This window comes from Cucumis sativus, chromosome 1 (genome assembly GCF_000004075.3).
Source record: "Cucumis sativus cultivar 9930 chromosome 1, Cucumber_9930_V3, whole genome shotgun sequence".
Classification (NCBI taxonomy): domain Eukaryota; kingdom Viridiplantae; phylum Streptophyta; class Magnoliopsida; order Cucurbitales; family Cucurbitaceae; genus Cucumis; species Cucumis sativus.
In genome coordinates this window covers 18,116,431-18,177,378 of record NC_026655.2, presented here as the reverse complement: position 1 = coordinate 18,177,378, position 60,948 = coordinate 18,116,431, and the positions used below count along the sequence as shown (strand labels likewise).

The window sequence follows — 60,948 nt, the reverse complement described above, 5'->3', positions numbered from 1 at the left end:
TTTGTGGGATACCTATTTTCCAAAAGGGGTTGGAGTTTATTTGATCTTGAGAAAAATGAGTTTTTTTTGTGTCGTGAGATGTCAAGTTCTATCAAAATGTCTTTCCTTTTTTTATTGTTGAAGGGAAAATTTCATGTTATGGATAAAAATTCTTCTCAAATATCACATGATGCTATGGGAAATGGTGAAATATTGAGTGGGGAAAGTTTCCTAGCACTTAAACCATAGAAAAAATCCCTTCTAATAAGAGAACTTTTGAAAGTAAATGGGTATAAAAGATTAAATACAACTTTGATGGAAGTCTAGAGAGATTCAAGGCTAAATTAGTTACCTTTGGAAATCATCAAATGTTTCTGGCTATAGCAACATCAAAGAATTGAGAGTTGCATCAAATGCTTCCATATGAAGCATCTTGTAGTGTGCTCAAATATTTTCTTGATATTAAAGTTGTTAGAAGCACTCCAAGTCTGTTTTTATGCTAGAGAAAATATGCTATTTATATCATATTAGAAGCTGGTTTAGAGCCTAAGCTAGATTTTTGAGCTCTAAACTGGTTTCTTTTCCCAACAAGTAGAATCATTCGTTGGCGGGTGTCAAGGGATTTTGTCTCTTGGATTCTGAGCTCTATCGTTGATTGGTTGACCATTAAATTTATTTAGCAGTTACGTGTTCTAACTTAGGTTACTCGGTTCATGTTTTATCTTAATTTATGCAAAAACCAAGGCAAAATCATTGGGATGATGCATTATAAGTCATTCATTATTTGAAGAAATCTCCAGGTCAAGCAAATACATTTTGACGATGAGTTGACTCTGACTAGTTGGTGTAATTCAAAAGTGGGCAGCATGTTCTCATACCAGACTATCCTTCGCTGATTGGTTTGTGTTTCTCGAAAATTCACCAATTTCATGAAAGACTAAGAAACAACATACAATAGCTCGTTCTTATGCTGATGCCAAATATTGCTTTATGGCTTCTATTACATGTGAATTAAAAAGGTTAAGAGGTCTTCTTCTGAGTTTGGACGTTTCTGATTCACAATTGATTACCCTTTTCTTATTCTAAATTAATTCGTATCTGATTCACAAATAAGTCTGCATCACATATGGCACACAATCCAATGTTTCATGAATGCACAAAACACGTTGAAGTTAATTGTTATTTGGCTCGAGATGTGATTTAGAATGATCTTATTTCACCATCTTATGTACCAACACCAACTCAATTGGCAGTTATTTTAACCAAGACCCTAACTAAAAATCAATTTGAGCTTTTACTATACAAGTCGGACATTTTCAATTTGCATGGTCCAAGAGAGGATGATATGAAATATGTCTACATATACTCTTCAATTATAGAAATATCCAAATATTATGTGCGGAAAAGGGAACCCTCTAGGATTCCTTAATTCAACTTTTTACAACACTATCTCATATAACTATAATATTGTCCCCAATTTATTCTTTCAAGTTCCATCTCAAATCAACAATCAATTTTAAAATAAAAAGTACTAGAGGAATGAACAAGGCGTATCACATGACCTTGGTGTAAACCCCATGTCGTTTAGTTGTGCGTTGGCCATGCCCCGTGCAAGCCAAAAGCCTTGGAAAACCTCTTACCTTCTAAATGTGTGCACACCCTAAGCTTTGCATCCTAATGCCTCAGTCGCCTTCAACCTTTTCCCCGTAACCTGAAAAATATTTCTAGAAAACTTTTTTCAACTTCCAAAGTTTATAACTTTTAATGTAGCCATAAAGTTGGAAAAGTTCATTCTTTAAACTTGCTTAGAATTTTCTTAACTAGTTTACCTCCAATGTTCAGCTTCAAATTTGAAGTGATACATTCCGTAGCCTTCCAAAAATCCAAACTGCTCAAAAATCCTTTAAAAGTGACCTTTCTCTCTTCCTTCAACTTGATAAAGAATCTTCCCCAAGTCATCTATATCCAGCAGCCTCATCTCACCATCTACACTCTTTTATTGAACTTTTGAGACAAGAATAAAAAAGATCATATGAGGGAATCGAGAGCAACTTTCGTTTGAAAATTTATTTATAGAGCATACTACATAGCCAACCTTTCCACCTTCTTATTGCCTAAATTTGAAATTTTCCATGTTGTGGACATTTTTTCTCTACTCAACCATCCACCCTTGAACACCTAGGGGTAAACCAAAATGCTCAGCACCTCACCTCACTTCACAAAGCCTTGACACCTAACTAACCTCACAATGCTTGGCCACAAAGCTCAACACACCTAGTTTTTTCCTTGGTTGTCATCGTTCAATCTTTGACACAAATAGGTTCTCAATGCTTAGCCACAATGGCGCCTAGGACATGCCTCTAAAGGTTCTTAACTAGTGTGGCTCTTCAATTCTTTACAAACTGCTTAACCTTGCTTGACTTGCTTCAGAGGTTCACATGACTCCCTAAGATATGTCCATAGAGGCTCATATGACTCCCTTAGCATCTAGCAATGCTCAAAACGACCAACTTGCCACACTAAGCCAAAAATCTCTTTTAAATTCTTTTCCTTCTTGTTTGGATTCTAATCTCTTAAAGCCTTCAAGACTTGAACTCTTTTCTTCAACTCTTTTTTTCCTTTAGAAGCAACCTATAAACACAACATAGCAACAACTTCACTTCAACTTTCACCAAACTTAGTTTTCTTCCTAAACTTAGAAATTCTTAAGTAAGGTACAAGTTTGCATTTAAATTTATATCCAACTCTAGCGCACTCACATTGACATACAAATGCACTATATATGGGAGCGGCATTACGATTGAAAATATAGTGTTCATTACATGTTCGTAAGCAATAGGGAATGACATAAACATTACTGATCTTGATGGTTTTCATATTATGGTATCTATATATTATCTTTGACTAGCTTGAACTCATATCTACACCAAGTGGATGACTCCATAATTTTGATAAGTCGTTCAAACACAATTTCACTGATCACACTTATGCTAAAACTTCCACATGGAAATTAGTTATAATCAACTCCATCAATACAAGCATACATATGATCATTTGTAAACAACGTAAATGCCACAACTTCGTCTACTGTTTTCTATATATATAAAAATAAGACTGGCAATATGCATTATTTGTTATTTATCTAGTATTAAAAAATCATAAAACATCAATTATCACTGTTGAATCTAATATTACAAAAAAAAAAACAGTAAAATAAAATTTGTATTTACGTAAAAAAGAAAGCTAATCTTTTTAATTTAAAAAACTAATACCTATAAACAATAAAATAATTTTTCTTTACATTAAAATAAAAAGAAGCTAATCTTTATTAGGAAAAGATTTATTAAAAGCAGAATACATGCAAACGATGGTTGGTTATCTACCTCATAAATATTTTTAATCCCATTTTAATTTTTCTTCTTTTAGTTACACGTTGGTTTTATATATATATATATTAAGACTTCAAGTGTATTCTGAATTTAATATATACAATAATACTGATTTTTGTAATAATGAAATATTACTATGAATCTATTTTTACTAATGACGTTTTTCTTTTTTGATTTAATCTGGTGTAATAAAGCATAAAATATTTACACTTTATAGAACGATTTCGAAAGCAGAAAAAGTCAAGAAATCCACGATAAAAAATATCAAAAATGTCATGTGATTAATTGACATCCAATGCACTTAATATATTTGGAAAACGATCAAATTAGATTTGGCTATTCTTTCCTATATTTAATTTGACTACCCAAATGTAAGCGATTTTTTTAAAGATTATTTGGTACACGATCGTTTAGATTTTGCTATTTTTTTATACGACATTTTTATTCAAGATCCTTTGTATTTGGTAGACAATCTTGAACAACCAACCATTTGAAGAAAAAAAATCTTTTATATTTGATACAAGATCTGGAATCAAATAAAGTTTGAAAAAAATGACAGAAAAAGAAATATAAATGGCAGAAAAAAGAAGAAAGACGATGGAGAGAAAAAAAATTGCATGAGAGAAAGAGAAGAAAAACGATAAAAAGGAATGACAAATCTTGAATATTTTAAAAGAATTGACAGCTTAATGGACTTTTTCATTTTATTATAAGAACGATAAATATTGTTACTATTTATTAGATTTATCACAACTATAAAAAAAACACTACTGCAAGTTTGGTTTTTCTTGACGCACACAAATTTTGATTTTCTTATGATCATGGCAGAAGACCATCAAGAAAAATATTTTTCTTGATATAGTGTTTATCTTGACGCTCATGTATATCAAGAAAAGTCCTCTTATTGTCTTGAAGAAATACAAAAAACGTGAAAGAAAATGTAGATTTTTTATTTCTTTGATAGGCAAAGTTTCCTTAATTTTGTTGATGGTCCATAAACGTCAATAAAACTATTTTTCGATGGACAATAAACATGAAAGATATATATTAGTTAACTGCACATCAAGTTAGATAGATTTCTTGATGGACGAGGCCCATTTTTCTTCTTTTTCTCCAAACACCAACAAAATCTGGTAACATTGTAGTATGAGAATATAGTCAAAATTTATAATTAATTTAGAAAATATGAATTTAACAAAGAAAGGCAAACTTCATACCACAAATTGTAAACAAATTGAAAGACTTGTTGGAAGAAGAAGAATGAAAGTCGATTATTTTGAAAGGAGTAGGGATTTAGAAGAGTAAGTGAGGGCGGTGAGTAGAGAGAAGTTTAGGCAATAGTAAGTAGTTAGTGAAGATGGCGAGAGAGGAGAGATTTGAAAGATGGAAGAGTATTTTTTTAACCGAATTATGTGAGGAAAAAGTCTAGTGGTGGTGGTTTAATTAAAAGAAATTAATTTCAAAACTAACATACTTTGATTACAATCCTAGTATATAGTTCCTATTGAATTTTGCTTTATTAAAATAGACTAATTAGCAAGTAGTAGTGACATCACAAGAATAAAAATGCATGAGTGAGATGAAGGATAAAGTTTCATTTGATAGGGAATTATTGGTAACGATAAGACGGACAATGGCTGTTTTCCCTTTCTTTTTTGCTTTTTAGCACATCACTATTTGCTCATCACTCATTCACTCACTCACTCACTCACTCACTTCTCTTCCAACTTTCAAAAACTTTCACTCCTTTTTGTTTCTTCTAATCTTTTCACTGACATTCCATTTGCAATGGGGTCATCTCTTTTTTTCTTTCTTTTCAATTTTTCTTATTTCTTTTCTTTTTATATAATAATTTTATTTAGGTACACCCTCTTGTGACACTATTGCCATATTTATCTACTCTAACAGACCTTCAAATCTCTTAAACCATATCAAAAATCTTACCTTATTCATTTAAATGTTAATAGTTAGGATGTAAGTCCAATTCGAATAATTTGATAACTCGGACCACCCAATTCATAATATATGGATTGGATTGGGTTGGTTTAAAATGTGGAGTGAGTTTTAGATTGAAAATTTTGGTTTTTTCTTGGTTGGGTTGGGTTTTGAGTTTGTGGTTGAAAAATTCGGTTTAACCCAACTCAACCCGAATTAATAATATATATTATTTATTTAATAAAAGTAAAGTTATGAGTATTTTGTTAAATGATCGTGTAGAAAATTAAACGATTCTATGGAAAGTTAGCTGATCGTGTAAGAAGTAAACGATTGTTTGAAGGTAGAAAACTAAATGATCACGTGAGAAGGTAAACGATCATTTAGAAGGCTAAACGATTGTTGGGTTGGAAATGAAAGGAAAAAAAAACCAATACAACCCGACAATCCAACCAACCTAAACATATGGATTGGGTTGAAAATGTCTCTTAACCCAATCCATTTACACTCCTAGTTAATATAATCGTTTAACTTGACATTAGACACACCCTACTCGACACCTAAATCTCTCCTCGAGAATAGTTTAAACTTTCCAAAAATAATAAAAAGAGGTAATTGGTATGTATTAATTAAATAGCTCAATTTTGTTTATACAAGTTTGAGAGTTAAGTGGTGAAAATAAATAAATAACTTGAACAAGAAATGTGAAAATTTAAAAGTAAAAAAGAAAAAATAGGAAACAAAAAAATGGCTTACAAACCCACTCATAAGATTCCTCTAAGATTGAAATGATTGATTGATACTTTGATGGGATCCAATTTCTCCAATTTGACTAGTTGTTTGGATGTTTGTGCCTTTCAGTTTTTATTCCCAGGGTACCTTTCTTTATAATACTTGTTGGCAATTGTAATTTTTTTAAATGTGATCTAAAACATTGAAAATTTTGTTTGGTAAATAACTATATTGATTTAATCTAAGTTATTTAATATGAATTTAAGAAAAAAATCATTGTTATATTATGAATGGAATAAATATCACGGTAAGAAATACTGCTTTTAGTGGCACAAAAAAAGTGTTGCTAAGAGTCGAACACTGAAAATATTAGCGACGACTAGATATATATGCATTGTTGTATCCAATGTAGTAGTTGCGAAGTTGATACTTTTACTAACATAATAATCTTCATGCACCCATTACAACATCACTTTTATTTATGCATATGCATATTACTAAAACCACACTTTACTCGTGCATGCACGTTACTAAAACCTCACCTTTAACAACATTCTATATGTTACCGATAGTGATATATAATAGCATTGTAGTAGTTTCTAAGAGTTAAATTTTAGCAATATGTAACAAAATGAACAAGTGTTAGGATGTATAAATGTTAAAAGGATATATTGATAATGGAATGATAAATCTTAGATTTGTAAAGGAAATGCAATGGAAAGCATAACATGCGCGCCCGAAAACAAAAACAAATTTACTCTAAATGCAACTAAACATTTTAGATGTTAACATTTTATAACTATCTTAATTAAAAGAAAATTAGGGTTAAAGGAAAATTTATATTTGAAGATTTCTCGATCCTCGTTATCTCCTCACTAACTCGAATTGGAGACCACCACAAGAGTTGACTCCTATTTTTTGGATGTATAATTGGGTTGTGGGACCCGTAAAGTGGAGGAAATTGAGAGAGATGGAATTTGGAGGTGAAAATTTAGGGTTGAAATTAGGGAGAGAAAATATGTAATTCCAAATTTCAGAATTTGCAAAAGTTTTTAACAATTTGAATAAAGAATCAATTTATAAGCAAATTACATGAAAAATGCATGTAATTTATTCATAAAATCTCAACACCTACCATTCCACTAACCATTGGTAAAATTTAGTGAGCTAAGTGTCACGTCCCGCGAAACGACCCCACTTTTTGCACCAAAAACTGCTATAAGACTCCCAAAAGAATGCCAAAGGGAAGCCAAGCACGCTCGAACAACAACCAAATCCGGCCATGTGACGGCCCACATGTGCCCACAGAAGGCAGCCCACGAGCCCCGCATGCATGTCACGACACGTGCCCACGACAACCCCATGTGCGTGTACGGACGCACACCTCATGGGCACGGACACCAGACAAGGCGTCAAGCACCAATGCCACCCAGACGACCCATGTGCACCGACAGCTGCACATGTTACGGCGGCCAACCCATCAGGCGCGCCCACACCCATCAGACGGCCGCCCATGCCAGACACGGCATGGCATGCGCGGCCCCATGCGCGCGCCCCAGCATGCGCGCGCGTCCCTGCATCCGCACGCCCCACACTCCGAAGTGCCGAGAAGCTTCCAGAAGAATCGGGAAGGCGCGCGCCCCAACGCGCGCGCGCGCAGAAGGCTCTGGAAGGCCCGCGCGCACTAGACACCCCGAGATGCTTCCAGAAGGCCCCAGACACGCCCCTGTGCGTGCTGCTCCGCCCATGCTCGGTCTAGACAGCCCCAGAAGCTTCTAGAACACCCGAGACAGTGCCAGAATGCACCAGAATGGTCTGGACACACCCGAGAAGGCCCTGGAACATGCTGGAACGTGCTGGACAAAGCTAGAACGTGCTAGAAGGCTACAATGACGGTCTGGAAGTGTCATGAAAGGTCTAGTCCTCTCTAGAATATTCTAGATGATACAAGAGGGTTTAGTTCTAGGCTTCCTTGTAATGTACTAAACCCTCTTGCATCATCTAGAATATTCCTTGGCCGACCTTATGAGGCCCTAGGTCGGTTTGGCAAGGTTATAAATACTTGTAAGGGCTCTCATTTGTAAACCAAGAAGAAGAAGGAAACCAATAAGAGAAAGTGTTCTCTTAAGCTCTCTCAACTTCTCACTCACTCTCTTGCCAACCCATTGTGATTTCTAAGTGCCTTAGGTGCACTAATCATCTTCCGCTGCATATTATTGAGGTTATTCATAGTGCTTGGTGCACTAACCTCTTGTTAAGGCTTACTTGGCTAACGGGGACGACATAGTCAAGCCAAGTGCCGCACGGTTGGTTAGCTTCAGATTCTAACCACGTGACATAAGTGTTTACATCTCATGTAGTCCTCTATCCCACTAAGTGTTAATGTAATTTTTCCGCTAACTTAGTTCAAGGGCAATATGGTCCTTTTTCATCTTTTAAATCAAAGTAAACTTTGTCTTTTTTAAGTTAAAAGTCAACATTTTGACTTTTTACCATTTTGTCTGTCTTGACTAATTTCAACCTCCCGAGCATGAATCACATTCATTTTTCCAAAGTTCAAATCACATTTGAATATAAAATCCGTCAAAGTTTGATTTTTTAATGTCAAAAATCAACATTTTGACCTTTTACAATTTTAACAATTTTCATCAATTCTGAGCTTTTGAATATGAATCTGTATTCAATTTTTTTATATTTAATTTACATTTAAACATAAAGCTTTCAAACTCATAACTCTCGGTTATATCAAATATATTTGCGAGTTTCACCCTCTTTACCTAATTCAAACAATTCGAATTATTTCAACATATTGTTCTAAGTTAATTTATTATGAGCTAACAAGGGGACCTAATGAACCTATAGATCATGGGCTTCAATGATCCAAGATTAACTGGTTAAACCCTTTTAGATCAAACTAATCAACATTCGTTAACTAACAAGTCATTCCACTAAAACCCCATAGTTGCACTCCCCTCATTATAGATATATTTGTTTCTATCTAATATAACCATGATCAGTAAGTTAATCCTTCACAGGTTGTTCGTAACCTCAGCTAGGTCAAAAAACCATTTTACCCCCAAGACTACATTTTGTTCCTTAAGTTTCACTGATCCACTATTGAACAATTGGTTTAAGGTCCAAAACCTATAAACTGAATCTCTCTCAATCAATGAAGGGGTGGGACCCGTTGTTCAAGACTTGGATTCAGTCCTTAAGAGAATAACCTATCTACTAACCTTAAAGTGGGTAGAAGTGAATTATGTCTTGCACCCTATGTTCTTAGCAATCCACCCTATCTTACCCCTGAAATAGAAGGCTTATTGGGCTAACGGCATTGAGCTGCCCCCACCTATGCAAATCTAAGGATAATTTCATGTGAACAAAAGTTGGATTAATATTAAGTTACCTAGGTCATCAATAATCAAAATAGTCAGTTTTATACAGTCCACTGTGTTATAATTTAAAAGTGACTATTTCATAGTTTCAGTTTTATGTAAACTTTTTACATATAGGATGGTTCCACTTCCATGTCTCTACATGAACGATTCATGGTCACATCGTTTGTACTAACTACTCAAAGTGGGTCGCATCTGTAGTGTCTCCAAAATAAGGCATCCAACTTTATTCATACACTATAGGACCTCCTCAAACTTGATCCACATTTATCTCTCTACATGCATAAAGTTCAATTTTACACTAGATAGCCTTCGAAACTTTAGTTTATTGTAATTTAAGATTATAGTATTCTATTTTCACTAATAAGTCCTCAATAACCACTTTATTGAATATATTATAATTTGAAACTACAAACTACGAGTTTTAGGACGTAAATTCCAACCAAATTATAATATAATATAATCACGCAAATACGTATAATTCAAAAGAATATGTAATTGATTCATATACTGCATCTCATTCTTTTAACAATGGTTCTACCAATTTATATGTTTCCACAAATAATTGAAATTCAATTTCTTGATCTTTATCTTCAATTTTTGGAAACTTAGAAAGTTAGAAACTTAGAAAGTTTTTCTGTTAAGCCATGACCAATGAACCTACAAAACCCTTCAAATTGTATCTGATTAAACGCAAAAATGGTAGACATTCTCTCATTTCCATCCCAAGCATTTTATTTATTTTCCATTTATAAAAAAAAAATCTCATTATTTACTTATTCATTATAAAATGGATCGATCTAGCAATGATGAAATTTATATTATGTTTACTGAATCACATTAAATTTTACCTAATTTTATAGGTGTAATAAGAATAATGCATAAAATATATATGAACGTAGGAATAAAGAGACTTTGATACTCAAATGAAATATATTGAAATTGAAGTAATCAATTTAAAAATAGAAAAATTATTGTAAATAGTAAAACTGTTGAAAAGATAAACACCTATAGACTTGAAAGTTTATTATCGATAAAATTTAAAATTTTACAATATTTTATAATAGTTAGGTTCATTAGGCTAAATTAAAAAAATGTTGCTTAGAAATATCAATTTTCAATTCAATTGAAATTTGAATATTTTTAAGTCTAAAAAGTATACTTAAACTAAAATAAACATATTTGAAAATGGGAGTGAAATAGAAAATTTATACTCACAATTAAAAATATATATATTTTAAAATTTAGTAAAAAAATCTAAAATTATTTAGAAAATATTGCAAAATCTATACAACCAAGAAAATTGATCCATAAATATTAAGATAAAAATAAGATAAAAGTGAATTATACACAACCAAGTCCAAATCCAAATATTATTTTTTTTCTTTAATCTTTTTGAATGAGTGTCAACTTAAATAATAATGTCAGTAAGAAAAAATAGGACATTAATTATACGCAACAAAATTCGAAAGCGATTGAGAACGGATAGTTTTTCATTGTTTTGAGCAATCTCCTAACAAAACGGGACACAATTCAAATATGAAAACTTAATAAATAAAATATTTAAATAATATAATATATAAATAAATAAAAAAAATAATTAAGAAATTTTAAATTTCTCCACTATATCTCTTTTGTTTGGAAATCATCCAATTTAAATGTACCTTACGACTCCACCAAATATCACTATTTATAGGTAAATTGACAAATAAGGGTGTGGCATTATATGGCCACTAAGAGACCATATTTGCTTGATATGTGATATAACTATGGGATGTTTAATGAGCATGATTTGCTTGATGGGTAATGGGCATCATTATATTTTCTTAATATTTATAATACAATCAACTTTTTAAATGAAGTAAAAATATATATAAAAAAAAGTTCTTTTCGGATTGTGCATAGATAAAGAATTCATTTTGTTTAATTTGTGCTAAACTAAGTGTTTAATCCATTCAAAAGATTGAATTAAATATTGTGGTTAACTGTTTGAGAGAGCAAATGATTAGACCTCATTAAACAAAGAAAGAATTAGCTTTAGAAACAAAGTTAAGTCTTTGGTTTGAACTTTAGCAAAGTACATTTACAAATACAAATGCATGTGACACTTACGCGTCAAAAGGTAGCTTATCTTAACTAAAGGTTGAAACATGAACGCTTGATTCATACATTATACTCAAAGAAAAGTGATTACTTTAACTTCAGCATATACATCTAGAGATATGAATATGTGTGACATAAGGGTTGAGAGGTTGCTTGTCTTCTTTAAAAGTTAATTAAGTATGATGCTTATTATCTTTTTCAAGGAATTGCTAAAGTCTTTTTAGTCATACTAATCATATAGTGAATTTATTAGTTCATCCATTCTTTGTTGTATGCAATATGATGATAGTTAGTTCATTACATCCACATTCACTGACCTTCCATGTCAATTGTTGCATTCCACTCATAACTTGTATATAGTAGATGTAAGTAATACATCTAGAATCATCGCATACTATGAATACATTTATATTGTAAAGACTCACCGCAAAAGATAAAACTAGACATCCAATTTAATTGATCACTGAGTCCCTTTGTTTAATCCTAGCTCATTAGGGTATCGATTACGAAATAAATAGTTGTTTTCGGCTATTAGTGAAATTGGACATATACAAATAGCCATTAGTGTAGAAAGTCTTCATAATTTCCCAAATCGTCTATCAATCCAAAGTAGGCAATGGCCCACTTCGTATTAGTAACGGCCCATTATTAATAGAAATGGGCTTCATCTTGGATCAAATGACGGAAGCCTTATCGTTTTATTTGTCTTTAAATTTGTGGTTATTCGGTTTGCCCTAATTTCCTTTGCATTTCAAGGATTTTTCTTCAAATATTTATCTCACACCACACTATGTGTGACTCTCTATGTATAGAGAAGAAAGTATAATTTTTTCTGCCTCATCCGCAATTTACATTATCAGAATTTTTAACTTTAAGAATGGTAGGTATAAATTAAATTTGAATGTGACCAAAGATGTTTACCTCAACCCAAACATAATGAATCAATTGTAGAATTTCAAAGATTGTGTGTAATTAGGTTTCCTGTTTTTTACTGGTCTATTCAGATTGTTCTATTAATGTAATATCATTACGTTTATACATGTTTTCATTATAAATCAGTAAATATGGTCTAAATGAAATTGTTGATTTGATAGATCTTTTTTATTATAAAACATTGTTTTTCACATCTTCTTTATCATTTTGCTTTACATTATTTCTTTGAATTTTTAATTAAATTTTAAAAAAATAACAAATTCTGAAAACCTACATGTAATTTTTAAAACTAACTTGTTTGATTTTTAAGGATACTCTTACAGGAAAAAAAAAAAAACCAAAAGTAACAAAAGTGGATAAATATAAGCATTATGTAGAAGTTAAGTATTAAAAAAGAAAAAACTAATTATATATAAATCAATATTTAATAACTTTTCAGATTCAAATGAATAAAAAGGTAAATTAATAAACGCAAACAAAAATTGATTCCAACCAATATTTGTATATATATTGAGAATTTGGAGTTACAATGATTTGAATCTTTGAACTATTGTATGAAAAGAAGACAAAATGAAAAATAGTTAATTTATTTTGAAGTGTTATTAGCATGAATAGTTTGCCTCTTCAATTGGATGTAATAAAAAAAAGATACAATAAGGTAATCAAATACCATATTCTGATTGTTTAAAAATACTTAATACCACAAAATAAAGTTTTACATATTGAGAGCTACATTTGGTATCATCCTTTAATTAATCGTCCGAAACCTTTTTTGCTCTCTTTTTCAAATTGAGAAACATATATTAACATAAATAGCTCTTAAATCTTCCAAAGATAAAAAATAATAATAATAAAGAAAATTGTAATCATGCACTAATTAGTCTATAATTAATTATATTAATCAGAATTTGAGAGTGATTTCACTTCTATTATTACTTTCTTCATTCTCCTCCGATCTCCGCCCACAAGATCCTCTCCCATTTTCCCCGCCCTCAATTCTCCAGCTACTGCTCCCCGATTTCTCCTCCTCGAAGCTCTCCGACCGCTCCGCCGTGTCCCTAACCTCCGATTCCGGAGAGCTTTGGGTTGCCTGAGGAGGCGCCCCCTTGTATAACTGTACTTGGTGGTGATGATGATGATGATGCTGCAGATGGGGAGGCGGCGCCGTTCTTGCATAAAATTCTGGCGGCGTGTAGAAGTGGGAAGGCGGATGAGAGGGGGCCGCTGGGCCGTAGAGGGCGGGGGGGGCAGCCGCTGCAGCAGCGTACTCTGGTGGGACCCACAAACCGCCTAAACCGAGTACTACGAGCTGAGCCGCTGGCGGTCCTGATGCTTGTTGGGTTGGACCGGGTCGTCTCGTGTGGAGCCGGTATTTCTGTTAGGGTACAAATATTAGAATACTAACCTTTTTTTTTTCTATATTTTATTTGAGGCAATAATTTTTATATTAATAATTACCTGGAGATGGCTTTTTACTTCATCGTTCGTCAAACCATCTACTTTCATCAACTCTCTTATCTGCTTTGGCGTCGCAACTGTTTTCAAATTTTAACATTAATTAATTTAATCATTTGTTTAATCTCAAATCACAAATCTTTGACCACTCACTTCATTTCATTCAAACTACAACACATTAACCAAAAATGTCGTTTTAAATTTAATTAAAAGAATAAAAACTCAAACAGATCAACGCAATTAAAAATTAAGGATAAACCAACTTTTATTGGATATACCTTGAGAACCACCCAGCATTTGAAGAGCATTCACAAATCTCCTGTGCAAGTCCGGCGACCAGCACCGTCTAGCTTTCCGGTGAGTCTGAGTGGTGGTCGGACCTGATCCCACCTCCGCCGCTCCATTTTCAGACCTTTGCTCCGCCGCCATTACAACCACCCCACCATCAATACTACTATTATTATCGCTACAATTCTTCTTCTCACCTTTCTCCAATAACTCCATTTTCGCCGCCGGACCAGAGCTCCGATCTTTGTTGAAAGGAACAAAAGCACCATTATTATTGATTCTTTGGCTGCATGTTTCTAAATTATTGTCCTTGTTATTATTATTATTATTATTATTACGATCTTGTAATTTGGAGTGATCGTCAGTAGATTCAGATTGTTGTTTGCTTACGTCGCCTGCTTGACTCCAAAGCTGAACTGACGTCATCCAATTTGCCTTGTCCGAAGTTATTGTCGTTGGTTTTTCATCCTCCGCCGGCGTTGAGTTTTTTAATGGCATGAATTCTTCTAGAATTGGCTCTGTTGGTGCTCCCACGGCCGCCGCTGCCTCCATCGTTTTGCATGCTTGTAACTGTCGCCTCGATGTCTCTACGGCTGAACATCAAAACACAAACACGTTAAATCATCCATTGACTAACAAATTTAAAGAAAATGTAACTTTTTATATTATAATATCAAGAATAAAACTATTGTCTGACAACAATTTTATATTTTATTAATATTTATTTCCTTCCATAATTTTATTCTGATTTTCATTGTATATATATTATGTGTGATACTCGACAATTTGATCATTTTGATATTTCACATCTTAATTAAATTAAATTAAATTAGGTTTATTTTGGATGGAAGTAATGTTTATAAATTTAATTGCAAGAAAAAAAAACATAATGGTAATTAAAAACGTATAGAATGTTAGCGTAATAATTGGATTATAAAGAATTCAACACTACGATGTCACTTAACTGGGGATAATTTTTTTGGGGGTTTCAATCGCTCCTAATTATAATTGTGTTGCCTAACTATGCTGCTTCAAATTTTGTAGCTTTCTTCAAATTCAAAGATAGAAAACCTTTACCTAAATTCATGAGGTAATTAATAGTAATATTGTTATGTTTATGTCACCCTTTGTTACAGGCGTATTTTGTATTTATAAATTTTGTTTTTCAAGAAACGAAAGCAAAATACTTGCTAGAAGCTATTCAAACACATAGTTGAATAGATAAGATTCGTATTACTTTTTTCTATTCCTGATATATATTCTTTAACTAAGGTTAACTAATAAATTAAAAAGATATATAGATGAAAACATCAAATAAAATTATATCTCATAATGGATTAATACGAATCTCATAACTACTTAATTACCACCATAAAAAAAAATTAGAAAGAATCTAAAACACTAAGAGAAATTAAACAAAAATTGATAGAAATCAAGAAGAAAAAAAAGATCAATTAATTAATTAAGGTAATTACCATTAGTTAAAAGCTGCATGCAAAGTGGAAGCTCCCGTTTAAAGACATCAATTTTGAGACGTTCTTCTTCAAGCCGAGAAACAAAGTCTTGCAGCTTATCATAAGACTGATCATGATCATGATGATCTCCAAATGAATATTTAAGCAACATTGAATAACTTTCAACTGTACATTCCAAGCTCAATTCTGCAGTAGATCCCATAACACACATAACCCTAAATATAAAACTAAACCCACTTAATTAATTAAGGTTTAATTTCCAATAAAACCCACTAGTTTCTTCATCACCATCATCATGCCTTGCTCAAATAGAAACTAGAGGAGAGAAAGAAAGAAAAAAAAGTTGGTGTTTGGCGTTTGGCCTAGAGGGGTTGTTGAGATAAAGTGAATGAATGTTTTGTTTTGAAAATGGAAGGATATTGGGATGTTTTTATGGCTGAGTTTGGGGAAGGGAATAAAGTATGTAATTTTTAGAGATAATTAAACAAATAAAATAATATGAGAGAGGGAATTTTTTTTAGATTATGTGTGTGTAGAAACGAATCTGAGACTCTGTTTTTTCTTTTTTTTTTCTTTTTTTCTTTTTTGCGAATCTTTGGATTTTTTTAATTTTTTTTTTCTAAAGGTGAAAAATAAAACAATGAAATTTAAGTAAGGGGAAATAACATAAAAAAGATGATTCTTTTCTTTCTATATTCTGCCTTTTTCTTTTTCTTTTTCTTTTCGTTTCTTTCAATTTTAGTCATCTCTCTTTCTCACACACACACACATTTCAGTGAAGGCTTTTTTCTTCTTTTTTGCTTTCTTGCTTTATACTATGTCAAATTATCTTATAGTTTTTGTACTCTGGTTTAATATATTTAATACTTTACTTATATTTATACAATTAATAAATGGATATGTAAAAGAATGGTTTCTTTTGATTTAGTATTACAAAATATATTTATATATGTATGTGTGGATGCATATTCATTCTTTGCTTACCATCCTTATATATCATGTCAAAAGTTCTAAAAAATTGTCACATACTAAATTATGATTTGATAAATCATGCACAGGAATGGTGTGAAGTCTACATAGGGTTCATGCCCATACATACCCTAAAAGAAAGAAGTTAGACTCTCCAGTAGTTGGTCACTCTACAACCTCCAAGAACACACACTACAATTCTAACACCTTTAATATCACCCACGTCCAAAGCAAATTTTAGAGAGTGGGTCTTATAAATATCCTCATGCCAATTGGCCTTGAAGATTAAGCAAATTCTTTTTGTGGATTATTATTTGAATATTTCATACATACCAACTTAATTGTGAGGAATGCTAACAGAATTTTACATGATTTATGAAGAACAAATTATTATAATAATATAAGTGAGAGCAATTATCTCAATCGGTATAAAGTCTTTTGGGTAATATAAAAAAGAACTGAGAGCGTATGCACAGAGTGGATAATATTACATCACATGTGAACGTCCATTGTTCGAGTGTACTCAACTTGACTATATATGCATTGATTTGAGTGCTCTTGCACGTTTGCTCCACCAACACGTTCATACTGGAGGAGAGGGTTTATGAAAGAACAAATAGAAACTCAAAAGAGATGTTGAGATGTTGATTAGAATCCTACATTGAAATAAATAAGATCACTCATACTTCTTATAGTGTAGATGAGTTTCTCCTGTTACTGTCAATTGGTGTTTAGATAAAACTCATATTATTAAACATTGTACCAGAGCTCATAAAATTTAAATAGGGCATGTCCACACTTGTTACAAAATAGATGAATTATTCATCTCACGAGCATAACAGCATAAGTTGAGTGTGGATAAGAATGAAGAGTATATAATTTGATGTATTTTAAATGGTTTGAAAAAGAGTTGCTTATTATTTTCAAATAATAATATAAATATTTGTGAATGGAAAAGTCAAATATGGAAGAGGGAATAAAATGATGCGACCACCACACGAACATAAACATATATATATATTATATACGGCCAAGTAGTCCTTTTTATATTTTGTATACTTGATATTAATAGTCAGATCTACAATGTATATTGACTAACCTATAACACAACTTTCAAAAGAGAACTTTAAAGTAGCATATACGGTATTGAGAGAGAGATGAGGGGAATATTTAGTCCATAATGAAATATTCATTAAATTTAATAATTTAAGGTCTCAAAGGAAGGAATATGTTATAAAATCCAACTTTGTTACATATTGTAAAAGATTTTCAAAAAATTAAAATAAAAAAAATAAAATGAGAATACCAAATACAACCCTTTAAAAGCCAAAAGTGGAAAAACCCCAACTTTTTTTTTTCCCCTCTCAATAACATTGGGTTGAAAATCTTAGTAATTTAATTGGAATTAATTAAAGGTTGGGAATCTTCTTGTTACCCTACTTTAATTAAGTGGACTATAAGGTAAGAAGATTCTCACTAAAATTTAGACAAACCTTTTATCTTTTTGGGGTTCTGAACCATATTTCCATGGCTGTTTGGATCTTGGTGGAACAAACATACTTCACATTTTCATCCCTCTTGTTTCTTTCTTCCTTTAATTTTTTTTACACACATATATATTTTTTCATATATACGTATATATTGGGTTTTAAGGAAAATGGTGTGGAGCTTGTGGTAGAAGGTCCAAGAAGGGACTTTTGGGGATTCTCTTAGTCTGTTTTGTTTTGTATTGGAAAAAGGAAAAGTTGGAAAGAAAGAAGATGAGGTAAAGAGATTCTCCTCGTGACACGTGTTACAATATTCGGTTTGAAATTATTCTTCTGAATATCCCTTTTGTCTGGCGCCCACACACATGGAATATTCCCTTCTTCTTTTTTCCCTTTTTCCAAAGATTAAATTTGTCCAATTCCACGCGGGGGAGCCTTTTCCACTATTTCCCTCCATTTTTTCTCTTTTATATTTTCAATCTTTCCCATGCCTACCCCTACCATAACCACTAACCAAATTTCAACTCCTTCCATTTTTCCGTTTTTAAAATATACCTATTTACTCTTTCATCTTTTAAAACAAATACATTTCATCCTTCACTTTTTCATATCTAATCTTACTATCTACTTCCAAATCTTTTTCAAAATTATTATAAATCACTATTTACTCCAAATATTTATAAAATAAACCATTTATCTTTTTTAAATATTTTGATTTATTTTATTATATTTTAAAAATTATTTATAAAATATTTCACATTCTATAAATAAAATCTATTCGTATATCATGATTAAAAATATAAAATTTTGTTATGTTTTAAAAATATTTTGGTTTATATTTAAAAATGTATATTTTTTTTTTCATTTTACATACCTTTATGAAATTTTGGATTACAAAAGTTTGTTTAGATAATATTTTCTTAATTTAAAACAATAATAATAAATTGTAGACTTACTTTTAAAATCACGTGAATGGAAAAGTACATTTTCAAAACTTATGAATCTATTCTAAAACAAATTAGTAGACTTACCGAGCCATATTTTGAAAATTTTGGACTAAACACCCTAATTTAAAAATTAAATTTTACTTTTAACTAAAATTTTAAATGAGGCTCTCAAAATGGATGCCTATGTGAACATGTGTAGTGTTTGTATTAGGTCTCCGAAACGATAACAAAACCACTCAAAATCACATCTTTAATTTGGCATTCACTTCGTCAAAAAGTTTTTAGTATTCGGAAAGATGCGATGATAATCCTTTTCTTATTTTTTGAAGGTGGATAAAACTAAAAAAATTAATTTGAATCAACTTAATTAATCTTACCAGTGATAACTCATTTCATTATTTGGGTGTCAAGAAAATTCATATGAAACTAATTCTAGGTATGCCATTGTGGAAAAAATTATATACTTATTTAATTCTTTTCTAGCATGGTTTAAATGTTGTTTTTTTAAGGACGTTTTTAAATATGGTAAAATGAACTAAAATATTTACAAAATATAATAAGATTAAATTTCAAAATTTTGTAAATATTTTCAATAGTTAATTTGTCATTTTCAGCTGTTCTTCTTTCTTTTTCTTACGTTTTATTTTATTTAAACAAAAAAATATTGTATTTTATTCATTTGTCTTCTATAATAGTAATGGTTGTTAATTAGGATTTTTTTCAAAAATAAAACTTTGATAAAATATTTACACTCTAGAGAACAAAACCACTGTTCTAAAAGACAAAATTCATTACACTTGATTTTTTTTGTGAAATATAATATTCTATTTTTGACAATTTTCTTTATTATAGTAATAATTATTGTTCAGGGTTGTTCAAGATAAAATTGAAATGCAAAGAGATGGAACCTTAAAATCACACCTATATCGATATAAGTACTCTTGCAAGTCTACTCCATTGACATATACGAACTCGCAGAGAGGGTTGATGGAGCAAAAATTGCCTAGATGAGATAATCACATCAACAACAAATATGAGAGGATTTAAACTCAAAGCTTGATTTTGTCTTGGGTACATATAGGTATCGGTTGAGCTTGACTCTTAATGGCAATTTCAATATTGTTTTAAGACCAAAGTAATCATTCATTTTAATGTATATCAACTAATTCAATATTGTTTTAAGACCAAAGTAATCATTTCTTTTAATGTCATTTATAGGTAAGATATGAATTTAGTTTGTATTGGGTTTTTAATTTAAAGTTGATTTTCGTTTTAAAAGCTGAAAGAGTAGAAGAATTCATTTAAAATTTTAGGAATAATTAAAAGAGTATTTTATTTTTATTTAGAAAATATAAGGAAGGAAAAAAGAAAGAAAAAGAGTAGAGAATTAAATATGAGGGGGAAATTAAAGAAAGGAAATGAAGATGCATGGGGAGGAGGGTGGTACAAATATAAACGTAGTGGATGGGCAATAAGAGAGTTGTAATCCAAAAGTACAATGATAGAATATAAATATTAGATGAGAGGAAACGAATGGTTCAACCAAATTCCTTAATGCACTTAAACTTAAGATAAAAAGAATATTTCACACCTTTCCCTTTGGCATCTGAATTTCAATTTTAATTACTTTTCATGCCTCCTTTCCCATCTACCCATTATTTTTCTTTTATTATTTAGATGCTTCCTTCTTTCATTTTTTTTCCCCTTCACGAATCGTAATTCTCTTCGGTCTAACCCAATCAGGTTTTCCTAAATTTCTGACTTCTTGCTAAATGGATTGAAAGAGGTTTTATTTCAAGGAAATCCACCTCTAAAAAAGCTACAAAACTGCTCCAAAAGTATTCCATATGTACACCAACACTCAACACGCTTGTTGCCCTTATGCTACCATTCTGCAAAGGCTCTCGAATTCATCTTTCCGGTAGTTGTCTTCATGGGGTTCAAGTATTTGCATGGTATTCTAGGATGTTCACCTTCCTTATGTAACCATGAGCATTCAATGTTCTTCGAGACACCGCTAACGTGTTTGGACAACCTCTCATGTTGCTGCACTTATAAATTCTTCTTTACTTTATAACCAACCTATTATGATTGGTTATAAATTGATAGGTTGTTTTGAGACTATCAATTTTTCAAATCTTTCTAAATCTTAACTCACTATAATTTTATCTACATATCAAATCTTCCTCGACACAATTTTGAACAGATGAACCAAGATCTGTAATGTTTTTAGAAAAAATTTAGTTAAGATTTGAATAGATTTTGAAAAATAAAAAAAAAATGAAATAAGATTTGAAAAATTGAAAAATGTACAATCTCAATCTAAATGTCTACGTCCAGATGCACTAGAAAAACAAAAAACAATCGATATAAGTTAATTTTTTAAAAATATTTTAGAGAAATCTTGGTGGTGGATTTTGGCTGAGATAGATCGAGAAAAACAGTTTTATGAGTTTTAAAATGATGTGCTACTTTTAAAATAGGAAAACAAAAAATGTACCACTTTTGCCAACTTTTCGTAGAACTAATATACAAAATATATAACACATAACGTGTTCATTAATTAGTTGATAAACTTTGAGATTTAGATGTGTCTAATATTTAACGGATGACTACAACTAGTTTTATAATATAAAATATATTTTAAAATACTCGTTTGCTTTTAAAAGTGCTTAAAACGTTGGTAAGTTATAATAATTAGAGTTTAGAAAGTAGATTATTTTAGTTTGGATAATATTAAGTTTGTGTTTGGTTAGAGAACGGTAAAGATTATAGTAAAAAAAAGTTAATATTTAAAATATTGTAAATACTATAGTAAATTTGGACCACTATTGTATGGGACACCAAATATTGAGTTAGTTATAATAACCTACCCCCACCAAGTTTTAATTTTAATTGAAATTGATTGGTGAAAAGAACTCTATCATTATATTAAACTAAGAGGTGAATATAAATTTAATTACAATATTATTTTTTCCAGCAACAGTAATAATAATATAATGCTTGAAAACCTAATTAAAGCTACTACATTATTGGTAACTCTATCTGTTTCTCAAATGGACAAAAGTTGATGATGTTTGAAGGTTATATATTATAAATTTTAAATTAAAATTCAAGCAATGAGTGAGCAGTTTTAAACTTCGGATTCTGAACCTTTAATGTGTTTACTGAATTGTTTGGTCCATTTTATTTTTATATATTACCAATTGTGTATTAGACATAAATTAAAGGTTTCTAATTAGAATCCATTATTGGATACAAAAGTGAATGAATTTAGGTCTAATAAATAATTTGATTTATAGCTTTTAAAAATATGTTAAGCTGTAAAACACTTAACACCATTAACACAACAACGCTAATGGAAGGTATAAGGTATAAGGTATAAGGTATAAGGTATAAGGTATAGTAAATGAATTTTAAAAAATAGGCAGTGAAATTGAGATAATTTGAAAGTAAGGATATAGGTATTAAATGAGATGGAAAGGATATTAATAATTAGATTCTAGTTAGGGTACATGAAGAATGAGAAAAAGGATGTATATATATGTACATATATCCATGTGTGATATTTGGGAATAATGAGAAAAAGTAAGAAAAGCTTGAAGAAGAAGGTGTTAAAGAAGTGGAGAATCAGAGAATAGAAATTTGTATGGTCGGCCTCTCCTGTCTTACCAAAAAGTATGCAACTTAATTACACATTACATTACATTACACTAAAAAGAAACAGAAAAGAAAGAAAGAAAGAGAGAGAGAAAAGAGGGGGTCTCTCACATGTTGAGTGTTCATCAAGTTTCGAATTTTCAACAGTAAAACAATGGAATCTATATCCCTTTCTTACACATCACACGTGCTTTCTTTTATTTCTTTCTTTCCTTTCCTTTTTCTTTTCTAAATTATCATTTATTTTTTTCTTATTTTTGTTTCAACAAAACAATTCTCTCTATCTACATTTACATTTGAAATCTTGAAAATATAATCCAGTCTTCCATACTTCAATTTAAGAGATTTTTATGATTTTTATTTCAATTTCATTATTAAAACACACCAACTTTTCAACCCCCAACTTCAATAATTTAAACAATATTTCTTTAAATTAAATATGAACTATTAAACTTATCCTATATTGAATTATTTGAAAGTGTTAACATGCTTTCGCAGCGTTAATACCAAATAGATTAAAATATCATTTTGGTTCTTATACTTTAAATTATTGTACAATTTTAGTTTTAGTCCCTAAATTTTCAATAAATTTTAAAAGTATATTCACATGTTGTGTTTCTTTTGAAATTGATTTAAAAAATTAAATTTAAGATTTACTAAAATTAAAATTAAGTATATTGTCTAATATAAAAATTTCTTAATATAAAAATACGCTTTTGTTTGACAACTCATTCTTCATTCCAAGATATTTTTTATGTATAAGAGTTCATTTGGGTTATTATCTACTAAAAGTATTTGTACTAATATATAAAATTAACGATTGTAAAATAATTGAATGAATAATTTAAATTATGATTGTGAAAGTTGGTGGTATAGGTTCATCAAAGACTAAACGTCAACCATCCCTAGAAATTGAAGTTTGAATTTAAACTACAAATATGAAATTTAATAGTTTAAATATGAAGAGAAACTTTCTCAAACTTGTTTAATTAATTAAATTCTCTCTACAACAAACCAAAATTCATTTGCATAAACCAAATATATACAATTATATATTTCCAAAATCACTTATTTTTTAAATTAAACAAATTACTCTAAACCCATTTAGATGAAATTCTAAGTTTTTTTTTTTTTTGTAGAAACATTAATGTATATTTGGATTGTCTATAAAAATATCTTTTTTATTTTTTTGTTAAGAATATAATTTTCTAAAAAAAGTTCTAAAATAAGTTTAAAATATAAACACTCATATTTGATTTAATCTCCATGTAAAATTGTGTATTTGATTTGTCCTATATTAACAATGTTTATATTTAAGTCAAATTACTATAAAACTATTAAAACTAATTTCATAAAAAAATACACATTTTGGTTCTTTTTTAAAAATATATATATTTTAAAAATAATAACACATTATCTTGAAATTATTATTTTTTTAGTTGCTTAAAATTATTGAAGTTTAAACTAAAAAAATAATTTCATTTTTTGTTTTTTTTCTTTTTTTGACAATTCAATTTTGGAAGCATAATATCTTGAAATGTAAATATATAATTGATTCCAACGACAAAATATAAAGAAGATCAATATTTTTCTAGACAATATAAAATCAACTAGACAAAAGGTGTGCAATTCAAGCACATTTTTCACTCATCTTCATTTCATGAACTAGACGATCATGTTCTTTGTTGACGTTTTCATGATTTCTTTCATAGATGTTAAGGTTGAGTAAATTTGAATGGAAGAAACATTTGCAAACCTCTATAAAAAATGTATATGAACACATTTTCAAAGTATTTAAAAGTAAAGAAAAAGCTAAATGAAAAATATATAGAAAAAATGAAATAAAAAAATAAAAGAAAACAAATAGATACTTGAGATATTTTTATTAAACACCGAATAAACATTCACTTTTTCTTAAAAATAATTTATTTCATAAATTTTATTAAACATAGAATTTATTAAAATAACTTTAATAAATTATTTCAAAGTATTTAAAATAATTTTAGTTTTGAGAATTTATTAAACATAGAATCAAAAGATTTAGAAAACAACAGAACATTTCTCAAAAAGTAAAATCCAAACGAACAAATTAAAAACATAAACTTCGGGAAGGGTTGAAGTGAATTTTAAAAATTTGTTGCTTACGAAATAAAGGATGAATGGGTTTGGTTTTCCCACATCGCTATTAATGCAACAATATGTGAAGGCGAGTAAGCTATAAATTTGGTATTGTGATTGTTGAAAAGCATACCTTTCTCGGCCTTTTGGCTAAGATCAAGTGTAGTATCTGTTCTTATCAGTTTAATATCTGATACGTGGGCCATCGGCCCACATGATATTAAATTTATTTTTCTGAGGGGGAGGGCCCATAAAATAGCTTGCTATTGGGCCTCTCGAGCGTCGCCCTAGTATGGCACTATAGCTTGGGCCTGGCGCACCCTTACAAATTGTACTTCAAATTTTTTATTCAGATATCCAAGAGCTTTATCTGTTTGAAAATTGAAAATTGGGTATTTATGAAAGAGTGCTAATTTTTAAATATCGAATTGATAAGTAGCAAAAGTTGAAAATAATATTTCCTATCTTTTTTTCTTTTATTATTATGATTATTGACACAGCTGATAATTATTATTTGTTGTATTAAATGAACTTAGATATATTTTATCTTATAATTTAACAAATCACCAAACTTGAAGAGATATAAGTTAATTGAAAAAAGAGACTAACACTTATTTTTAGCTTTTTTCTTTTACAATTAGCTATTTATGAATCACTAAAATATTTAAAGAATGACTATGAATGAATTTTAAAATATGAGCTAAGCAAAGGGAGTCAGATGCTTCTTCTATGTTTTCTTTTAAGTTTTCTTTGGCATATTTGAGTGGGTAAATTCGAGTAAATTCTAGAAAGTAAATCATAGAAAGGTTGAAGGGTATTTTCGACAAATTTCACAGTGAATTTCATCATGAGTGTTGTGTTTTTTTAGTCATGCATGGTTTTCTTAGGGTTTGCAATAGATTGTTTGACACGTGAGTCTCTAATTAGAGGAATAGACATGAAGAAAATTCAAAAGTCTCCGATTAGAAGAGCCGATAAGAAGAAAATTCAATTGTATAAAGATTTTGAAGGGGATGAAGTTGGAAGCTCCTATAGTTTTACGGTGATGGAAGAATTTGGTTTTGAGGGAAAATTAGAATTTTGATACGTGTTTTGTTTACGTGGATAGAGTTTGATTTTAGTTATAGGTTATTTGTGGTTTTTTTAATAATTGTATTTAGGATTCAATTGTTTTTTTAATAACACATTCTTCCAACCATTTTTTTAAAATATTTTTTATTTTACTATTTGATTTAATTTAAATAAAATTTTGTCATTTATTCAAAAACTTTTTTTTAAAAAGTAATGTAAGTTTTGAATAAAATAATAGGGTAGATGCAAAACTATCGACAAAAATAGGTGTTTTTAGGTGGACTTCGAGTCTCACACTTTCCATTTTTCCCTTATTTTTTATATATATATATTATAATCTCACACTTTATTTTTTTTATTATTTATATACATTATGCATCGGTTCCACACACACACTATATATATATATATATTAAATATTCAATTTCTAAAAATTATTTCTTTATTAAATTAACTTATCGTTCTTTTTCTTTTCTTTTATATATATATATATATATATTTTCATTTTCATTTTTTTAAAAAACATATATATTAACAAAATATGTTATTGAAAAATATATTAAACAAATTAAAATAGTAATAATAATAATTGAGAGAAGTTGGAAACTTAGTCCAAAATAATAATAATAGTAACAATTGAAGTCACCAATGTATGTTGATCAAGTGGGTAATTGAATAAAAAAATTTAATGTTTATGGTAAAAAAAAAAACAAAAATTAATTTAAAGCTCATCAATCAAAATTATGTTTCCACTGCCAGTTAAATTTAAAAAATTTAACTAATAATTTCTAATTGCAAATTATTATTATTATTAGGGCAAGGTTCAACTTATCTCAATTACTATTACTATTATTTTAATTTTCTAATATATTTTTTAATAACATATTTTGTTAATATATATATATATTTAATTGAAAATTGAAAAAAAGAAAGATATATATAATTTTGATTAAGAAATAGTTAAACTAAATTAATAAAAATGATTTTAATAAAAAAATTGAAGATTTAGATATTTAATATATATATATATATATATAAATAGAAGAAAAAATCAATTTAATAAAGAAAGATATTTTTAGAATTTGAATAAATAATATATATATATATATATTAGATAATGAGAACTATGAATGTGTGGGATCCACACATAATATATAAAAATAATAAATAATGAAAAGAGAATTAAAGTATGGGTCCAACGTAATATATATATATATATGTAGAAGGGTTAAAACAGTATATATAATAAGGAAATAAATGGAAAATGTAGGTCGACGATTTCATCCAAAAACACATATTTTTGTTCATAGTTTTATATTTATCCTATTTTTGACATATGTTTCAAAATTCATATTATTTTTTAAAAAAATTGTTTATTCAAAATAAAGATCATATTTTGCTATTCTTCTTGTCAACCATTTATAAAACATGTCATATCTTAACGTTGAAAGTGTAGCCTTGTGTCATGAGTTGGCTTCCTACTTCATCTCAATCTCAACAAAAGAAAAAAAATTCAGGTTGCTATGTCTCTTTCACCCTAAGTTCACATACTCAATTTGGTAAAATATTTATTGATGTTGTAGCTTAATCACTCCATTCTTTTTTTAAAATATAACTCTTTCCATTATTTCTAAATAGAAACGAAGCCCTAGAGAATCTTAATCTATATTTTCATTTCATTTTTAGTAGTTTTTGTGATAAACTTTACCTTATAATATAACATTCAACGACTAAGATATGCTAAGATTGATGCTAAAGTTGAAATGAATAATTTTTAAAGTATAAAGATCAAATTAAGACTCAATCTCAATAAATAATAGAAATAAAAAAGTATTAAAATCAACCATTAAACAATTATGGAGATTGAGTTTTAATTTGATATGATTATAATTCATAAACATATAACTATTAATGATTATTTATAATTAGACAATTATTTATTGTGATTCTTTTCATCTTTCATCCATTACTAAGATATAATATTTATAGAACTTATTTTTAGTGGACAAATATTTTAAATTACAGAATGGTTGAAAATATTTTCTTAATATATATATATATATAAACAGATTTCAATGATTTAAATAATTTTTTTTGTCAACAGTTTAATATTTTTCTATATATAAAAATATCCCCATAACATGTCATATATATATTTCACTTTTCATATAGTATACTGATTATTAAAATTATTTTCTTATATGATTTAATGGTTTAGGGTTTTAGTGTGTTGTTTTTGTAAAACTAGCACCATTCTTTAAAAATTGTTTAAACATTTTTTCTTGGTCCATCCAGCAACATTCACCATCCACATTTTCATAAAATATTAAAAGATTTTAACTTACTCATTGTTTTGGGTTAGAAGATATTAAAACGAAACTAGCGAGATTAACAATTTTCAAATTTTCCAAAATCTTAACTAATGTTTTAAGTTTTTTACCCATAAAATTTAAAAATATTGATTAATACCCAATTTTCAAATTGAATATAACTCATTTTTCATCTATAACCTTTCTTAATCTTATATAGAATCTTAACCAATTTTCTCCATATCTATCTTTTTTTTTTTTTTTTACATTTCTCAAATCTTTTATTCTAATTTATGTGTTTTAAGTAAGTTGACAATATTACCATAAAAATCTTATTTACAACTAACAATTTTATATAAAATTTGGCATGATGATATTAGAAAAATTGACAAGAGTTGAGTAAAAGATTTGATTGATTTCGGTTCATACCAAATAAAACTATATCGATAAAGTTCAAAATTATCACTTTTTTAGGGTTTTTTTGTACAATTTTGCTCAAGATGAATTGAGTGTTGGGATAAACACCTTTGACTTAGATCAATTATCCCACTCTTGCGTGAATATGATAGAATACTACTTAGCAATAATAATAATAATACTAATAATAATCAAAGTATATGGACACAACGGATTTAACGTGGAAAAACCCCCTCAACGTGAGGAGTAAAAAACCACGGACCGAAGTCAAAATCTCCACTATAATCTTTAATGGGTACAACAAAGTTTTCCCTAGTCACAACTAGAGGCAAGTATCTCGAGAATAACAATCCCGACAACAAACAACAATAACAATGAAAGAAAAAAGAAAGATCTCACAATTTGTGGTAGCCAACTATCAACTAGAATCTTACTGTAGATAGCTCCAAACAAAATCTCCACCGTCCAGAATGAAGAATCTCGTGTCAAGAAAACACTGTCAAAATTTCAACTTGATCGGACCACGAATCGATCCCAATAAAGGCTGAAATACGAACAACACAAAGATTTACTTTTTCTTTCTTTCCACTATATTGCCGTCACACACATTTTTTTTCTTCCTTTTTGCACAATAAAAAATTTCAAAATTAACCTAATGTGCTAATGGACTAGGCTTCAAGTGAAATAAGCCCAACAAATCGCCCCCTATTTCACTTTGAGGATGAAGTTGTCATTCCCACTGTGGAGCGATATAACTCAAGCTTTGGTCTTGGTTGGTTCTTTGTCAACATATCAGATCCATTATGATCAATGTGTATCTTCTCAAGCTCAAACAATTCATCATTTAAAGCATCTCTAAGCCAGTGATATCTCACATCAATATCCTTTGTTCTGGAATGAAATGAAGCATTCTGACCAAAGTGAATAGCACTCTGATTGTCATAGTATATCACATATCGTTGTTGCTTGAAGCCAAGCTCTTGTACAAAGTGCTTCAACCACAACATCTCTTTACATGCTTCTGCTGCTGCAATATACTCTGCTTCAGTTGTAGAAAGGGCAATACATTTCTGCAATTTTGACTGCCAGGACACTGAACCACCTGCAAATGTCATCAAGTAACCGGAAGTAGACTTTCTACTGTCTAAGTCCCCTGCCATATCTGAATCAATATACCCAACAAGTATTGACTTTCCATCCCCAAAAGTAAGCCTCAAACTGGAAGTACCTCTCGAATATCTCATTATGCACTTGACTGCCTCCCAATGTTGTTTTCTTGGATTAGACCTAAAATGATTAACAACACCAACAACATGAGCAATATCAGGTCTAGTACATACCATGACATACATTAGGCTTCCAACTGCTGAAGCATACGAGACCTTACTCATATCCTCATCTTTATCTGTAGAAGGGCTCTGTTTACTGATCATTTTGAAGTGACTGGGTAAAGAAGAACTAACTTATTTTACTTGACTCATCTTGAAACGTTCAAGTACTTTCTCTATGTATTTTTCCTGTGACATGTATAACTTCTTGGATGCTCTGTCTCGAACTATTTGAATTCCAATAACTTTCTTTGCTGACCCCAAATCCTTCATGGCAAGGGATTTGCTCAACTGTTTCTTCAAGTTATTGATTCTCGAAACATTCCTGCCAACAATCAAAATATCATCAACATAGAGTAATAATATAACAAAATCATCATTATAAAATTTTTGGACAAAAATACAATGATCAGAAGTAGTTTTTCTGTAGCCTTGCTTCCCCATAACTGATTCAAACTTCTTTACCACTGTCTCGGTGCCTGTTTCAACCTATAGAGACTTTTCTTCAACTTACACACGGGATGCTCTTTTCCTTTCTGATCAAAACCCTCTGGTTGTTCCATATAGATTTCTTGTCTAAATCCCCATGAAGAAATGCAGTCTTAACATCCATCTGCTCAACCTCTAAGTCAAGACTGGTTGCCAAACCTAAAACAACACGTATGGAGGACATCTTGACAACTGGAGCAAAAATTTCATCTAAGTCGATACCTTTCTTCTGACTGAACTCTTTGACAACCAATCTTGCTTTGTAATGTGGCTTTGAGGTATGTTCTTCATGTTTAATTTTGTAAACCCACTTATTTTTCAGTTCAGTTTTTCCTTTGGGCAACTTAACAAACTCAAAAGTGTGGTTTGCATGTAAAGACTCCATCTCATCTTTCATTGCATCGTTCCACTCATTTTTGTGCTCATCCTCTATAGCCTCTTCATAACTCTCAGGTTCTCCCCCATCAGTCAATAACAAATATTCATTAGGTGAATATCTTGTTGACGGACGTCGATCTCTAACAGATCTCCTGAGTGAAACATCTGTAGGAACAACTGTTTCAACTAACTATTCTTGAACACCATCCTCTATCCCAACCTGCTCAGAACTCTCATCTGTATAAAAAAACTGTTCATTTTGAACCTCATCTTCTATCTGTGTAAAAGACTATGTCAAAGAGGTTGAACTCAAATCAATCAGAATATCACTATGTTTAGACTCTGGTTCATCTATTTTCTCAATGTATGCTATTGTTTGGTCTTCAACAAATACAACATCTCGACTTCTTATAAGTTTTTTTGTTAACTGGATCATATAATCTATAACCAAACTCATCTTGGCCATAACCAAGAAACACACATGCTTTAGTTTTTGCATCAAACTTTGATCTCTCATCTTTAGGTACATGAACAAAAGCTTTAGAACCAAAGACACGTAGGTGACTGTAAGATATATCCTTATCTGACCATATTTTGTTTGGAATTTATGATCCCAATGGAACACATGATGTGAGATTCAAAACATGTACAACTGTATTTAAAGCTTCACCCTAGAATGACTGTGGCAACTGTGATTCAGATAATAAGCATCGTCTCACTCTCTCAACCAATGTTTTGTTCAATCTTTCAGCTATCTCATTTAACTGTAGGGTCTTAGGAGGTGTCTTTTGATGTTGAATGCCATGATTTCTACAATATCATCAAAAGGTCCACAATACTCACCTCCATTATCAGTTCTAACACACTTGAGCTTTTCACCAGTTTCTCTCTCAACAAAGGCATGAAACTATTTAAACGCTTGCAACACTTGATCTTTAGTCTTCAAGGTGTAAATCCATATTTTCCTTGAATGATCATTAGTAAATGTCACAAAATACAAAGCATTCCCAAGCGACTTTGTTTTCACGGGACCACACACATCAGAATGTACCAACTCTAGTACATTTGGCTTCCTTGAATGCTGATGATTTAAAGGTAACTCTCATCTGCCTTCCTGCCAAACAACGAGGACACCGTTTTAGAGGTGTACTCTTTAAATCAGGAAGATAACTTTTCTTGGTTAAAATCTTTAAACCTTTCTCACTTATATGACTAAGTCTCTTATGCCAAAGCTCAACATTTGCTTCATCATTCACTGTATTTATATAGGAATCCATGATTTTTGCATCCATGTAGTAAAGTGAAGAAAAATTTTGACCCTTTGCTATAACTATTGAACCTTTAGTAAGCTTCCATATGCCATTGTCGAAGGTATTGCAGAAACCTTCGTCATCAAGCTTACCTGTAGAAATCAAGTTCATGCGAATATCAGGAATATGTTTCACATTTTTCAAAATCAACCTAGAACCATTTCTGTTCTTCAAGTATACATCTTCGATGACAACTGCATTTCCTGATCCGTCATTACCCATCCTAACGCTGCCAAAATCACTAGGAGAATAGGATGCAAAAAATTCTCTCTTCGAAGTACCATGAATTGATGCACCATTATCAATCACCCAACTGCTTTGTTGTGTGGCAAGATTTACAACATCACCATCAGACAATATGAAAAAATCTTCATTGGCTACAGTGATTGTATCAGCATCACTATCATCGTCATTCTTCATTTCCTTCCCCTTATGATTTTTACTATCTCTTTTCAATTTTCGACAATACTTCTTCATATGCCCTTTTTCATAGCAATAGTGACACTCAACATTTGCAAACCGGTCACTCCTACTTATGCTTCTGTTATTACCTCTCAGACCTTTACTTTTACTCCTCCCCCTCTTTTTAGTAACCAGAACATCTGACTGTGAAGAAGAACTTTGAGACTTTCTTCTCATCTCCTCATTCAACACGCTACTTTTTACTAGGTCCATACTTAGTACACCATTTGGAGCTGAGTTCGATAAGGAAGTTCAAAATATTTCCCACGAGTTCGACAATGTACCAAGCACCCATAACCCATGTATCTCATCCTCAAACTTGATATTCATTCTAGATAACTGATTCAAAATAACTTGAAATGTATTCAAGTGATCTAACATAGGCGCTCTATCTTGATACTTTAACTCCATCATCTGTTTAATCAGAAATATTTTATTTTTACCAGTTTTAGGGGCACATAGAGATTCAAGCTTATTCCACATAGTTCGTGCCTGAGTTTCTTCACAAATATGGTTTAGAAAGTTATCTTCTGCTCATAGCCTCATAAACCCACACACTTTCCAATGACATAATTCCAATTCTCTATCAGTTTTGTCGTCAGACTTCTCATCAGAAAAAACAGGAAGCAGTCATTTACATACAATATGTCTTCTAATTTTCTTTTCCATACTTGATAATTTGACCAATTAAGAGTAATCATCTTAGCTGAACTAGTATCCATATTCAACACAAGGCAATTCCAACTAAATCCTAATTAATTAACCAATGCTCTGATACCACTTTGTTGAGATAAACACCTTTGACTTGGATCAATTATCTCACTCTTGTGTGAACTTGATATATAGAATACTACTCAACAATAATAATAATAATAATCAAAATATATGGACACAACAAATTTAACGTGGAAAAACTCCCTCAATGTGAGGAGTAAAAAACCACGAACCGAAGTCAAAATCTCCACTATAATCTTTAATGGGTACAACAAAGTTCTTCCTAGTCACAACTAGAGGCAAATATCTCGAGAATAACAATCCCGACAACAAACAACAATAACAATGAAAGAAAAAAAGAAAGATCTCACAATTTGTGGTAGCCAACTATCAACTAGAATCTGACTGTAGATAGCTCCAAACAAAATCTCCACCATCCAGAATGAAGAATCTCGTGCCAAGAAAACACTGTCAAAATTTCAGCTTGACAATCCCTAAAAAAGGCTGAAATACGAACCACAAAGATTTACTTTTTCTTTCTTTCCACTCTATTACCGTCACACACGTTTTTTTCCTTTTTGCACATTAGTTAATTTCATAATGAAAATTAACTTAATGTGCTAATGAGCTGGGCTTCAAGTGAAATAAGCCCAACATTGAGATCCATGATTTCTTTGAAAAGATAAAAAGAATTAGTTAAGATTTGGAAATATTTGATTTTTTTTAATAGATAAAAAAGATTAGGAAAATTGTAATGAATAGCACACAAAATAAAACTATGTATAAATATAACAAAATTTTGATATGGGTTATAGAAAGTTTGATGAATTTTGCTATTGCATTCAAATGAGATTTCTGGAGAAATTTAATTCGTGGAGTTGAACTTTAGTTCATGTATTTATGTTGATTTGAGGCGATGTGATTCGATCTCTAGTATTTGATCCTCTGATTTTCTCTCGGTTGGATGATTACGCTTAATTTGAGGAAGCGGAATATGTGATGTTCTTGAAGTTTGAATCTTGAAAGAAGCTTGTATCTTCAAAGGAACTTCCATCAATCTTCGAGGTCCCTCGACTTCAGAAGTTAGGGAGTCTTTTGGCTGTTGGGAGGATTCTCTCTAGACCTTCTAGAGTAAAAAGCTTCCAAACCCCACAAATGAGTAGAACTCTTCTATTTATAGAGTTCTCTTATGAGCTTTATGAGCTTGGGTCTGGTTGGTCCATGGACTAGACCCATGGGCTCTACCACATAGATTTGGTCATATTTAGCTTCGAGGCTAAATTAAAAGGTCGATTAGAAGAATACCAATTTTAAAGATACCATTTTTTAAAAAATGGAATCATTTTTTTTCTTTAAAAAATGACAAAACGTAAAAAAAGAAATACAATAAATAAGAACTTGAAAAAATCCAAAATACCCTTGTATACGTAGAGTGCAAGCTACTTTCTTAAGCTAAAATAAACATAATTACACTCTAATAAATGTTGAAACATAATTACAACAACATACTTGTCCAATCATAAAATCATAACCATTCATCTTTATTTTCCAGACTCGTTGCAATGATTTTCATTTTCATTTTTGTTTTTCGATTCTCCATCTTCCTTCGTCTCCATTTTTCATTTTTTTCAATCACATCTTCTTCAAGTAGACAAACCCTTGAAGCGGGTAAACCCTAATTCCACCCTCCCTTTTGCAAGTTACCGTTCCATTTGAAGTTTCAGTTCCATCTTCAACTTCATCATGCATTTTCAAGAAGAATAATATAAACATTTGAAACAAACAAATACTATTTTTATCTTCCATCTTCCATCTTTGATCTTCAAGTCTACAACTTGCAATCTCAAACACTTGAGTTAAAGAACAAAAACCTTCACTCAAAAGAACAAATATACAAAAGTTGCATCTTCCATATTTGATTTTAGCTGATTTTTAAAATTTTTTATACTATTTAATTAATAAAATGTAGATGGAATTTGAGAGATTATATCTAAAAACACAATATTTAACATATTTTGTTGAAAAAATAAACAGAACAGTAAATCAGTTTAAAACCATTTTTTCATATAATTAAAAGAGACGAAAGAGAAGAAGCCCATGACGAATGCTAGACACAATGATTGATTGAGAGCTACATAGGTGACTGAAAAAAGGACTAAACAATATGAAACAAACGAAACTTTAAGTAATGAAGAAGAGGTATTCCCTTTAAAAAAAAGTAATTCTTTCAAATGAAGGATTATAGTTACGAGGAACAAGAAACTAAAGATGATACATATGAGAATGAGGAAAAACAATCAATGAAGAGATTGTCTATGAGTTAAAAGTTCAAATTAAAAAAATAAATTAAGATCAAATACGAAAAATAATTGAACTTCCAAATTAAAAAAATAAATTAAGATCTAATACAAAAACTAATTTTAATTTCTAAATTATTAAGGGTTGAAAGATTCATTATTGTTATTTGAAATAAAAACAACAGTTGAGATTTAGCTAAAAAAAAATAATAATATGGTTATTTTGAAATTAAAAAAAAAATAATAATATGGTTATTTTGAAATTAAAAAAAAATAAAGTTGTTAACAAAATTGTTAAATCATGAGATATTAAGAAGAGTTATAATAGGGGTTGGATAAGTTATTAACACGTCGAAATTAATTACAAACTCATAATTGCATATCACAAGTTAATTAGATTAGAAAGACTTTTGATAAGAATATATATATCGAAATAATTACAGTTCGCAAATGTGAGTATTTTGGTATTGTATAAAATACCATACACATGTAGCACTTCCAAAATCATGTTAGTTGGTACGTTATTTCTTCAATAAGATGAACATCCAATTATAGATGTCAAAGCCAATATTGATAGAAATTATAATTTAATTAATATTGTTTAGTCAAATGAACATGTTTTGGTTTAAAAGTCTTTCTAAACACAATTAATGCAACAATTTTTTAATTTAATTCCTTTCCACCATTGTATAAATTAATGATACTAAACTAATTATATATATATACACACGACTATGTTTTTAGAATAAGTTAATTTGAATTTAATAAGAAACATTGAGACAAACATTAGCAAATTCTCACTTAAATAAAAGGGCATGAAAAAAGAAGATTGATAAAATAATTTACATTTAAACAACCGTTATTACTTAAAATTACATAAAAGTAAACGTAAGTATTATTGCAAATATATAAGTAAATAAAATTTCAAGTGTATATATTTATATATATATATATAATGAACATAAGAAAATAAATTTTATAAGTACTTGCCACGTAAAATACATAAATTTTTCAAACAAAAAACACTCTCATGCATGAATTGAAGTAGCAAGAGCCATAAAATAATATTTGAATATGACATCATTATTTACTTGTACTATATATGTACCTATCAAAAGTTAAATAAAAAAGTAACCATATGTCAACAAATAAATTATAAATTGTATAACTATGATTTAATGACACTGTAATTGTAAAACCTACATGGATTATTTTCAATCAACATAGTAAAGCATATGATGACTTTGGACACCCACACACTAAGTTTAATGTAAGCTCACGGACTCTCCAAGCTTTACCATAATTAACATCAACTTCATGTTTCTTTATGACATCTTTGTTGCTAAAGATTGAACTTTCTTTTATATGGAAGTCTACAACACATGAACCTGAATTTACTAAGACAATGACATTAGATGTGCAATTAAATTTGAATCTAAAATAGGAAAATTTGATGAACAAGATGGGACATGATCGACGGCAACAAAAATAAGGAACAACAACCACAACACATCTTTGTCTTCAATAATAATAATGACAGTAGGATTTCTGACCATCATGATACAATGTAATTCAAGAAATTAAATATTTAGAAGAGGGAAAAGGATTAGATGAATTTGTGGGCAATTGATAGAAATATGTTTTGTTGAAAGGGTACAAAACAAAAGTGTTGCTATACATATAGATTTCTCTTCCGCTAAATATGTTTTGTTGAAAGGGTACAAAACAAAAGTGTTGCTATACATATAGATTTCTCTTCCGCTATTCGTTTCACATATGGCTTGTTATTGTGAAATAACTAAATGGTATGTGTTCTTAGTATTATTGCTAAATTCTCACTATGAGTAGTATATATACCATATAAGAAAGCACGAGCTATGTTTGATCCCAAAGAGAAGACGTATATGTTTGACAAAAAAGAGGCGTTTGTTCCAATATTTTGCCAGACTATTCTTTTCCTATTTTTTAGGAATCTTGATATATCATTTAAGATTCTTGGTGTATCTTAAGGAACAAATAACATCTAGAAGATTTTATGTATTTAAATCGTAATATATATATACGGGTTCATCTTTCTCTACAAGGGTGTTCGAAAACAAAAAGAAAAAACAAGTGAGCTGTTCACTTTAAGAATCCGACCACACCATATTTATGTGGATGGTCCAAAGGTATGAAGATATATATATATATATATATATATAAAAGGATTATTAATGAAGATATAGAAATTGAGGAGTCAAATTCAAGAGGAGTCTGAATCAATGTTCGAAGAGATTCATCATCACCATCAGAGGAGCCTGTTCTTCTTTTTTTAAGTTGTAAAGATAACATAATTATTGTAGCTTTCATGTTTAAGTACAATCTCATTAATCTTAATAATAAACCTTATATGAGGAAAGAAGCTTATCGAATGTAGGTCGTATTTGTCAAACTGATTTATCAAAGTTTTTATGTGTAATTTGTTGTTGCTCCACTCTAGCTATTTTTGTAGCGTTTAACTTTGGATATAGCTAAAGGTAATATCAACACAAGTTCAATTCCACGAATCAAAATTCTCCAGAAATCTCATATGAAAATGTAGCGATATATTTTTAAGTATTTGAAAATAACCCTCAATTTGGTTCATTTTTATTTTTTATTTTTTATTTTTTTGGTGTGGAAGATTGAAATTTGATGGAAGTATAATTGTTAGACAAAATTTGAAGAATTGAAAAGATTGTACACTAGAGTTGATTCTTTCATTAATTTTTGTATACTCTAATCTGTTAAGATAGAGTAAGATCCTCTGATATTAATATTAATTTGATGTCGACTAATATTGATGAGAATATATTTATATTGTGAATAAAAAAAAGCAAATAAAATTGATTAATGTTTGTATTACAATTGAATGGTGTGAACAAACAAAAAGAGAAGAAAGAGCCAAAATTTAGAAGCCTAAGATGGTTAGACGGCCCCCATTTTTGTTTTTTCTTTAAAAAAAAGAAATAGGAAAAATTTCACATTTTGTTTGAAGAAAAAAGAAGATGAAAAAAAGGAAAGAAATCGGTAAATGAAATATGATGTTTGAAAATTAGAATACGTTACCTCAAAGAGAGAGAAACAAAAGTGCATACGTGACACGTGTACCATTTCTACACTATAACAAAAGTCGTACTTTAGGAAATGGACAAAATAACGGAAGAGCGATGTGTAACATTTCCCAAATAAACTGCCCTTTTTTATTCTTTTCACCCAACCTGTGCTTCTCAACATTCATTACTACTCCATACCTCTAATATTCAACTTCCACTCCCACAAATAACAATATCTTACCCTACATTTAGTTTCATTTTAATCATATTTCACATCATTTTTTAATTCTAAATCTTAATCACTTACATTCAATTCTCATCATATAATTATTTGGAAAAATTTCTCATAAATCCTAACGTACTAACTAATCAATACAACTATACAAGTTGTACCTGTATCAACCAATAAATGGAAGTAGTAGAAATTTTGTACCTTTATTCAAAATTTCCAAAAAAATAAAAAAAAAACTTAAATCTATTAATGACTTCGAAGTTCGAACAGCCTGCAAAACAACAACTCAGCTTTCCAGTTTGCATGCATGAAATGAAAGGTGTTCGAAGCAGATCATTTTTAAATTTTCAAAACCTTTTTGGATTATAGTTCTAACATTAATAACAAACTATATTTGCATTTTTTATATTTATTATATATATATGTGAATTCCTTCTCTGATTACTTGGCGAATGACTTAGAGAGAAATTAATAAAATTAAACACGCCGTAATGGCATCGGAGAATTCCAGCGTTGGCAGTTTCCGACCAGACGCCGCCGCTGAAGAAGATTCTCTCCGATGGGCTGCTCTTCAAAGGCTTCCTACTTATCAAAGGGCTCGTAAAGCCCTTCTGCATGGTGTTGCAGGTCAACTCATCTCATTATTATTTTTATTTCAATTCTTATATACATACATATATATTTAAGTATATAAATTTTGTTTGTGAAACTGGCAGGGGATTTGAAGGAAATTGATCTTCAAAAGCTTAATGTTAAGGAAACCAAAGAACTTTTAAACAGAGTGGTCAAAAATGCTGAAAGTAATGAGGAGTTTCTTCACAAACTCAAGAGCCGAATCGACAGGTTTCAAGTTCCCTCTTTCATTTTTCTCTTTGTTTTTTATTAATTACTCTTCCAACTCTTAGTTTCGTAACTATTTACATTCTTCCTTATTGCTTCTTAAAATCAAGTTTATTTTTTATTAGGTAAAAGAGTTGAATGGTTGGCCAAGTTTAAGTTATTAAAAATTACCATTTTTTAAAGTTGTAGAAACTTTGCTTGATTTTCATAAATATCAGTAAAAAGTAAATAAGAAAGATGTAAAATGTGTTTATACCTTTAAATTAAAAAGCAAATGATTATTATGTATCTCGTTTATAATTGATTGAAATAATAATATATGTTTTTGGACAGAGTATCCCTTGGTTTACCAACAATTGAAGTGCGATTCCAGAATCTTAACGTCGATGCTGAAGCATACTTGGGGACATCAGCTTCCCCCACAATCTTTAGATATTTTCTAGACCTCGCACGGGTAATTGATTGTCACCTCTAACATTCTTTTTATATTTATAAATCCTATTGTGAAGAGGCAAGAGTTACCAATTGTTTTCTCTTACCTTTTTTGTTGAATACGATCCATTATTTGGATTGTTGTTGGAACTGAAAATTTCTTGGAGCCAAAATATACGATATCATGTTATTGCAGAGATAGAAATAGTGCAAAGGAACCAATGTGTATGGAAATCTATTTTATCGAAATACTTTAAGTTTATAATCAACCAAAGTAAGTATTATTGTTTATCAAGTTTTTTCTCTAGAGTGTTTTTTTTTTTTTTTTGGTTAAGAAAACCATTTGGACTCTATTTTCATAGAGATAACTGTTTAAAGTTATTGAAGTAAAGTTTGATAACATAATTTAGTTTTTGTAACAATTTATTTACCTCCTAAACTTGTGAAAACTTTTATCAGCATGAATTAATCAAAACTATGATCTATGCATGTACATGCATAAGAAACTCCATTATACTTGCCAAAGTGAGCATTACTAAGACGTATATTCCTTTTCATGAGTTTGACGGTTCAAATCTCCCACATCCTCACTTGTCGTACTCACAAGAAGAAACACAACATCTTGATAAATATTTTCACGACAAAGACTAAATTGCCACAAAATTTAAACTATACAAACTAAATCGTTACTTTAATGAAAGTAGAGGATCAAATGTGCTTTGACCTTGATCTTTTTATAATCTCTCAGTTGTATAATCATTTTGTTGACATCCCATAGAGTGCAGCAAATTTCATTCATTTATATTCAAGCCAAAAGCAGCAATTCTCAATCCTTTCTGATGTCAGTGGAATTATCAAACCAGGAAGGTGAGGTAATCGCTATCCATGTACCTTTTATTATATTTTTCCTTCTTGTCTTAACACAATTCCCAAAATTTTCAAGTTCATAACTAACTAAAACATGATTTTCCCTTTCAAATTCTCTGCAGATTGACCTTACTTCTTGGACCTCCAGGTTCTGGCAAGACAACTTTCCTAAAAGCCTTATCTGGGAAACTCGAATCAAATCTACAGGTTTATATTGCTTCAAACTCGAAAAACTTGATCCATTTTATCAATGAATTAAGTCATGAAAATTTATAGTTGATTCTTTTTTTATGATAGTTTTCTGGGACAGTAACTTATAATGGCCATGAAATGAAGGAATTTGTTCCTCAAAGAACTGCTGCTTATATCAGTCAGTATGACATTCATGTTCCTCTGTTGACAGTAAGGGAAACCTTAGCATTCTCAGCAAGATGTCAAGGAGTTGGCACTGGCTATGGTTTGACTTTTGAAACCCATTTTCAAGATTTCCTATTTGAAACATTCTTTGGAAAGTTAGTATTCGTTTCTGAAACCGGTTTCATCAATGATTTAGATATGCTTACGGAGCTTTTGAGGAGGGAAAAGCAGCATAATATCAAGCCAGATCCTTATATTGATGCATTAATGAAGGTAAAATGAATGAATGTTATCCAAATGCAGTTGAATAGTACTTGAAAACATAATTATATGATATTGTTTATACAGGCATCAGTAATGAAAGGACAGAAGGAAGATATTGTTACAGAGTATATACTCAAGGTATTTTGTGAAATCCCATTTGTAATTGTAATAACTACTATTTAGTGTAACAAAAGAAAAATTCCCCTTAATTTCTAACATTTTGCCCTTCAGATATTGGGATTGGATATTTGTGCTGATACCATTGTAGGAAATGAGATGTTAAGAGGTATTTCAGGAGGACAAAAAAAGAGAGTGACCACAGGTAGAGATGAATGGTTCATTGAGATTTGAAATATAATATGATCTCAGCTGAATTTTTAAAACTCTGTGTTTCAAAGGAGAGATGCTGGTTGGTCCCGTCAATGCGCTGTTCATGGACAATATATCTACTGGTCTTGATAGTTCAACTACATTCCAAATTGTGAACTGTATTCGTCAATCCATTCACATTTTTAATAAGACCGCAGTGATCTCTCTTCTCCAACCTCCACCGGAGACTTTCGAGCTATTTGATGATATCATTCTTTTGTCAGAAGGTCATATTGTGTACCAAGGTCCACGGGAACATGTTCTCGAGTTTTTTGAATCCATGGGTTTCAAATGTCCTGAAAGGAAGGGTGTCGCTGATTACCTGCAGGAAGTGAGTCTGCCTCGTTTACTCACTAACATATAGAACAAAGCTTATTGACATCTGTTGGAATGCCTTGAATCTGTTGTTTGATGCTTTGAACGACTAAGCACGGGGCTTAGAGGCATTCTTATTTTTATTGGTGCCTCTTAATCGGTTTCTTGATAATTTCTTTCTAATTAAAAACTATTCTCTTGTTCTAACCATGGACGTAATTAACACACTGTTAGTGAACTGCGTAAATCTCTTTTTCGATACTCAACTGTTTGTGTTTTTTTTTTTTTTTGTTTATCTTTGCTTGTCAAATTCATAACAGCTAATGACATGAGAATCTGAAATCTGTTGTTTAGGTTACGTCAAGAAAGGATCAAAGACAATACTGGAGGAATCATGATATGGAGTATCATTATATTTCAGCCGAAGAGTTTGTGGAGGCTTTCAAGTCATTTCGAATAGGTGTGGCAATAGAGCATGAGCTTGCTATCCCATTTCAAAAGTCCAGGAGCCACCCAGCAGCTTTAACAAAAACTAAATATGGAGCTACCAAGAAAGAACTAATGAAGGCATGCCTAGCAAGGGAAGTTACTTTAATGAAGAGGAGTGCATCTCTCCATATTTTCAAGATTATTCAAGTTAGTTCTGAAATATCATTTTTACTTTTTTTCAACCTACATCTAAAATTTCAAAGTGTGACATGAAATTCATTTTTTCAGCTTGAAATGTCTGCTATAGTTGTAGCATTAGTGTTTGCTCAAGCCAGAAAGCAGCATGATAATATTCAAGATGGACTAGTCAAATTGGGAGCTATCTATTTTGGACTCAACTCATTAACGTTTACCGGATTTTTTGAACTGCCATTAACAATTGACAAACTCCCTATATTTTACAAGCAAAGAGACTTCCTTTTCTACCCATCATGGGCATTTTCATTGCCATCCTCTATCCTTGGAATTCCTGTGTCTTTTATTGAAGTAGCTCTTTGGGTTGCCACAACATATTATGCTATAGGATTTGAACCTAGCTTCACAAGGTCATGAGCAAATCCTACATTCCTATATTTCTCAGCGTTATTATTGCCTTGGAATCTTAAATTAAACCCTTTGTTGATTCTCTCTTTACAGGGTGCTTAAACAATTTTTTGTTTACACATTGAGTGGACAAATGTCATATGCTCTATTCAGATGCATTGCAGCAGTGGCCAGAGATCATGTTGTTGCAAATACAGGAGGATGCCTTGGTGTATTATGGCTTCTGATATTTGGTGGATTCGTTTTATCACATAGTATGATTTAATTTAGAAAGTGAAATGATCAGATTACTTGATGCAGCCTTTAGTCAAAATAACCAATACTTGAATTCTTTTACTTAGATAATATGCAGAAGTGGTTGTCTTGGGGATACTGGACCTCGCCACTGATGTATGCGCAAACGGCACTGTCGATCAATGAATTTCTTGGTGATAATTGGAATCGTGTAAGTATCATGTCAAAACTGGAAGTGTTTTTTGTTGCTCCCTCTACTTTACTGTGTTGATATTACTTGTAAAAACATATATTGTGGAGGATTCTAAATGTGGAGATCAAATTTAGGCTCTTAATGGATCAACCGAGTCTCTGGGGGTTTCGGTCCTGAAATCACGTGGGCTTTTTGTTAATCCGTACTGGTATTGGGTATGTCTTGTTGCATTGGTAGGATTCATAATCCTTTTCAATGTAATTTCTGCAGTGGCTCTGGCATTTTTTAATGGTAAAATTCTCCATTCATCCAAATAATTTTCATTCTACATATATCATTTTAGTTGAATTGATTCAGTGAACTATTTTTGTTTGATCTTTGCAGAATATGGGAAATCACAAACAGTTATCCCTCACAAAAAGACTGAGAAGGAACAGTCTGACATGGTCGGCGAGGAAAAGGGTCACTTATTCAAGGACAATAAATCAAGCTCAATCGGGAGTAAAACTGATAGCATGTCTATAAGTAAGTCAAATTTGGCTACTGTGATTCTGTTGGCTAAAATTTTATCTTTTCTAATGTGCTTACTAGATCTCATCCATAGATTCTGAGGTCAATAGACATACCAATCAAAAGATGCTTCTTCCATTCACACCACTCTGCCTAACGTTTGAGAACGTCAAATACTCAGTAGATATGCCAAAGGTAATTATGGTGTTGTAAATTACCATGCTCTATCACTTCTTATTTACTTCATGGCATTAAGATCCATTGTTGTGGAATTTCAGGCAATGAAAGTTCAAGGTGAATCTTCGGGTCGATTGGAACTTCTGAAGGGAGTTAGTGGAGCTTTCAGGCCTGGAATTCTAACAGCTCTAATGGGTGTTAGTGGTGCTGGAAAAACGACGCTCTTGGACGTGTTGGCAGGAAGAAAAAACAGTGGTTACATTGAAGGAAGTATCAGAATATCAGGCTTTCCCAAAAAACAGGAAACTTTTGCTCGAGTTTCTGGCTACTGTGAACAAAATGACATTCATTCACCTTACGTTACCGTGTATGAGTCCCTCGTATATTCAGCATGGCTTAGATTGCCTTCAGAAGTTGACTCAAAGACTTTAGAGGTTTGTGAATCTGATTATTCGATTCCAAATGATAGTAAAACCTTTCTCTGAACTCTTCTTTAGATCTTAACTTCCAAAATTTAACCATTGCAGCTTTTTGTTGAAGAAATCATGGAGCTGATTGAATTAACACCATTAAGAGATTCATTGGTTGGATTTCCAAATGTGAACGGATTATCCATCGAGCAAAGAAAAAGGTTAACCATTGCTGTTGAGCTTGTTGCTAACCCTTCAATAATATTCCTAGATGAGCCAACCTCAGGTCTAGATGCTCGAGCAGCTGCCATCGTAATGAGAACAGTGAGAAATACAGTTGATACAGGAAGAACAGTAGTATGCACAATTCACCAGCCAAGCATCGACATATTTGAATCATTTGATGAGGTATCCACTAACACTAACACAATACAACAAACTTCTTGATTACGTCCAATGCTCAAATGAATTTAACATATCTCCAATTTTAAACCACAGCTCATTTTATTGACAAGAGGAGGTGAAGAAATATATGTGGGTCCTTTGGGGGCACAGTCTTGTCTCTTAATCAAGTATTTTGAGGTAGGTCGAAACCATCAATTGTAACTTTCTTTTCCTCGTATAAAATATAAAATGGAGTGTTTTTATCTCTTTTTCTCTGTGGCGTTGAAGGAAATCCATGGAGTTGATAGCATAAGGGATGGATATAATCCAGCAGCATGGGTTTTGGATATGACAACAAGAACACAAGAAGATATTCTAGGCATAAAATTTGCTCAAATATACAAGAAATCTGATCTTTTTAGGTGAGAAAATTAATCCATTCAAGCTGTTATGAACTATGTTATTTTTAACTGCTCTAAATGATAATCTCTTGCCAATATTAATGCAGAAGAAATGAAGCTTTGATTAAAGAGTTGGGTGAACCTCATCCAGATTCTCAAGATCTTCATTTTCCATCAAAGTACCCACATTCCTACTTGACTCAGTTCAAAGCCTGCCTATGGAAACAGCACAAATCATATTCCCGTAACACTGCATACACTGCTGTCCGGCTGGTGTTTAGTGCTTCAATGGGACTTATGTTTGGAGCTGTTTTTATGGGGCTTGGCAGCAAGAGGTACATTAGACAAAACCATGGATACATTGACTAATTAGATTTGTAGATATAAATCTTATGATCTTTATAACTCAGGAGCACAAAGCAAGATATTTTCAATAGCATTGGTGCTATGTACATTGCAATTAACTTCATGGGATCACAAGGTGCTCTTACGGTACAACCTGTGATCATAACGGAGCGAACCGTTTACTACCGTGAGCGGGCTGCTGGAATGTATTCTGCTTTGCCTCATTCTTTTGCTCAGGTATATTTCCTTCAATTGCAGTATTGATAAATGTGGAAATACCAGCATCTTATTTCAAGTAAAGCTGAACTTAGCATTTCTTTCATGGAGAGTCCATTGATCGACAAATTAAGCATGAACACTTTAGTTTGACTAGCGTGTCCATGTCCAACATATGTTAGACATGTATCAAACACTTGTTAATACAACAAATAGAATACTTGTTGAGTAGACTAAAAAGTACTCAAAAGATACATATACGATGATAATAATAAATTTTGAATATGAACTACATCAAACTAATTTTTGAACCATATAAATGCATCAATCCATTTACCTTGAATTTTCTTCTAGTATAGAAATGTATATTTTATTAAATGTGTCCTTGTCGTGTCGTGTCCTATATTTATTAAATATAGATGATGTGTCATACTGTCTGAAGTGTACCGTATCTGTATTTATGCTTCGTAGGACAAATATCAACATAACATCGATCTCTGAACTAAAATTTAATCCAAACAAGATGGGTTCATGTAACGTATGTTTCCTACAATGTCAGGTTGCAATCGAAATCCCATACACCTTGCTTCAGGTATCACTTTATGCACTTATAGTGTATGCAATGATGGGATATCAATGGACAGCGACCAAGTTCTTCCTCAATTTCTTCTTCATGTACATCACGATTCTTTACTTTATATACTATGGTATGATGGTGATATCAGTGAGTCCTAACCAAGCAACTGCCACTATACTCTCTGGCCTCTTTTACTCCTTCTGGAACCTTTTCACCGGTTTCGTCATCCCCCGAACGGTAAGTTGCTCGTACCATTATTTTGTTTCATGATTCCCAGTTGCTAAGTTTCAATTGATGACGATACCTTGGTGTTTTGAATGCAGAGAATTTCTGTATGGTTGAGATGGTATTCTTGGATTTGCCCAGTTTCATGGAGTTTGTATGGATTGGTGACTGCCCAATTTGCTGATATAAAAACTAAAGTTGAGACAGGGGAGACAGTGGGTGAATTTATCAACCAATATTACGGGTTTAGATATCAGTACTTGTGGATGGTTTCAGTTGCTCTTTTAGGCTTCACGTTGCTCTTCATTTTGGTGTTTGTTTACTCAGCCAAGTTCTTGAACTTTCAAAGAAGATGATAAACACACCTATGAGCTTCTCATTACATTATATGAGAGTGACAAGATTGATTATTTTTTTCTATTTGAATTTTCAAACTACTTCAATCTTGTCTAGTCACCTTATTACAATTTGACTTATAGTTATATTAGTATGTTTTTTTGTTTAGTAGTTTAATGTGAGAGGGAGATTGAATAATTTGTAAGTCATGATAACTATCTATAATATATTTTCATATAGTCATTTTTATTATTATTTTGTTATATCATAAAAATGTAGTCTCTCTTTTATACTTTATAAATTATATATGTATATATAATGCTTTAACCTCCCCCAGTTTAAAATTCATTAGACACAAGACTTAATATATTTAAATCGATGTCTAAGAGATCCATTAAATTTATGTAATTTTTGAATTTGTGATTTGGAAACAAAGTTGAAAGTTGAGCACAGACATTTTTTGAAAAGTTAAAAAAACAAAAAACACAAGCTTCAAACTTTACAAAAGTAACCCTTCCTTTTAAGTAAAAATTATCTTCTTAGTCCCCAAATTATAATTTTAGGCAATGTTAAAAAATATTCATCAAAGCTTTTCATCTAAACACATAGCAATCTTTTACCTTTCTTTAGGGACATCATATCATTGATTTTTCTATTTGGGTTTTATCAGTAGAATATTGGCCAGCAAGAAGAAAAAAAATTATTATTCTGATTGTGTAAGATTTGACAAAAATGATGTGAGAATAACCTTATTACAATGGATGCACTGGGATGAGCCATTAGAACAATTTGCCAAAAAATGGTACGGGTGAAAGGTTGATTTTTTTTTGTTAGTTTTTTCTCGTTCAACCGTAGCCATGTTTGGTTCATCAAACTTCAAAATATACTCTTTTAGTTGATCAGTTTTAAATAATAGGTTTAAAACATATTAATTATTATTAAGAAGAGTAATAATTAAAAAGAATTGATTAATTGTCAAAAATGAACTTAGTAGTTCACATAACCTTCTTTTTTAGAGATTTAAATATATTTGATCTTTGTGAAATTCGGGAGAATTAGACTATCTTATCCAAGCGAGTTATTGGAGGAAAGGTAAGATGTTTTTGCATGTATCCCAAAATGTCTGCACCTTCCTTTTCTATGGGAAGAAAGAGAGGAGCGTGCATAGCCTCTTCTGTAATGTCCCAATGTACTGGTTTGGAAATCCTAATTATACTTGAGTTTAATGTTTCAAATTATTTCCATTACAAAGAGATGCAGCGTTTGGATGTAAAAAAGTAACATATCCCAAATTATAAGATTTCATAAATGAAGGAATAGTCTGTATATATCCGTATGGCGTATAAGCATTCGTTTTTGTGTTGGATGAAACGCTTATCCGTTTGTCTTTTTTAAAAAAGTAATATAGAGTTGAGGCAGTTAGTGGGTTACCCAATCTGTTGATATTTTGCTTTGTAAAATCTCTCAGCCCGCCAAAGTGAACACACTGAATCCCCTCTTAGTCTCTCTGCCCTTGCTTCATCTTCCCTTTCTTCTCCTCCATGTATGGCTGCTCTTCCTTTTCCCCTTCCCACTAATCCCATCTATTCCCTCTACACTCCCAGAAAACCCCACTACTCACCCACCCATTTCGCCAGCTTCAGCCAAATTGCTTCAAATGTTCAAATCTCTTATAAATCTTATCTCAACCACATATCTTCTCTCTGCAAACAAGGCCATCTTCTAGAAGCCCTGGACTTGGTTACTGATCTGGAATTGGAAGACATCACTATTGGACCTGATGTTTACGGTGAACTTCTTCAGGGTTGCGTTTACGAGAGAGCTCTTTCGTTGGGTCAGCAAATCCACGGTCGAATTCTCAAGAATGGTGAGTCCATTGCAAAGAATGAGTATATCGAGACCAAATTAGTAATCTTCTATTCGAAATGTGACGAGTCAGAAATTGCCAACCGTTTGTTTGGCAAGCTGCAGGTACAGAATGAGTTTTCTTGGGCTGCTATTATGGGATTGAAAAGTAGAATGGGGTTTAATCAAGAAGCTTTGATGGGTTTTCGTGAGATGCACGAATACGGGCTACTTCTTGATAATTTTGTTATTCCAATTGCTTTCAAGGCTTCTGGTGCTCTGCGGTGGATTGGGTTTGGGAAATCCGTTCACGCTTATGTAGTTAAGATGGGTCTAGGTGGGTGTATCTATGTTGCTACTAGTCTTCTGGACATGTATGGCAAATGTGGGTTATGTGAAGAAGCAAAGAAGGTGTTTGATAAAATTCTCGAGAAGAATATAGTAGCTTGGAATTCAATGATTGTTAATTTTACACAGAATGGACTGAATGCAGAAGCAGTTGAGACATTTTACGAAATGAGGGTGGAAGGTGTTGCACCTACTCAAGTGACTCTGTCAAGTTTTCTTTCAGCTTCAGCTAACTTAAGTGTGATCGATGAGGGTAAGCAGGGGCATGCCTTAGCAGTGTTATCTGGACTGGAATTGACTAACATTTTGGGTAGTTCGCTTATAAATTTTTATTCCAAGGTTGGTTTGGTTGAGGATGCTGAGCTGGTTTTCAGTGAAATGTTGGAGAAAGATACAGTGACATGGAATTTGCTGGTTTCTGGTTACGTGCATAACGGGCTGGTTGATCGGGCACTTGACTTATGTCACGTAATGCAATCAGAAAACTTGAGGTTTGATTCTGTAACTCTTGCTTCAATAATGGCTGCGGCTGCTGACTCTAGAAATTTGAAACTAGGGAAGGAAGGGCATTCCTTTTGTGTTAGAAACAACCTTGAATCTGATGTCGCTGTTGCAAGTAGTATTATAGATATGTATGCCAAATGTGAAAAATTGGAATGTGCAAGACGAGTTTTTGATGCAACAGCGAAGAGAGACCTTATAATGTGGAATACTTTGTTAGCTGCCTATGCTGAGCAGGGTCATAGTGGTGAAACATTAAAATTGTTCTATCAGATGCAGCTAGAAGGTCTGCCACCAAATGTGATATCCTGGAACTCTGTGATTTTAGGTCTTTTGAATAAAGGCAAAGTTGACCAGGCTAAAGACACGTTCATGGAGATGCAGTCTCTTGGTATCTGTCCTAATTTAATTACTTGGACTACTCTCATTTGTGGACTCGCTCAGAATGGTCTTGGTGATGAAGCATTCCTGACATTTCAGTCAATGGAAGAAGCTGGCATTAAACCCAACAGTTTGAGTATTAGCTCGCTACTTTCAGCTTGCTCAACTATGGCATCTCTACCTCATGGAAGAGCAATTCATTGTTACATCACAAGACATGAACTTTCAGTATCAACACCGGTCTTATGCTCCTTAGTGAACATGTACGCTAAATGTGGTAGTATAAATCAAGCAAAGAGGGTGTTTGATATGATATTGAAGAAGGAATTACCCGTCTATAATGCAATGATCTCTGGCTATGCATTACATGGTCAAGCAGTGGAAGCTCTTTCACTCTTTAGACGTCTAAAAGAGGAATGTATAAAACCAGATGAAATAACCTTTACTAGTATACTTTCTGCATGCGGTCATGCTGGACTTGTAAGAGAAGGGTTAGAGCTTTTCATAGATATGGTTTCTAACCATAAAATAGTAGCACAAGCAGAGCATTATGGTTGTCTCGTTAGTATTCTTTCTAGGAGTCATAACTTAGATGAAGCTTTAAGAATTATTTTAGGCATGCCTTTTGAGCCTGATGCATTCATATTTGGATCCCTACTTGCTGCATGTAGAGAACATCCTGACTTTGAACTCAAAGAACGTTTATTTGAACGCTTGTTGAAATTAGAGCCAGATAATTCAGGAAACTATGTGGCACTATCAAATGCATATGCTGCTACTGGAATGTGGGATGAAGCATCGAAAGTGAGGGGTCTGATGAAAGAAAGGAGCCTAAGTAAGATTCCTGGACATAGCTTGATTCAGATTGGAAACAAAACACATGTGTTTTTTGCTGGAGATAAATCACATTCCAGAACAAAAGAAATTTACATGATGTTGGCACTCCTCAGAGTGGAAATGCAATTCACGAGGTGTATATCTGTGATCAGTTGAGCTGCTATCTTCCATTTCCGTTCTTGAGAATGAGAAAGTCATATCTGTTCTGGTTGATGCAGGTGTTTTTTGCTTTAGACAAATAGAGAAAATAGTGATGGTTTAAACGATTGTAGACCTCGCTGGACTTGGAACAGCTGCAAAATATCATTTTCCATAACTTACAGCAACCCTTTGACGACCTGTGCATGGCTTGGAAAATATACTCTGAACACTGAATTATCTGAAAAATAGAGTAGTGGTTTTTGAACTGTTATTCCTTTTGGACGGCTAGAAATGCTCTACCTAGTTTAGGAGTCGGCACTCCTCCTGTTGAGTGATTTGAAACCGTTTGATTTGTTTTCACCTGTGACAGAAAGAGAAATCTAGGAACAAATACACCAATTCCAATATGAGCCCCTCATTGAATAAACTTGAGTTGATTAGCAACTATGGAGTTCAAAACATCGTGATGCGATGCTCAAGAAACTCATTTGTCATTGTCTATAGTGACAACCAATGCAGAGAAGCAGTGGTGTACAGTTGTGATGAAATATGTAAATGAGTTGTACGACGTCAAACTCAGGTTCTTGGTCTCTTTTGTAAAGCCTGTAGATGATTTGCTTCTTTTACTGTATATCATTCAAATCCTCTTCCAATTGAATAGTCCACTAGAAGCACAACTTTGCTTGATCTCTACTATAATTATACCCAAGCATTCGAGATGGAATGGCCATAACATACTTTCTGCAGTCGCTTCTATTTGGTTCGAGATCCTCAAGATCTACACATTGAAATATTCAAATAAACAGTTAGCTCTAGTCTAAAATGCTTATACATTTTACTGTTGAATTGATGGGGACAGCTGACTTTCATACACCATGTTCAATATTGAATTCTTTTCTTTTCATATAAAACAGCCAAAGATAAAGCAGCCCACCGAAATTGATTGTATGGTATTTGAGAAGTGAGACTTACAGGACCAAATTTCAGTTCCCCAATTGTCATCATACCATACCCTGCCAGATTAACAGGAGCTGGTACTAAGAAATTATCTCAGTACAAAAACATCACCAAATATTCTTGCTTCTGTCAGGTAACAGGTTAGTACCTGTGAACATCTGTTATTGTTTCTCATTTTCTTGTTACCTGTTCAACGTTTCCAAATCAATTTACTACACTCAAGTTTTGGTATCATTCAGTGCAAGACACGTTTACAATCTCAAATGGCATTTTCTTTTTCCTTCTTTCTCCCTCCTCGTTTTCTGTAAATGGAGATTTAGAAATCTTTATCATTATCATAAACACAGAGATGCTCTTTAGCTTTGTTGTAATTCTAGTTTTTTTTTTTTACTTTAATTGTTGACATAAAACTTAAGATGTGGTCCTTGAACATGTGTTTGTTTACCTGTTTTGGATTGATATCATTAAAACATGCACTCATCCAAGTCTTATATTGAAGCATCCTATGCTGTAATGAGCAAGGACCAAATAAAACTTTACCCTTTTCTTTTCTTTTCTTTTTCTTTTCTTTTGGGTGATTCGTACTATCCAAGGAAAGTGAAATGATGAAGGAAATGACTTCTTTTTACATTTTGTTCAGTGGGGATCAATGAGTTATTATTATTATCCAGACCTTTTGTTTTTGTTTGACAGCAGAGACTGGAAGACCGTGCTACTTTAGAGAAAGACATTCCTTGGTTTCGTCGGTATGTCTCTCCTTCTCTTTCTTCTGTATCTTTCTTAATATTGCTTTGCTTTCGTACAATTAGTAATAAAATAACTCTGTAGTATTCTTTTATCCTTGCTACTTCCACATGGGCATTGATTTCATTGCATAAAGCTAAAGTGGCTGTCATTGATGGAGGCACAATCTTTAACTTTATGGTCTATACCTTTTTCTTTTTGAAAGAATGCTCTAAACTCTCTTAATTACACTTTGTAGAAGTTGAATAGCCATTCAACTATTTGCTGTTAATTGAAAATCATATGATGAAAAATAATAAATGGTTGTTCTATAATTCTTTGGGCTAAGTCATTCGTTTTATTTGGAATTTTACAATTGTAAAGTGTGGGATCAAACCGGCTACTTTGAGAATGGTATTATGTGTTTTTATGCACTAATTTATTCTGGGATTGATTATTGTGCTGATTATAGTTGATGAATTTTTTGAGTTAACTTGAATAAAAATAGATAAAGATTAAAAAAAAAAGTGTATTAGGAAAAGGCAAAAGTATCCAATTGGGCATATGGAGGGAAAGGGTGTTTTAAGAGACATCATTAAGGCTGTGCATGGATTCCATAAAAAAAAAATATTATAAGTTCAATCAAATCTCCAACAACTGGTTGGTGGTTGTCTTTTAGCTTTATTTCTTTAGTGTTATCCATGGAGTGCATCTATTTTATAGTAATCGACTTCAAAATTACACAAAGTCAGATTCATTATAGTTCCAAAACACTTGAAACTGCCTTCAACTATATATATTACAAGTCTAGAAGCTTCGAAGTCTTCTTCAACTAACTAGCTTGTAGTAAATTTGGCTTCCAACCCCCTTTAGATCCATTATCAAGTTCTACTCACGTTTATTTTTCCATATCATTTTTATTGAATTATAAAGTTCACATCAACAAAACTGATGGATCCACCATTGATTACATGAAAGAAACTCAATTTAAGAAAATAAAGAATAAACAGTTTTCATATGACAAATTGTAGTTGGACAATTGAGCGAATTAAAAGATGAATGTACGGTCTAGTTTGCTTTGAGTTTTCTAGTCTCATCTAATTGTTTTATAACTTTCTCCCTTAATTTTCTTTATATTTTCATGAAAGCAGCAATTTAGTTCCTAATTTTATTTTATAAGAAACATTTTTTTAATCTTGTAACAATTTATTATAACTATTTAGTCCCTCTATTTTAATTTTTTAAAAAAATTAGTCCTTTAACTTGAATAATTCATCACAATTAAATATCATTTTATTATTTTATGACGTAGACTTTATAACTTAAAAAATATTGAGCATCTAATTAGCTTATTAGTCTATTTATACAATGAATCTCATTAAAACTCAACACTAATTTTACAATAGATTAAATTGACATAAATTTTCAGATATGATGACTAAGTTGCTCAAGAATTAAATTGTTATAGAATTAAAAACACGAGGGCAAAATTGTTACAAATCAAAGTTCAGAAACTAATAAAGGTGTGTTCAGTTCAACTTTCGAATGTAAGGAATAAACGTGATTCTTAATACACATGAAAAATGATAACAAATAGCACAATTTAAAAAATAGATTATAAATACAGCACAAGAATAAACATTTGCAAAAATAGAAATTATTGACCGGTCATAAATAACATTTTTAAAAAATATTAACCATGCTTTTAAGTAACTACCAATCGTAGAAACGATAACTTATGGTTGCTATCAACGAGAGCAAGTTGTGATGATAAGTATGAATAATAAGAAAAAGTTGGAAGAAGTGATATAAGTTATAAATAATTGTAATGGGAGATGAGGTTTTGAGTGTTGGAGCGATTTTGGTGTTATAGAGGTAATTATTTGATGTTTGTCCTAGATAAGCAATAATTTTTGGTTGAATTATTTGAATGTAGTAAACGTTTAGGGAAGGGAGAGAGTGAAATAATTGGGAATGGGTATGGCGTATGGGAAAGATGTTTGGAAAAAGAAAAAGAAAGTAAAGAGTTGAATATAATTGATGAAAGGGGTGCGGTTGTTCTGACATCATCCAGGATTTACTTAAAACACAAATCTCAGATGAATTGGTGACTGACAAGTCACAAACACCAAAGACCAAAGGAAAATGAGCGTTTTGACCAAAATTTTCACACTTAAATTGTTTGAGTAAGTAAGGACGAAATGCCTCGTTTGTTACGAACTCCACGGGCCACAGCTCTACACATAGTACGACAACTTCCCAACTCATCCTTAAGAATCCACACCTCACCGCCTTTTCATTGGATACACACTTCTACACTACCAAGATATTTCCTTCAATTTGTGGTCTCCTCTCTCTAAATCACTTCTCATTTCCTTTTCTTTTCCAATACTTTCTCTCTCTTTTTTTTTTCTTTATCTTAACCATTATTTATTATCCACTCAAATATCATAAGTCACTATTTTATAAAAAAAGAATATCCACATGCCCTCCTCCATTCATATGTTTTTATTACTTATTTTGTGTTTTTGAATTAATATTTTAGGTTTTCATAACACGCTAAATTACAATAATTTTCTTGTTTTAGGAAAGAGAAAGGAGGAACTATGGATTTCATATTTATGCTAAGGCTAATTTATATTCAAGTAGACGAAACAAATTAAGCTTAAATATGTTCTTCAAATCTTCTCTACTTGGTCTTGATTTGATTAGCAGATGTTTTATTTTGTTTTGTTTTGCAAAAATATTTAATTGGTAAAAGGAGTCTAACAAATTCTAATTTTTCTTTTTTTTTTTTGTAAAAGAAAACGTAATTGAGATATTGAAAGTTTCCTATCCTAGTATACTAGTAGCTTAGGTTAGCTAAAATAATAAAAGTATATGGTATTTGTTTGAAAAATAATGATACTTTTGGCAGTGCTTATGATACAAAAGTTGTTGGTGGTTCAACCAACATCATGTTTAATTAATTAATTAATTAATTAATTTATAATAATAATAATAATAATAAAGGGTAACTTTGTGCAATTAAAAACTATGGAAAGTACTTGGTAACACAATTATAGAGGAAATTGGGTAATATTATAAAGTTAAAGACAAGGATGGTTAAAAAGAGAAAAATTGGAGAAATGAATGGGATTTTTGATGAATAAGATGCCAAATACAATTTTTTGATCTCAAAAGAAAAAGAAAAAGAAAAGAAAAAGAAAAAGAAAAATGTGAGAATCAATCATATAATGGTCAATTTCAATATGACCATTGTACCCTTCCACTTCACTCACCCAAATTAAGAATTCCAAATCTTCCTTCCTCCCTCCCTCCCTCCCAGCTGTCAAATAAAGTCCTTCTCCCCATAAAAATAAAATAAAATTAAAAATATTCAAATGGAACTTACTTCAAACTACAAAACTACCCTTTTCAGAACATCGCCAACGCCAGTGACCATCCAACCATTTCGGCCGCCCACTTTCACCGCTTATTTACCAACTGTGCAAACTAATCTACGGCTTTCAATAAACAACGTAAAAACAGTTTCTACGGTGGTCCGCCAACTCCGGGTGGGGTGGTGCTCGACTCTTGGGGCGGCGTCTGACCGTCTGATCCTTTTGATGGGTCATCGGACGACTGCCGTAGCCCGTCGTCGGTTTCCACCCGGTTCAATTCCTCAATCATTCGAACCACCTCCTGCATCGACGGCCGCTGGTCCGGCACCGTGGCGACGCAAGCCATCGCAATTTGTAAAAGTTGAACCATCTCTTCTTCGATATTGTGGTACCTCATTAACTCCACATCAAAAACCTCTGCCGTCCATTCCTCTCGGACCACTGACTGGACCCACCGAGGGAGATCAATCCCTTCTTCACCCAACGACGCTTGATTCGGTGATTTCCCGGTGAGAAGCTCCAACAGCAACACGCCAAAACTGTACACGTCGGACTTGAAAGTGACCTTTCGGGTTTCAACAACCTCCGGTGCGCGATAGCCAGCGATACGGTTGGGCGGCGTTGAGGCGCCGAAGAGAGGGTTCAAACCGAAGTCAGAGACGGCAGCGTCGTGGTTGGGGCGTAGGAGGATGTTCGATGATTTGATGTTGCCGTGGACGAGTTTTCCCGACAGATGGAGGTGAGCCAATCCTCTTGCTGCGCTTAATGCGATTTTCATCCGGTTGTCCCAATCTAGTGGCGTGCGGCCGGATCCTCTGCTTCCTGTAAGTCACCGGAAGTTCAGGTCATCACCACAATGGGGGCAATAATTTTGATCCACTGTTTTTCTTTTTCTTTTGCCCTTTCTAGTTTCTATCGCCATTTCAGTGAGACATAATTCAGAAAAGAAGGCTTTTCTTAAAAGAAACGAAAGTAAATCAGAAAATAAGGAAAACCCATCACCCATTTGCTTTTTACTTTTTTCCACATGAAATTGAGAAAAACCCCTTATTCTTGAAAGAATGAGAGTGGTAAACAGAAATGGTTGGAACAGAGCAATGTACTTGTGAATAAAGAACTCGGTAAATTCAAGCAAGTAATGAATGACAATTTGAAAATGGAAGTTAATTTAGAAATGAATTGGAAATGGGATTTTATCTTTTTAGAGATAATACCGTGAAGGGAAGAAGAAAGGCTGCCGGCGGCCATGTAATCGGAAACAAGCAATTTCTCATCTCTGGAAAAGTAGAAAGCTCTAAGAGGAACCACATTTTCATGTTTAACATTTCCCAGAGCTTCCATTTGCGTTTCGAATTCCTTCTTCGTCATCACCACATCTTTCAATCTCTTCACCACCACGGTGGTTCCTTCTTCCAGCACCGCCTTGTACGACGTTCCAACGCTTCCTTTACCTAAAACCTCTGCCGAAGCCCTCAACAAGTCCTCCAAATCAAAGCTGTAAACCCCACCTTCAAAGAACACTAACCTATTTTTCTCCGTCTCAACTGATCCGCCGGTGATGTCGTCTTTCGACGACGATGTACCTGCCTCAGCTGGAACAGATCGAGCAGCAACCACCGTACTCGGAGGCTTCGCCGGCTGCCTCCGCTCGCGCTTCCGGAGACAAAACAGAAGTAAAAACAGTAATATAAACGCAACGAAAGCAGCGCCAACCACAATTCCGACAATGGCAGCGATGGAGAGCTTTTTAGACTTCTTCTCGACGGGAAATTGTGGCGGCTTCACGGCTGACGTTGGCGAAGGAGCAGGGGAAGGAAAAAACGGGCTGCATGACGGCAGTGGACCACCACAGAGCGCTAAATTTCCGGCAAAAGACGAAGCATTAAATTTCGAAAGGGTTTCTGGAATGGATCCATTGAGCTTATTATTCGATACATTGAATCCCGTTAAACTAGTCGCAGCCGCAGGAATACTCGGCAGAGAACCTGAAAACCCATTATTCTCTAAGAAAAGCCCACTCAAATGCGTCAAATTATTCTCCGAAAATGGAATCGGACCAGAGAAATTATTGGACGAAAGATCAAGTCGAGTCAGCCGAGTCAACTGAGTCACACTCGCCGGAAAATTCCCAGAAAGCTCATTGTCCTGCAGATAAAGACTCCGAAGAAATCCCAAATTAGAAAAATCCGCCGGCAACTCCCCAGAGATTCTATTCGATCGGAGACTAAGAACTCGAAGGCGATTCAACCGGCCGATAGTATTCGCCGGAATCGGACCAACAAGCCCCACACCAGGCAACCGGAGAGAAAAAACAAAGGACCGAGTCGCATCACAGGAAACTCCAACCCAATTACAGGCAGTGTCAGAAGCATTCCATTGAAGGCGACTCTCATGAGGGGTTTTGTTCAAAAAATCAAGAAGAGCAGCCTTGTCGGCGGTGGGCTCAGATTGAACAGAACGAAGAAGAAGAAGAAGAAGCAGGAGAAATGAAATTAGGGAAAATGGGAGCTGGGTTGTAAAGTAAAACACTGCAGCCATTAGAAAAGGGTTGGAAGTAGACAAATGAAGGATGAGGAGAAGAAAAAACAACGATGGGGAGATTGTTTTCTTTTGTCTTCTATATGTGACTGGCTCTGGTTCTGAGGGGAGGTTGTTGACGGTGAGGTGAGACAAAACCAGGATTCCGGCGATGACCCATTTAAGAAAAATGGAGAAAACAATGGAGATAGAAAGTGAAAATTGAGAGTGAGAGTAAGGAAAGAGGAAGGGAGAAGGAGTAAATCGAGACGAAAAAAGAGGAAAAGCTGGATCCTAACCAAAAGCAGGCCACTGCAGGCTTCAAGGATGTTATTACATATGCATTTATCTTATCGATAAGAATTTTAATTTAATTCTAATTTTGAATATTCAACTCTCAATATATCTTTGGTTTCAGTTTTTCATTTGTTTTTAGAAAAGGTCAATTTATATTCTTAAACCTATCAACCTCTGAACTCTCAAATTTTTCTAAAAAACAACATATCATACACTTTTATTACCTTTGATATGGGTGAAACTTATAACCAATAATTCATCCACTTATATGTGTAATTAGATTTTTTTTTCGAGATAATGTATGAATAACTTTTAAATATAATACAAAGAGTTTAAATTAATTAGTTTATTTTACATAAATTTTAAATGAAATTTTGAAGTTTAGATTTATAGTTTCAAAATAAAATTTAGGGATATAAATAGTTGTTTACCTGAGTTTATTGAAACTTCATGTTGAAGTCACACATGTTCGAAAAATGAATGCTTTTGTCATTTCCCTCTATTTTGGCTTTTACGAAATTCACAAGGTTGCTTCATGTTGGTGTGAATATATATTCAAACCAAACAAATTAAAGGTAAATATTAGGTGAGCCAATATATAGTTTTGACTTGTGAGGACAAAAGAAAAAAAAGAAGGTTTATTTACTAAAACAAAGGTGGAGTGAATTTGAAGGTTCTTGTAACAAAATGATATGAAGAAATAAAGTTTGACTAATAGTTGTGACTACAAAATTCAATTCCACATGCTTACATACACATTTCAAAGTTTGATGTTATAAATTAAATTCCAGTTGCCATAAATTTTGCACCAAGAAACCAAATTAGTATGAAAGAGGGTAAGATATAAGAGAAAGAAGTAGATAAAAAAGAAGAGTATAAGCATGAGGTAAGTTGAATTAGAATGGTTTGAAGTTAAATAAATGTTATAAATATAGGATGATAAGTGGATGGAATGAAATGAGAAAAATTAGATGATAGATATTTGTGGGTGTGTGATATAAGTGAAGTGAAGTGAAGTGAAGTGGTGGGATAGGGGCCATGATAATTAAGGGGAGAACCCACATGGGCATTCTCCAAAGTCATTTGTTTGTAAGTAAACTCAAACTGGACGCGCCTCATGGGTCCCTCTCCCCCCCACCCCATACGCACAAACCAAAACAAAGCAAACACTTCTCCTCACTCTCTTTTACTTTCTTTTACTTTTCTATTTTGTTACTTCCCCTTAATTAATTATTAAACCTCCTCCATAGTGTAACTTCCACATTTCTTTCTTTCTTTCCTTTTTTTTCACGTGTAAGGACGGAGAATAAAAAATTTGTTTATGAGATTAATTGAAGTTGGTACACATTGCTAATACAAATGTTAATAACTGCACAAACATCAAAAGGAGCAATAACGATAGAAAGAGAATAATACAGTCACGTTCGTATTTCATACGGAGTTTTTGGTCCGAGTGAAAAATAATCATATATTAAATTCAAGATAGTTCATAGGTACAAAATTTATCAACAATAACGATTATTTAGATTTTTTTTAGAGTAGAACTATTATGGAAATTCCTCCTCAATTGACAACTCCTTGACTATAC

At 32.0% G+C, this 60,948-nt stretch overlaps 4 protein-coding genes and 1 non-coding gene across 6 annotated transcripts; 3 read left to right on the top strand and 2 right to left on the bottom strand.

Moving 5' to 3' along the window:
• Positions 1–13,070: 13,070 nt before the first annotated feature.
• LOC101211455 (myb family transcription factor EFM) lies at positions 13,071–16,097 on the bottom strand. The gene is made up of 4 exons (XM_011658290.2): positions 15,685–16,097; positions 14,200–14,802; positions 13,925–14,001; positions 13,071–13,841 (listed from the first exon to the last, which is right to left on the bottom strand). Exons 1-4 carry the CDS (start codon positions 15,893–15,895, stop codon positions 13,368–13,370), a joined length of 1,365 nt encoding a protein of 454 aa, XP_011656592.1. The 5' UTR covers positions 15,896–16,097; the 3' UTR covers positions 13,071–13,367.
• An 8,897-nt stretch (positions 16,098–24,994) lies between these two features.
• On the top strand, positions 24,995–25,190 carry LOC116401834. The gene has a single exon (XR_004214239.1). It is a non-coding gene; the product is annotated as a U2 spliceosomal RNA (small nuclear RNA).
• A 14,228-nt stretch (positions 25,191–39,418) lies between these two features.
• On the top strand, positions 39,419–47,693 carry LOC101211700 (ABC transporter G family member 38). The gene is made up of 25 exons (XM_011650188.2): positions 39,419–39,573; positions 39,663–39,789; positions 40,120–40,240; positions 40,997–41,085; positions 41,208–41,292; positions 41,383–41,542; positions 41,639–41,715; positions 41,791–41,844; positions 41,938–42,028; positions 42,105–42,406; positions 42,745–43,026; positions 43,108–43,424; positions 43,516–43,676; positions 43,764–43,867; positions 43,984–44,140; positions 44,234–44,374; positions 44,454–44,554; positions 44,638–44,970; positions 45,064–45,354; positions 45,445–45,528; positions 45,619–45,752; positions 45,839–46,066; positions 46,142–46,313; positions 46,852–47,106; positions 47,193–47,693. The coding sequence occupies exons 1-25, from the start codon at positions 39,438–39,440 to the stop codon at positions 47,448–47,450; spliced, it is 4,260 nt and encodes a 1,419-aa protein (XP_011648490.1). The 5' UTR covers positions 39,419–39,437; the 3' UTR covers positions 47,451–47,693.
• Positions 47,694–48,711: 1,018 nt separating this feature from the next.
• Positions 48,712–53,575, top strand: LOC101209721 (pentatricopeptide repeat-containing protein At5g55740, chloroplastic). 2 transcript variants are annotated; one of them, XM_011658275.2, is made up of 2 exons: positions 48,712–52,580; positions 53,137–53,575. In XM_011658275.2, exon 1 carries the CDS (start codon positions 48,976–48,978, stop codon positions 51,496–51,498), a length of 2,523 nt encoding a protein of 840 aa, XP_011656577.1. In that variant the 5' UTR covers positions 48,712–48,975; the 3' UTR covers positions 51,499–52,580; positions 53,137–53,575. The 2 variants fall into 2 exon arrangements, with proteins under 2 accessions (XP_011656577.1, XP_011656582.1); XM_011658280.2 differs by having other exon boundaries at positions 53,134–53,575.
• A 2,693-nt stretch (positions 53,576–56,268) lies between these two features.
• LOC101209965 (probable inactive receptor kinase At2g26730) lies at positions 56,269–59,492 on the bottom strand. The gene is made up of 2 exons (XM_004149806.3): positions 57,761–59,492; positions 56,269–57,368 (listed from the first exon to the last, which is right to left on the bottom strand). The coding sequence occupies exons 1-2, from the start codon at positions 59,082–59,084 to the stop codon at positions 56,698–56,700; spliced, it is 1,995 nt and encodes a 664-aa protein (XP_004149854.1). The 5' UTR covers positions 59,085–59,492; the 3' UTR covers positions 56,269–56,697.
• Positions 59,493–60,948: the final 1,456 nt, after the last annotated feature.

Bases quoted from the DNA above. Each gene is read 5' to 3' on its own strand.
- LOC101211455 (XM_011658290.2), bottom strand. From the start codon at position 15,895: ATGTGTGTTATGGGATCTACTGCAGAATTGAGCTTGGAATGTACAGTT. The intron at 14,803-15,684 runs GTAATTACCTTA...TTTGATGTTCAG, and splicing joins CATGCAGCTTTTAACTAATG to CCGTAGAGACATCGAGGCGA. The intron at 14,002-14,199 runs GTATATCCAATA...ATTTGAAAACAG, and splicing joins AATGCTGGGTGGTTCTCAAG to TTGCGACGCCAAAGCAGATA.
- LOC101211700 (XM_011650188.2), top strand. From the start codon at position 39,438: ATGGCATCGGAGAATTCCAGCGTTGGCAGTTTCCGACCAGACGCCGCC. The intron at 43,027-43,107 runs GTTAGTTCTGAA...TCATTTTTTCAG, and splicing joins ATATTTTCAAGATTATTCAA to CTTGAAATGTCTGCTATAGT. The intron at 44,971-45,063 runs GTTTGTGAATCT...TAACCATTGCAG, and splicing joins TTGACTCAAAGACTTTAGAG to CTTTTTGTTGAAGAAATCAT.
- LOC101209721 (XM_011658275.2), top strand. From the start codon at position 48,976: ATGGCTGCTCTTCCTTTTCCCCTTCCCACTAATCCCATCTATTCCCTC.
- LOC101209965 (XM_004149806.3), bottom strand. From the start codon at position 59,084: ATGGCTGCAGTGTTTTACTTTACAACCCAGCTCCCATTTTCCCTAATT. The intron at 57,369-57,760 runs GTATTATCTCTA...GGTGACTTACAG, and splicing joins CCTTTCTTCTTCCCTTCACG to GAAGCAGAGGATCCGGCCGC.